Source organism: Chiloscyllium punctatum, chromosome 39 (assembly GCF_047496795.1).
Source record: "Chiloscyllium punctatum isolate Juve2018m chromosome 39, sChiPun1.3, whole genome shotgun sequence".
NCBI lineage: Eukaryota > Metazoa > Chordata > Chondrichthyes > Orectolobiformes > Hemiscylliidae > Chiloscyllium > Chiloscyllium punctatum.
Genome location: NC_092777.1, coordinates 5,567,488 through 5,639,576, shown reverse-complemented (window position 1 = coordinate 5,639,576; position 72,089 = coordinate 5,567,488). Strand labels below are relative to the sequence as shown.

At 46.9% G+C, this 72,089-nt stretch overlaps 1 protein-coding gene across 2 annotated transcripts; it reads left to right on the top strand.

Annotated features, from left to right (window-relative positions):
* Positions 1-38,526: 38,526 nt before the first annotated feature.
* Positions 38,527-58,990, top strand: LOC140464206 (probable G-protein coupled receptor 139). 2 transcript variants are annotated; one of them, XR_011954875.1, is made up of 2 exons: positions 38,527-39,075; positions 43,294-43,536. XR_011954875.1 is itself a non-coding variant. In XM_072559055.1 (2 exons), exons 1-2 carry the CDS (start codon positions 38,991-38,993, stop codon positions 58,880-58,882), a joined length of 996 nt encoding a protein of 331 aa, XP_072415156.1. In that variant the 5' UTR covers positions 38,527-38,990; the 3' UTR covers positions 58,883-58,990. The 2 variants fall into 2 exon arrangements, 1 of the variants encoding a protein (XP_072415156.1); XM_072559055.1 differs by lacking the exon at positions 43,294-43,536 and adding an exon at positions 57,972-58,990.
* The last annotated feature ends 13,099 nt before the right edge of the window (positions 58,991-72,089 follow it).

The window sequence follows — 72,089 nt, the reverse complement described above, 5'->3', positions numbered from 1 at the left end:
GACTCACCTCAAAATTTTGGAAAGCCCGTCTCCCATCAAAAAGACTCATGTTGAATGTGTGCGTGATTAAATACCTCCATTTGCCTATGTGAGTGCAGCTTCACCCCTCATCCACTGACACTCAGAAGCAGCAATGTCTGCCATCTACACGGTGCTCTGCAGAAATTTGCCAAGGCTCCTTACAACGTACCTCTGAACCCCCAACCATCAAGAAGGACAAGGGAAGCAGATACATGGGAAAACCATGTTCGTGTTCCAATCCAAGCCATTTACCGAATTGATTGGGAAGCATATTGCCGTTCTTTCAGTGTCACTGTTTCAATTTCCTCACTAATGGTATCGTAAGTCTACCTACAGCACATGGGCTGCAGCGTGTCAATGTGACAGCTCACCCCCACCTTCTCAAAGGCAACAAGGGACAGGCAATAAATACTGGCCTTATCATGTTCCATGAATAAATTAGCATGAAAAATATTGTCCAGACCTGCCCAATTCTGGACACTGTACTTTGGGTTTTGTGAGCTCTGGCTGGTTGGGTCCAGGCAGTAACCTATTTGTTGTACACAGCTGAAGGAATATGCTGTTTGAAACAATCAGACAGTCTCTCAGAGGCATGGCCTACATACCGAGCATCACACAGACACTGACAGTCACATCACACATTACTGAGCTCTGAGACAGACAGAGGCAATTGAAAATATACTCATATCTGACTAACATGTTTAATCACACAGTGATATTGTTGCCACGAAAATGATTATGAGTGAATATTAGCAGGCGGAAAGTGAGGACCGCAGATGCTGGAGATCAGAGTCAAAAAGTGTGGTTTTGAAAAAAGCACAGCCGTTCAGGCAGCACCTGAGGAGCAAGAGAGTCGACTATTAATTCAAAATATTAATGCAAGAGAAAATAATTGTATATTTTCAAAGTCCTTGTACTTAATAATAATTTGGTCTTGGGTGTGGGAATGAGATTTATCCTTTCAATGCTCCTTACTGTGAGTTGTGCACTGTTTTCATCATAATGTTGCTATAAAAGTGAACGGAATAAATGGGTGGACTTTAGATTAGATTACATTATAGTGTGGAAACGTAATCTAATCTAAAATCCACCCATTTATTCCGTTCACTTTTATAACAACATTATGATGAAAACAGTGCACAACTCACAGTAAGGAGCATTGAAATGATAAATCTCATTCCCACATTCAAGACCAAATTATTATTAAGTACAAGGACTTTTGTGCTTATTGGACAATCTAAAAGTTGGTATTATGAAAGGCTATCGAAACTTCAGTAAAGACACTTTGCTGTTCACAGTTAGAACAATGCTGCAAACATTTACACAGAGATTTCCAACTCCATTCACACACAAGATCATTGGGCTGGGATGATGCTGGCCATCAATGGAGCTGCACAATTCTGTTTGGATACTGACAATGTTTGGTCTAACATACACTGGAAATGGATTATGAGGGATTCAATGTAAGATGCCATATGCTGCAGGAGTCCATCACCTTTATAACACCTTCATTTAGGATCGGGTCCAAGGTGCAGAATTACAGAGTTTAGGTGCCATACCAGGAGAGATATATTTGCAGGACATGGTTGTTTACAGGTCATTGTTACAAAAGTTGAACTGCGTCTGGATCAGTGCCCTGTGCTAGTCCATTGACCAGTTTTCCCCACTCACATCTCTCCGTTGTTCAGGAATGTGTCTAACTAGTCTATTGTGAGGGATTATGTCAGTACCTGCCCAGCTCCAGTTTGGAAACTCACTGGACAGAATCTGGTGATGGCCAGTGTTTTGGAGGTCATGGTGAGGGCAAGTAACACTGTCTGAATTCAGGCTTTTCCTCAAAGTATTTTCAACAGCTTTGCTGCCTGCAAGATGGTGTGTTCATTCAGCTGAACATCAATTAGCTGTTTACTACAGTCACTGAACTGTGTAATAGTTAGCTGTGTGCTCTGGTAATTCAATTATTGTTCACTTCAATGGTTTTCAACTAAAAAAATGATGTTTGGTTTATTTATTATATAGAAGAAACAAAGTGATATTAACTCTTCATTATACAAAATGTAAAAGTGACCCTTTGTATATATCCCACAGACTAATCAAGCAACAGTCTGATATTATCTGTAAAGCAGGAGTCTGTGAACAGGACTAATACCAGGGTATGTCACACTGACAGGACAAGCCAGGCAGAGGGGGACAGCTCCGTGGTATATAGTCAGTATCATGCTCAGCATTGATGCTGCATCCTGTGGCTGCTGGACTGCTCTGCGGCAGGTTATGGGGGAATTAATAAAAGGGAAACATATAATTGAACACATCATCACCGATCTGCCTGCTGCAGATATACCTCCCCATTTCATATATCGGTAAGAATGGTCACTGCACAGTCCTTATGGGGAACAGGGGCTACCTTCACATTTTACAGACTCCCCTCACCATGATATGTAGCCCTTTGGGCTTTAAACAGATTGAGAAACTAATGATGATGCATCCATGAGGTGCAGTGGGCCACAGTCAGGAGCAGGTGTATGTACAACTCATACACACAGCAAGGGAAGGACATGCACACATACACACAGAGAGAGGGAGGGATGGAGACACACACACACATAGCGAGGGGGGACACGCACACTCAAAGCAAGGGAAGGAGTCTTACACACAAAGCGAGAGAGAGAGACACATACACAACGCGAGGGAGTGACACCCACGCAACCAGCGAGTGAGGGACATGCAGCGAAGAGGGACACACACATACACATACTGTGAGGGTGTGACACATACACACACACAACGAGGAAGGGACACACACACACACACTGCGAGCAAAGGACACACAGCAAGTGAGGGACTTGCTGAGACACGCAGAGAGGGAGGAGCACGCACACACACAGCGATGGAGGGACACGTGCACACAGCGAGGGATGGACACGCACACACAGTGAGGGAGAGACACAAATAGCGAGGGAGTGAAACATACACACACACAGACAGAGTGAGGGAGTGACACACAACACACACACACACAGCGAGGGAGGGACACGCACACACAGCAAGGTAAAGACATACACACACAGCGAGGGAGGGTCATACACAAACACACACAGCGAGGGAGGGGCACACATACACAGGGAAGGAGGGACAAGCACACACACGGTGAGGGGAAAGGCATGTGCACAGAAATTGAGAGGGGGCACGCGCACACAGCGAGGGGGTCATGCACTCACGCAGCGAGGGGGGTATACACAAAGAACAAGGGACGGACACACACACACAGCGAGGGAGTGACGCGCACACATACACACAGTTAAGGGGATACACGCAGACACACAGCGAGGAAGGGACACACAGACCCACAGTGAGGGAGTGACACGCATATTAAAGTTTGCCTTACCCGCTTCACGGTGTGTGGGTGGATAGTTTTAAAATCATGGTCTTTTGTTCCACTGGGATTGTCCCCTCTCACTTCCTGATTTTATCTCCCTGACATTATGTCACAGGTACGTCCCTTCCTACCTTCCCACTCTCTGTGGGTTAATTTTAAGTCCAGCCTGCCTGACCTCTGTTCAATATCTGGATATGTTCTTTCTCACCGACTGAGATGATGAGGTGTTGGTAAGATCAATGTGACTAACTCCATCAGCCATACATCGGTGGGATGTACTGGAATATTATGGGATCCCTGAGGTAACTGGATCCAGATGTTCTGTTTAAACACCAGCTTATTCTGCCATTCCATATCCATAGGAATGGACCAGACCCCATTCACAATATCAAGGGCTGAGACTATATCCTGTTGCGATTTCAATCCATTAAATACAGTGGTGTGGTTCGCTACTGCAGGATACTCTTTAGTAGCGGATTTACTTAGAGAGTTATAATCAATCGTGAGGTGGGATGAGCCGTCCGGCTTCTGTGAAAAAGCCTGGGATACTATGGTCTGACTATTCCCTGTTTCTGTCAATCTGTTACTGTCACAATTACTGCCTCCTCAGCCCCAGCTTTGATGGGATTCTGTTTGTGTAGGGAGAGAGAGGGCCCTCGATCTTTACAGGATCTACAGATAACCCAAATTCTTGTTTGAGTTACTCTCGCCGCTGAGTGAGTCCAAGCTATAATCCCCAGATTCCCTGACTGTTCCAGTCTCCCTGCAAGGTAACTACTCTGGAGATATCACCTCTCGTTTGCTTCCTGTCCCGGGCCTGGCCAGGTTGTTCCCATGTTACAGTTCATGTCTCTACATCAATAGTTGCTCCTAACTGTTCTAAAATGGCAACTCCCAGAGTGGTCCCTTCCTCAGTTTCACACTCCCATATCTGAATATATTTTGCCATATTGGTGATCTGCATCGGGACAGGTTTTTTTCATCCAGCTTCCTCGATTCCCTCTCCAACTGCTCTCATTTTAGTAATTGAGATTGTGGGGGCAAATCCATATTGGTAACTGATATAGCTGCTCCTGTATTAATATTTATTAATACAGCAAACACAGCATCAATGAATATTTATGGGCTATGCATGTGTCTACGTGAACACAGCCACACACATTGTGAACATCTGTCTTCCTCTCTCTGCTTACGTTCCTTGGCTAGGTGCCCTTTCCTGCTTCACTTGTAACATACCCTCTCTGTATTGCAGCTATTCCCCTGTGTTTCTGCGTTTGCCTCAGTTCTCATGGCCCAGTTCAGAATGTGGTTAGAATTATGTCCCGCTGGGAGTCCCAAGTTCATAATTACAGTTAAATAGGGTCCCGTGTCATCTTTTAAATACATCAAACCGATTTCACTATCACAGGCTGGGGTTTAGTAATCCCCTGTGGACCTTGCACACCTTCAGCTTCCTCTCTGTATGATCCTCTATATTACCCTTGGGTCCCTGAGTCACCAAGGTTATTTCAGCCCATTCAGCCTGTCCCCTCCCCAGTGTGTCCCTGTAATATCTGTAAATGCCTGGAGCCACTGATCGGCTGTGCACTGGGGGGAACCAGCTCGCACCTTCACCCTCTTATTGCAGGGACATGTTCTGCTGTACACTTCAGGGCACCTTGGCCTGAAAGATCTTGACCTGACTTCGTCATCGGTGAGACTGTACCTCAACTAATTCATCCATATTCTCCCAATAAGGCCCATTATTACCATTTCTCTATCAGGCTGGGTGGGTTAATGTGTCTGTCTGTTAATGTTAATCTGTTGTTCAGCGGGTGAACGGTTCAGGTTTAGTTTCTGTCAGTTCCCTTTGTTGCTCCCTACTGTCTGTCCAAGTTGAGCTTTGATGCCCAGCAATGCCATAGACATGGCCTTCTGGGCCTTACAGGGCGGTGGGTCATCCCACCCATTGCCGAGCTTCTGTCCATATGTGGGCGCTTCACCATCTAATCCGTTCCAGTCAGTGTCACCATCCTCACTGCCTTCTGAGGAGAGCGGGGCACTAGATACCTCCCCCACTGTAACTACCACCTGGCCCTTTGGCTTTAAGGCTTCACGTCTGAGAGCCACCACCTTCACTTGTTCCTGTTTCTCATAATAATGTAACATATTCCATCATTCCTGGAATAAAACAGAGCAAAATGTAAATTCGGTTTTACTTGAAATAAGAATAATTTGACATTCACTTGACCAATCTATAGAGGTGAGAATTGTACTGTGGTTATTTAAGTGAATTTAACGTGATCATACAGTGAAAATAATCCTGATAATCAACGACAATGAATGAACTGAATAATATGTGATTATTTGTTCCAGTTCTTGCATTGAAAATTCAATTTTATTTAATGCTTGTCACCCATTACACCATGGGCATTCTTATTACGGAATAAAGTATTGGAAGGATATCAGAGAAAATAAATAGATTTTAATTTTAGCTTCACTGCAATAATGAACCAAAACAATATTTGGAAATATGGTTGAACTACATAACAACGTTTCCAGTGTCATTATTGACGTGAAAAACTATTTTAGTTTGCAAGTTGTTTTGCTCTAAGAATAATTGGAAATGACTTGTGATTAAGAATTGGCCATTTAAAATATATTTTGAAGAAAATAGTCAGATATATTTTTTGGAGGAAAATTAGGAAAGGAAATAAATATGTATGCATTGGTATTAATAGTTTAAAAATGTTTGGAAGTTGACTAGGATTATTTGATTGAGAGAGGCTGCATGATCATGAAGACAAATTCACCTTTTTCATTGCATTGTTGGTTTAACTAGAATCTGTTGTGGTCTAAGCTATTGTTGTGTGCAATGGACTGTCATTAATAGCTTAATTAACCTGCGAGTCTCAGATCAGGTTTCCTTTGTCTGTAAGTCAGTCTGTAAGTGCGCGACACACCTACTTTTCTGAGGGGAAACAGAGATTCTTTTCAAAGGAAATAAGTGGCAGTTCACACTGAGAATGGTGGCTACCACACACCATAAGCAGGGGAAGTGTTTTTCTGAAGAATTTCATTGTCTATCTATAAACCGATGGTATCTGTGTTTGTCAGTTTTGGATGATTCAGCTCCTTTGTTTTGAGCTATTTCTTTACAAGCAGTTAGTTCATTCTGTCTTTGCCAAGAATGTTGTTTACTTTCCCCTTTTACTGTGATTCTGCAGGTTAGAATATTCTGTGAGTCAATAATGTTCAATAACTGAACATTGAATGATTTTGACACAAACATAACAGTGGCCTTGTTATCAGCTAATTATTCACTTTCCATTTCCTGGTTGTGTTGAATGTTACAGAAACAGGCTCTGAGCAATGTTTCCATTCACTTGTGTTGGAGTCACTGACAGCCATGTGATCAGTCAGTTTCAGGCTGATGGATCAGTTTCTCTGTCCTATTAGATGGTGGTCACTTGCTCAGTTTCCGATGGCTCACCTCAGCGTCAGTCCATCAGCTGCTGAAACCGTCCGTCCAGCATTTGTTCCCTGCCACCATGACTATTCCAATACAGTCCCAGTTTGTCTTCCACATTCTACCTCCATATATTCATGATCACCTCAGATTCTATCGTCTGTGTCCTTACAGCAAGTCGCATAAGACATCTACCTCCATTTTAAGCTCATCTACATTAGGTTCAGAAATATGATTTCAAAATTTGGTTCACTGCTTTTAAACCTACCCATGCCTTCATCCTGTCCTCCCAGTGTAGTTCCACACCTTCCTGAGGTATCTGCACTTATCCAATTCCAGCTGCATGTGAGTTTCTTGTTTTAATCTCCTCCCTGTTGGTAGCTTTAGTTTCAGCTGCTTTGAATCTAAACTTGGTAATTCTCTGCCCCCAATCCCTTCAACTCTCCTTCATTCTATCAGCTCTCCTTTATTTAATCCAGTTTGATCAAGGTTTTGGTTTCCACCCTTAAAACTCTCCCTTTGTAGCTCGGTAACAGCCTCGTGCTATCATTGCTGAACTGTTAATCCAGAGACCCAGCGAATATTCTGGGGACTCTGATTCAAATCCCATTATGGCAGATGTGGACTTTGAATTCAATAATCATCTAGAATTATGGGGCTGTTGATGACCATGAAACTAGTATTGATTGTCAGGAAAAAAACCATCTGTGTCACTGATGTCCTTTAGGGAAGGAATTAGATTAGATTAGATTACTTACAGTGTGGAAACAGGCCCTTCGGCCCAACAAGTCCACACAGCCCCGCCGAAGCGCAACCCACCCATACCCCTACCCCTTACCTAACACTACAGGCAATTTAACATGGCCAATTCACCTGACCTGCACATCTTTGGACTGTGGGAGGAAACCGGAGCACCCGGAGGAAACCCACGCAGACACGGGGAGAACGTGCAAACTCCACACAGTCAGTCGCCTGAGGAGGGAATTGAACCCGGGTCTCTGGCGCTGTGAGGCAACAGTGCTAACCACTGTACCACCGTGCCGCCATCTTTACCTGGTCTGGCCTACATGTGACTCCTGACCCACAGCAATATGGTTGACTCTTAACTGCTCTCTGGGTAATAAATGTTGCCCTAGCCAGTGGCACCTATATCCAGTGAATAAATTTTAAACAAAGCTCTCAGTCCTGGGATCATGTGAGAAAGAAGCAGAAGGTGACCATTCGGCCCATAGAGCCTGCTCCACCATTCAATAAGACCAAGCCTGATCTGTTCATGATTTGTATTCCATCTTGTTCCAATGCCCTTTAACACGAATCTATCAACCTGTGTCTTAAAAATACTCAGTGAACCCACCTTCTGGGGCAGACAGTTCCAAAGTTGCACAGCCTTCTGAGAGGAAACAAATTTCCTTATCTCTGTCCTGAAAGTGTGAACCCAATTTTAAAGTAGTTCCCTCCAGTTCAGGAATGACCCACAAGAGGAAATATCCTTTCCACATCCACCTTATCACACCATTCAAGATCTTATATACTTCAGTCATGTCACCCCTCACTCCAACTGAAACAAAACCAGCCTGTCCAACTGACCCACATTTTATTTCTGTCATGCCAGTATGAGTGGGGTTGAAATGTTGTCTTATGTTTATTATGCGGTGAATGTGTTGATTCACTGTGTGGGTTTCAAGAATCAACATGAGCTATACTAGCTTTCCTGTCTCACCGTATTACGTATAGCTTACATCACTGTAGTGTTTCCATGCATCCCTACGTTGTCTAATGAAAAGGAAGGAGAGATAGATTGGGAGAAGTTGTTATAAAATTTGTTGTCGCCTAACAAATACTTGGTGTTTTTGTAGAGATTGCATTATAATTGAAATAACCAGTTAGTTAAATATTACTGACCAAATATTACCAACAATTTACCAATGACTGAGGCCAGGATTATTAGCCAGTAATTTCCCTTCTTTTTCCTTACTCCTTTCTTGTGGTTGGGGGATGTACTAGCAATGTTCCTGTCCTCTGGGAACCTCCCTGACTCCAGCGATACCGGAAAGTTCACAATTAAAGCCTTCACTATCCCTTCAGCTATCACCTTCTGGGGTGTAGTCCATCTGTCCAGGTGATTTATCTATTTTCAAATATTTCAGTTTTCTAGCATTTTCTCCTTGGTGACTCTTAAATGCTCTCTGGGTAATACATTTTGCCCTAGTGGCACCTACATCTAGTGAATGAATTTTAAACAAAGCTCTCAGTCCTGGGATTATGTGAGAAAGAAGCAGAAGGTGACCATTCGACCCCTCGAGCCTGCTCCACCATTCAATAAGACCAAGCCCCATCTGTTCATGATTTGTATTCCACACTCATCTCTGTTCCACCCCCACCCCCCCACACCCCGACTCTCTTTGAAGTTTTGGGATATTATTTGTGTCTTCCACCATGAAGACTGATGAAAAGTACTTATTCAGTTCCTTATCCATTTCTTTGTTCACCATTACTATTCTTCCAGCCTCAATTTCCAGCGGCACAAGGTCCATTTTCACCTCTTTTGAACTTTATATAACTAACGAAACTCTGGCAATCATGTTTTTAATATTACTGACTAGCTTTCTCTCATGCTTAATCTTTTTTCTCCTTATGTCTTTCTTCATTGTTCTCCATTTGTCTTATTCGGCTTCCCATTTCAATGACTTCCCACTGCCCTTTGCCATGTGATACGTTGCTTGTATGCTTTCCCTGACTTCCTGAATCAGCCATGCTTGCCTCACCCTCCCTGATCCATGCTGCTTTTTCCTCGGGATGAATTTCGACTGTGTCACCCGGATTACTCCCAGAAACCCTAGCCATCACTGTTCCACTGTCTTTCCTGCTCGGCTCCTCTCCCAGTCATTCTCTCCAGCTTCTCCCTCATGTCTCTGTAGCTGCCTTTATTCAGCTGTAATACAGTTACATCTGATTCCATCTTCTCCCTTTCAAACTGCTGAGTAAATTCTATCATATTATGGTCCCTGCCTCCTCAGGGTTCATTCACGTTAACCTCCCTTATCAAGTCTGCCTCATTGCATAACACTAAATCCAGAATTGCCTGTTCCCTAGGGGGCTCCACTGCAACCTTCTTCAAAAAGCCATCTTGTAGAGATTCCACAAATTCATTTGCTTGCAATCCACTATCATCCTGATTTTCCCAGTCCCCCTGCATATTGAAATCCCCCCAATCTCTGTAACCTTACCTTACTTACATGCTTTTCCTATCTCCTCATGTACATATCCCCAAATCCTGACTATTGTTTGGAGCTCTGAGGGCGGCTCGGTGGTACAGTGGTTAGCACTGCTGCCTCACAGCGCCAGAGACCCGGGTTCAATTCCCTCCTCAGGCGACTAACTGTGTGGAGTTTGCACGTTCTCCCCGTGTCTGCGTGGGTTTCCTCCGGGTGCTCCGGTTTCCTCCCACAGTCCAAAGATGTGCAGGTCAGGTGAATTGGCCATGCTAAATTGCCCGTAGTGTTAGGTTAGGGGTATGGGTGGGTTGCGCTTCGGCGGGGCGGTGTGGACTTGTTGGGCCAAAGGGCCTGTTTCCACACTGTAAGTAATCTAATCTAATTATGTTTATTTTTAACATTTGCGATTCCTCATCTCCACCCAAACAGATTCCACATCATCTGAGCCGATGTCATTTATGGCTGTTGACTTAATTCCATTTCCTACTGTTCAGGCAACCCCAGCCTCTCTGCCCACCTGCCTGCCTTTTCATTTGGATGTGCATTCTTGGATATTTAGCTCCCAGAAAGCGTCAGCCTTATCTTTTGCACTGCTGTGTTCAGCTCTTCCATCATTGATGATGGGAATACTTGTGGAACCTCCTTTTCCAGTGAGTTGTTCAATTGTCCACCACCATTCTTGACTGAATGTGGAATGAATGTAGAGTTTAGACCTGATCTGTTGGTTGCTGCATCGCTCAGCTCTATCTGAAGGTGGGACCTGTCTCCAAAAGGACTGTGCAGTGGTCACTGACACTGTCATGAACTGTCTCATTTTCTTCTTCAATGCTATCAAGCGAGCTATTACATTTTATTCCCTCAGTTTTCCGATCTTAATAAATATCCAATCAATTTCAGAGCAAAATGGTTTCAAAATATTGAATCAATTTATTGTTTAGATTCTAGCACGAATTTATCGCCATGTCAATAATTGCATAATAATTTAAATTAGTTTTGCGAACAAGTATATTGTGGTTCATATATTAGTTTAATTCATTGACTCTTAGGACAATTAGTATAACATTTTCTTTTTTCAGAATTCTAACAGCAATTATTAAGTCATCAGCATTACAATAATTACACAAAGCTTTAACTTATTCTGGCAAACAATTACACTGAATTTCATATTTGAATTTAATCTGGTGTTCCCTTGTACTAATACAGTAATATAAAAATCCATTTTATTTCAGATCATCGCACGTACAAAAGAATCACTGATTTCTGATACAACACCCTTTGTAAAAATCTGACTTTTTTCTCATTTAGGGTCATCAAGTCATAGAAACATACAACATGGAAACAGACCCTTCACTCCAACCCATCCATGCTGACCACATTTCCCAACACAATCTAATCCCACCATATCCCTCCAAACTCTTCCTATTCATATACCAATCCAAATGCCTCTTAAATATTGCAATTGTACCAGCCTCCACCACTTTCTCTGGCAGCTCATTCTATGCACTTACAACCCTCTGCGTGAAAAAGTTGCCCTGTAGGTCTCTTTTATATCTTTCCCCTCTCAACCTAAACCTATCCTCTTTAGTTCTGGACTCCCCGACCCCAGGGAAAAGACTTTACCTATTTACCCTATCCATTCCCCTCATAATTTTGTAAATCGCTATATGGTCACCCCTCAGCCTCCAATGCTCCAGGGAAAACAGCCCCAGACTGTTCAGCCTCTCCCTGTAGTTCAAATCCTCCAACCCTGGCAACATCCTTGTAAGTCTTTTCTGAACCCTTTCAAGTTTCACAACTTCTTTCCGGTAGGTAGGAGGCCAGAATTGCATGAAATATTCCAACAGTGGCCTAACCAATGTGCTGTACAGCCACAACATGACCTCCTGACTTCTGTACTCAATACTCTGACCAATAAAGGAAAGCATACCAAATGCCTTCTTCACTATCCCATCTACCTGCGACTCCAAGGTCTCTTTGTTCAGCAACACTCCCTAGGACCTTACCACTAAGTGTATAAGTCCTGCTAAGATTTGTTTTCCCAAAATGCAGCACCTCGCATTTATCTGAATTAAGCTCCATCTGCCACTTTTCAGCCCATTGGTCCATCTGGTCCAGATCCTGTTGTAATGTGAGGTAGCCCTCTTTGCTCTCCAGTACACCTCCAATTTTGGTGTCATCTGCAAACCTACTGACTGTACCTCTTATGCTCACATCCAGATCATTTACATAAATGATAAAATGTAGAGGACCCATCACCGATCCTTGTGGCACTCCACTGGTCACAGGCCTCCAGTCTGAAAAACAACCCTCCACCACCACCCTTTGTCTTCTACCTTTGAGCCAGTTCTGTATCCAAATGGCTAGTTCTCCCCATATTCCATGAGATCTAACCTTGCTAATCAGTCTCCCATGGGAAGAATGCCTTACTGAAGTCCATATAGATCACATCTACTGCTCTGCCAAAATCAAGCCTCTTTGTTACTTCCTCAAAAAACTCAATCAAGTTTGTGAGATATGATTTCCCACGCACAAAGCCATGATGACTATCCCTAATCTGTGCTTAGCTTTCCAAATACATGTACATTCGGTCTCTCAGGATTTGCTCCAACAACTTGCCCACCACCAAGGTCAGGCTCACTTGTCTATTGTTCCCTGGCTTGTCCTTACTGCCCTTCTTGCCGTAACGTTGGCACCACATTAGCCAAAGTCCAGTCTTCCGACACCTCACCTGTGACTATCGATGATACAAATATCTCAGCAAGAGGCCCAGCAATCACTTCTCTAGTTTCCCGCAGAGTTCTTGGGTACACCTGATCAGGTCCTGGGGATTTATCCACCTTTACCCATTTCAAGACATCCAGGGTTTCCTTCTCAGTAATCTGGACATTTTGCAAGATATCACCATCTATTTCCCTACAGTCTATATCTTCCATATTCTTTTCCACAGTAAATACTGATGCAAAATACTCATTTGGTATCTTCCCCATTTTCTGCGGCTCCACACAAAGGCCACCATTTGAATGACCTCGGTAACCTCAACTTTATTAATTTTGAAAAACTTAATTACTTTTCCCTGCAATAATTCCTGTTTATGTCCACACAGAGCTCAGTCAAATAGCAAGGTGAGATTTATCATTATTCTAATGTTCGCTAATAGAGGTTTGAAAATCTATTTGTTGCTAATGTGTAATAACTGTTCAGTTCAGTACATAGAACATTGAACAGTACAACACAGTACAGGACATTTGGTCCATGATGTTGTGCTAACCTTTTATCCTCTTCTAAGATCAAACTAACCTACATTCCCTTCATTTTACTATCATTCATGTACATATCCATGAGTTACTTAGATATACCTACTGTATCTGACTCCACTACTACCACTGGGAGTACATTCTGTGCACTCATCACTCTGTAATAAGAATCTACCTCTGACATCTCCCCTAAGCATGCCTCCGTTCACCTTAAAATTATGCCCCCTTATGATAGTCATTTCCACCTGGGAAAAAGAGTCTCTGATTATTCACTCTATCTAAGCCTCTCATCATCTTGTACACGTCTGTCAAGTTGCCTCTCAACCTTCTTTGCTCCAATGAGAAAAGCCCTAGCTTCTTCAACCTTTCTTCAGAAGACGTGCCCTACAGTTCAGGCAGCATCCTAGTAAACCTCCTCTGCACCCTCTCTAATGCTTCCACAGCCTTCTTGCAATGAGGTGACCAGAACTGAACACAATATTCCAAGTATGATTGAATCAGGGCTTTAAACTGCTTTGTAATGCATATGAATTGGAAATAAAGAATTAGTCATTCAATGTGACTACTCAGCGAAAGACAACTTCCCTTATTTTCACAAAGTTGTGATTTCTAAGAATTCAAGTTTTACTGTAATAGAACAAACATTTAGGGTGTAGGTTTGCTCACTGAGCTGTAGGTTTGATATCCAGACGTTTCATTACCTGGCGAGGTAACATCATCAGTGGCGACCTCCAAGTGAAGCGAAGCTGTTGTCTCCTGCTTTCTATTTATATCTTTCTCCTGGATGGGGTCCCTGGGATTTGTGGTGATGTCATTTCCTGTTCGTTTTCTGAGGGGTTGATAGATGGCATCTAGATCTATGTGTGTGTTTATGGCGTTGTGGTTGGAGTTCCAGGCCTCTTAGGAATTCTCTGGCATGTCTTTGGTTAGCCTATCCCAGTATAGATGTGTTGATCCAATCGAAATGGTGTATTTTTTCATCTGTGTATTAAAAAAAACACCATTTCGACTGGGACAACACATCTATCCTGTGATAGGCTAAGCAAGGACATGCCAGAGAATTCCTAGAGGCCTAGCACTCCAACCACAACGCCATAAACAAGCACATAGATCTAGATGCCATCGATCAACCCCACAGAAAACGAACAGGAAATGATAGCACCACAAATCCCAGGAACCCCATCCAGGAGAAAGATATAAATAGAAAGCAGGAGACAACAGCTTCGCTTCACTTGGAGGTCGCCACTGATGATGTTACCTAGCCAGGTAATGAAACGTCTGGATATCAAACCTACAGCTCAGCGAGCAAACCTACACCCTAAACCTCAACCTGAGCTACAAACCTTCACAAACCTTGTGAGAACAAATATTTGTTAATTCTGTTTTGCATACACAATAAACACGTGAAATTGAAATGATATTTAGCATGAAAACAGTTAGCTCTGATCGTAATAATCAGAAAACGGATGTGCTGGCATTGAAATGAAAAACAATCAAGACAAGAATGCAAAAAACGGTGGATACTGGAAATCAGAAACAAAATAAGAAATTGCTGGAAAATAGCACAGCAGATCTGGCAACATTTGTGAAGAAAAATCAGAATTAATGCTTTGGGTCCAGTGACTCTTCTTCAGAATGCATTTTTGCTCACAGCCAGTTCAATCCAACTAAGCTTCCACACTTCAAATTATTTTCGGTAAGATTAAGAGATTGTAGAGTGCAATAAGTTTTGCGTCAGTTGATGTACTGAGCCATAATTCCTCATCTAAAGCTGGAGATATTAGATTTCAACAATGATTACCGGTTTGATAATTGCAATAATTAGTTTTAAAATGGCTGATAACAAATTTAAGAATGATGAGAAAACCCTTATTGCAATGTAATTGTGCAATATGTTGGAAAGAACTGAAATATTTATGTGAAAAATAGTTAGCCACCTCTTAATTGATAAGGCTGATTAATATTTCTTCCATTAATATGAGAATTCAAATGAAAGAAAATGAGATAGTTATTATGAGTTTTGAATGAGAAACCATTGATGGATTGCAGGTCTGTTGACCTGAAAAGAAAGTTAATATTTCATTATGATACTGGCCCTAAGAAAGAATGGATTAAACTGAAATGTGAATCGCATGATGCTCATTACTAAGATTAAAATACATTATGGTGTGGTAATTGAAATGACAATGAACTAACAATTAATGTTAGAACTCAACACTTAAAATGATTTAATATTTTCAAAGCATTTTTTTACTAGTTATTCATTAAGATCAGTAAACTGAGAATTAAAGTATTGGGTTAATTTAAAAACAAAAATCACACCTTCAGAGATTATTCATCAGCATTGTTCAGTCATTGAAAAACTGCATTTATTGAAGAATTCTGCATTTCCTTCATTTTCCGTCTTTTTTTCCACAGGGATCTGTACTGAAAATTTTCTGTTTGTGATACAAATGTATATAAGTGACATGCATTAAAATCGAATTGAGTGAGTTAATAGGTTTGCAGGCATTACAAAGTTCAGTGGAGTTGTGGATAATGTAGAAGGTTGTCAAAGAATGCTGCAGGATAAAAGATAAATTGCAGATATGGGCAGAGAAATTAAAGGTGAAGCTTAATCCATATAAGTGTGAGGTATTTCGCTTTGGGAGATCTAATACTAAGGAAAAGTAGATAATGGCAGGACCCTGAACAGTTTTGTTGTTCAAAGTGATCTTGGCGTTCAAGACCATGGCTCCCTGAAAATGACCATGCAAGTAGATAGGGTGGTAAGGAAGGCAAATGGCATGCTTGCCTTTATTGGTCATGGAACCAGTTACAAGAGTCAGGAAGTCATGTTGTAACTTTATAAGACTTTGGTTAAGGCATACTTAAACGATTGTATTCATTTCTGTTCGCCACATTACAGGACGGGTATGGAGGCTTAGGAGAAGGTACAGAGGGCAGTTACCAGGATGCTGTCTGGATTTGGAGAGGCGAGAAAAACTCAGGCTGCTTTTTTGTGGAGTGGCAGAGTCTGGGGGAAGACTTAATCTAAGTCTATACAATCATGAGATGCATAGATAGGGTTGACACTCTGAATGTTTTTCCCAGAGTTGAAATGTCAAAACTATGTGACTTGCGTTTAAGGTTAGGGGAGACAGTTCAAGGGGCAATTTGTTTTTTACACAGGGGGTGGGGGTGTCTGGAATGAACTCCCAGAGATGGTGGGGGAAGCAGATGCATTAAGACTCTTTAATGTGCATTTAGATAATTTGGAAGGATATGGACCAAGGGTAAGCAGAAGCGGTGACTTTCTTTTACAATATGTTCAGCACAACGTTATGGGCCAAATGACCTATTCCTGTGCTGCACAGATCATTGAGAGAAAATTAATGTCTCACTCATATGACATTTAATCTAATCAATATTAATCACTGGTGCCAGAAATAGGAATAAAGTAAGTAGAGAATGAACTTGACTATAATCAAAACATATTGTCAATGACATTTGCAGAGGTAATTTTTTGATATTTGTTCTGAATTATCAGATTAATAACTTTGGTGGAGATGTATTGAAAATGTTTACAGTTACTGATGTGCTGAGCCAAAATTACCCTCCTTAAACTGAAGATTGAACTAGAAACATGTTAGAAAACTTGAAAATATTCAGTAAGGTGAGATTCGCATCACAGTTTCATCCATTATTTCTTATTGCCGATACTGCAATTTAAAAAAAATTCTTTCAGGTCTGCACCAAAAAGCATTGATTTTCCATCCAATGCTCCTTGGAAATATCTGAATGCTACTCATTTCTACTATCAAAGTAATCACAACCTGATCAATTATGAGATATCTAATGGCATTTCACCAATAATTACTGTTTGTTTCGACACATTGCTCATTCAAATAGCAATGTGAGATTTCTCATCAATATTCAGTTCACTGACAGTATATTAATAAATAGTTATTGCTAATATCTAACCATTGCCTAATTCAAATTGGGTATGAAATTGGAATTATGGCTCAGTAAAAATAAATTGCAGTGTTCACTCTCCCAATTATTGTGAATATCAATGTGTATTTTAATTTGGTTTGATTATATTTTTCTTCAACGCGAAGATTTATTGTATTTCTGTTCACAGTAAGATTTGAATATTTTAAAGCTATTAAAAAATTTCAAATTTGTGACATTTTGTGTAAACAAGAGAAAAGGATTTTACAGGTGTTTGCTCTTTCCTTTATCATTCAGAGTGAATTTGGAATTGTTGGAAGTTGTACGTTTGTGGAAGGAGGGGAAGTTCTCTGCAGCTGAATAGTCACAGTGAATAACATTTTCTTCAGATTCTGTCCTACTGCTAAACGTTCTAATTATCTTTCCATTATAAGAAAAACCACTTTAAACATATACAGCAGTTGTATTTTTTATGAATTTACAATAAGCGCATGATGTGTCTATTTATCTTTCTCTCAATTATCATAATATTAATTTTTAAGTAAGAGCACACGTGATTAGTTCCATCATTATTGTGAATTGCCATTTCATTCTCAGTCCATTACACAGAAACAGTCTAATTAATTGCCAGCCCAATTATCGGAATGAACACTGGTTAGTTTGCATTTGAGTAATCGCAATCGATTATAATCCCACCCTTCCTTGGTGGGAAGATAATGACAGGCACTTGTGGAGCTCTAGTAGTGTCTCTTTCCTACGAGACTCAGAGGTGTGAGTGCATCTTGAACAGAGATGCATCAGAGCAGCTTAGAATGGTGATTAGAATATAACTAAGCGGAGTTTGCATTGCTTTTAAATCAGTTTTGGATCTGCTTCTGTCTGTTGTTCATTCTAGTAATCTCACAATCTGCAATCGTTTATCTGCAGGTTATTAATAAAAGTTTGTATCACATTGCATTGTCTCTAAATTTTAAGTTTGAGGACTTTGTAGTTTTCAAAATTTAATATATCTAAGAAATGAAATTCATTTGTTTTTAAAACCAAAATACCTTGCTACATCCAATTATTATGCATATGGTGGACAACAGGATTTTTAATTACAATCAGATCATGAATGCCCAAATATTGTTTATTCTGTGAACTTAATTCTGCAGAAGAGATTCAATAAACATTTAGCACATCAGTATTGTATATTTGAACACCTCACATATACTTATCCTTATTCTCTAGTCCAAGCAAGATGAAAAAAACTTCGATTTTTTTCTTCAGTAAAATGAAGCAAATGCCACTTGCTATTACCCTTCAGTTCTTCAGGTTACCTTTATTATACAATAAAATATTGTAATTCATCTCATTATGCTTTTATTAAGTTAAATTTCTACTTAATGTTCAATTGATGAACTGCCTGAGAGTTCGGTTTATTTTTCCAATGGCCGAGTCATATTGAATGTAAAGATGAAATGCTTTGAAAATCGATTTTACATATATCTCACTTATCACATGTGGTTTTTCAGTTTGTTTCATGAAGTTAAAAATCACACAACACCTGGTTATAGTCTAGCAGGTTTATTTGGAAGCACTGGTTTACACCGCTGTCTGTGCATCAGATCACCCGATACAGAGGCAGCACCTTGAAAACTAGTGCTTCCAAACAAACCTGTTGGACTATAAACTGGTGTCGTGTGATTTTTAACTTTGTCCACCCCGGTCCAACTCCGGCATCTCTAAATCATTGTTGCACAAAGGAATTCTCGTAATTGTTAAAAGAAAATATGACATTAGTTAAGACCTTTAACACACGATTGTTAATCCCTTCCGTTATTAGTAAAATATCTCAATGTAATTGAAAAAAAATGCTCACAGACATGGCGCATACAGCCACACAAAGTCTTCCTGATCATCTAATTACTGCACAGGAGAAAAACCTGAGTAAGTATCTTATTGTTCCTGAGAACAAGAACTACAGTAAATATTTGGTGAACAATTCCACCCAACTTGATTTCTTACATCTGAGTTCAGTAATTGCACACGAAATATTTCACTAAAACCAATAACCATGCTTTATTACAAATTACCGAGGATGCTAACATCAACATACGCCTCCGCTTTCCAATCAGGGTTCCAGTTGGAGTATCGCAAAATAAAATAACTTAATTTTGGCTTAGTACAACTGTAGGTGAAAGCATTTTGAGCTCGCACATTAAAAATCTTTATCTGCTTATTCAGAGAAAATACTGAAAGGTGACACTGTAAATTTTATTTATTTTGACTTTCACTCCCGAAAATACTCATGAATTGCTTCTCATTTTCTTCCTAGTTCTGATATAAATGTCGAAATAATTACGATAATAAAAGTTTAGGAATAATAAGACTGTTCTTTGCAAGAACAATATGAAGATGTTCACGGTCGTCGAATTACTGTTGAGTAGAATATTTTTCATAAGGGTCTTATTGAGACGAGCCAATGCTTTATGTGACTTTTTTTTGTGACTCGTGTTTTTGTGTTCAAGTTAGTAAATATCTAAACGTCAAACATTCAAAACCTTTGAGGGACAAAGAAATGATGAGAGCAGAATCGCTGACACTTCGAGAACCTGTTTTTCAAAATATTTGGAAAGACACATTTGGTGACATACAAGGAATAAATTTCACAAGTACAGAAATAGCCTGTGGCTAGGTAAAGTTGTAGGGGTGGGGTGTAGTCGATTGGAAGCCGCGGGGAAACAATGTCTCAGTTGGTTGACTTTAAAAGTATAGAAATTTCGTGAACATGCACAGCTGAATAAAATTTTGTTTCAAATACTCTGGATTTCGCATACTATGCCACCTGAAGCATTGCAAATGGAACTCAGTGGACTTTTTTATTGCAAAGGAACGATATTACATCATGAACAGTAAATGATCCGTTGCTTGGAGATCGACTTCCTGCTTTAATCACGTGGCTAAAAGATGTGATCACCATGATGTTTGGTCCATTTAATGATCATTGAACTCTGCCAAAGCACGAGCAACAAAACTGTTGGTTTTTCTTTTGGATTTTAATCGTCTCTTTTTCTAAGCAGTATTTTCTTTCAGCTGAAATAAATTCGGAACAAATTTGCATATATCATTAATCGTTCCAATGAGATAAATCTAATTCACTTCCGATTATTACAATGAACAGTGTGACTTTCAGTTTAATTAATAAAATGAAACGAACAAAACAGCGTTTTTTGTGATTTAACCCAATTCAGTTAAGCCATATGAGAACGGCTATTGAACCAATACATCGCCTTTATATCCCTCTCAATGACTACTTCTTCACGTGAGAGAGAACGTGACTGAAGAAATTATGAGTCAAGGCAAAGTGTGGGTGTGAGTATGATGGGAAATTCTTGTTCACTGTTTCATTCTGACAGTTCTGTTTCAGAATGAATCAATGACAGATGTTCTTTCCGACGAGCATTGCTATTTTTTGGATTTTGCTGTTATTGTAATTCTGGTGAAAGCAGAAACACAATGTTTTGGTTTCAATTTAGCTCTAGAAATTTCTCATCCAAGACTTTCACCACATGTAACCTTGATGAGGTCAAAGGTCACCCCTTTCCACAATGTGCTGAGAAGACCGGGAGATTACAGTGGTGGGTTATTATACAACCGTGCTCCGCATTCACGAGTTCGAGTCACACTTTGGTTGCTAATGCCACAAACCACTACTGCATTTTTACGTTGCATCTCACACCTCTGGTATACACTGGATCAAGAATTATATTCTTGACCTTCACTGCACGGGAGATTCACGAATAATAAACACATTAAAGTTGAAATAAAGAATGACAGTAGATGTTTTATTCAGTTGTAAATTAAATTGGTGTAATGAGAAGGAACACATTTTTTCTTTATGTCCCTCATTCCATCTTGTCTTTCTATGAATTTGCATCGACGGAAAGAGAAATAACTAACAAGTGATCGGGAGCACAAGTTTATCCAGTGGGATTGTTCATGATTATTTTAATCTAACAGTCCACACAATGATCTGATCAGTATTTCAAACAGTCACTCGGAATTGGAACCTCAGAAAACTGCTCCAATGAAAAGAACCTTTTATTCTTTCACATGCAGCGTGATGACTGACGTGCTAACTGTACAAGGTCGACCAATTTTCTTCAGCAATCACAGCTTCTGTAAACAGCCTCCTGTGCTGTGCAGACTGTCATTTGTTGCCCCCAGGTCACAGCACATTTCTTCTTCATGAGCTTATGAGCTTCGTTCCTGATCCGTTTGATAAACCTTTTCTATCACTTCATCTCATCCACTCACAATTCTGAACTTATGAATAAAATTTGGCGTTAGACCAAAAGTTAAACAAAGTGGATGTATGCCATTCAGCCCATCGAATCTGCCCCACCATGCAACGAATTTATGGTTGGTCTGATAATCTTCAACTCCATTCTGCTTACTTACCTCGACAAACTTCATCATCTTTCTGATTAAATACCTGACATAGTTTGAAAATATCCAATAACTTTGCCTCTACTTCGGTTGCCAAAAAAAGCCACCAATTCTCTGAGCATGAAAATTACTCTTCATTTCTGAATTAAATGGGCGATATCTCATTCTGAAATTATGTCCTCTGGTACTCTCCTCAGAGCATAGGGCAATCCACCTGCCTGTATCCTGTCAAGATCCCACAATTTTGTTTCGAGGAGAATAATCCCAGCCTGACCAATCATTCCACGAAGCTCCATTTTATCCAAAATTGACAATATTCTCATAAATCTCTGCTGTCCCTTACAGCACGGGAATTGGAACTTGAAATCAGATAGCGATTGGAATCGGATTAGTCCACACATGGACCAATAACAGTAATGATAACTTTGACAAATGAGAATCTAATCATATTCTATTGACATTGAATGGCTTCGTTGTTATAGAATTCCTCCGGGTAATCGCTCTCGGAGCTAATATTTAGGAGAAATGGAACCTGACCACCCATATAAAGAAGTTGACTACAAAAAAATGTCCGTCAGTCGATTTTGTTTGATTATTAACACAACTCATGTCTCCGAGAAGCCTGCATCACCTGTAAGGCACAAATTAGATGTGAAACAAAGTTCTCTCTATTTGCCTGGATGTGTGCAGCTTCAATACCACTGAAGGAACTGGACATCCTCCACGACAATGCAGTCACTTAATTGTACCTCTTTCAATACCTGAAGGTTTATTACCCTCACCGCTAAGGCACAATTACAGTAGAGTGCACCACCTACAAGATGCGGTGGAGTAAGTCATCCAGGCTGTGTTGACAGAACATTCAAAGCTCAAAAACTGTACAGACTATAAGGACAAGGTTGAAGGTGCACTGAAGCGCTACCATTTGCAAGTTACCCTCCAAGGCACATACTGGCATGATTTGGAGATGTATCAGTGGTAAATTCATTGAGTGATGAAGCGGTCTTGATGGTCAAAGTGGTATACTTCAGCCCTCCATCCTTTATCTTACAATTTTAAAAAAAATGTTGATTATTGCATGGACCAGACTTGTGCTCATTCTTTTAGTTGTTTCCTAAACTGGCGGTTGCTAAAGATCGAATATCATCCACAGTCTGAGGTCAACAACAGAAAATATCTAAAGATACTCTCGACCAACTGAGCTCCCTGCCCAAAAATCTTCAGTGATCTGTGAATATCCACTCCATGATCTATTTGTTCGTGTTTGTTCTGTTCACCACTCAGAATTCTCACTGTTATTGTTTCAACTCCCCAAATTCGTTACCATTTATTGGTCTGGATTCAATTCCACTCGCCGTTTTTATTTTCCACCTGATTGATACATCTCTGCAGGCCCTGACGCCCGTCCTGATTATCTGACATTGTAGCGTTATCTCAGTACTGACCCTCTGACAGAGCAGCACTCCCTTAGTACTGACCCTCTGACGGTGTGGCATTCCAACAGTGCTGACCCTCTGACAGTGCTGGTGTAGCCGAGCCTGTCCCCTAACGGTGACATGGTGTGATGTGATGTAGCCCAGAGTCTCCCTTGAAAGTGACATGGTGTGGGCTGGTGTAACCCGGAGGGTCTGTCAGTACTGACCCTTTGATGGTGCAGTGCTCCCGCAGTACTGACCCTCTGACAGTGTAGCACTTCTTCAACACTGATTCTCTGACAGTGTTGTTCTCCCACAGTAATGACCCTCCAACAGTGCTGTGCTCATTTTGTACTGACCCTCTATCAGTGTAGCATGCCCTCAGGACTGGTCCTCTGACAATGCGGACTCCCTCATGACTGACCCACCAATAGCGTGGTACCCCCACATTACTGATCCTCTGACAGTGAGACCTTCCCCTGGGACTGACACTCAGACAGTGTAGCGCTCCCTCAGTACAGACCGTCGGGCAGCACACTCTCAATACTGACCCTCTGACGTTGCAGCACTCACTCGGTGCTGACCCGCTGACAGTGTAGCAATCTATCAGCACTGTCCCTCTGTCAATGCAGCTTTCCCTCAGTACTGCCCCTCAGTTGGTGCAGCTTTCCCTCAGTACTGACCCTCTGACAGGGCACACATGACTGACCACTGCCCCTCTGACCAGACCACACCATGTCACTGTCACGGGGACACTCCTGGCTACACCAGCTCAAAACATGTCACTGTTGGAGGGGCTCCGGGCTACACCAGCCCACACCACGTCAATGTTAGGGGAACACTCCAGGTTACTCCAGTACAAGCAATGTCAGTGTTCGGGGGACACTCCGAGATACACCTACCACACCATGTCCGTGTCAGGGGGACACTCCGGGTTACACCAGCCCACACCATGTCACTGTCACAGCGACACTCCGGGCTACACCAGCCCACACCATGACACTGTCAGGGGGACACTCTGGGCTCCACCAGCCCACATCATGTCACGGTCACAGCCACACTCCGGGCTACACCAGCCCACACCATGACACTCTCAGGCCAACTCTCCGGGTTAGAACAGCCCACACCATGTCACTGTCAGGGGGACACTTCAAGCAACACCAGCCCACACTCTGTCACTGTCAGGGGGACAATCCATGTCACACCAGCCCATACCATATCACTGTCACAGTGGCACTCTGGGTTACACCAGCCGAATACATCACTGTTAGGGGGACACTCTGGACCTCAGCAGCCCACACCACGTCACTGTTAGGGGGACACTCCGGGTTACAACAGTCCACACCATGTCACTGTCACCGCGACACTCTGGGTTACACCAGCCAACGCCATGTCACTCTCAGGGTGACTCTCTGGACTACACCAGCCCACACCATGCCACCATCACGGCGACACTCCGGGCTGCACCAGTCCGCACCATGTCACCGTCAGGGAGACACTCCGAGCAACACCAGATCACACGATCTCACTGTTAGGGGGAACTTCGGGCGACACCAGCCCACACCACGTCACTGTCATCGTACAATAGGCTGCACCATTCCACACCATGTCACTTTCAGAGGAACACTCCGGGCTACACCAGTCCACAACATGTCACTGTGAAGGGGACACTTGGGGCTATAACAGCGCACACCATATCACTGCCAGAGGGACACATTGGGTCGACACCAATCCACACCATGTCAGTGGGATATCCAGGGCTACTCCAGATCAAACAATGTGACTGTCAGTTGGTAACACGGGATTATAACAGCTCACACCATGTCACTGTTAGGGCGACACTCTGGGCCACACCAGCCTACACCATGTGACTGTCAGTGGGTCATCTGGGGCTACTACAGCCCACACCATGTGATTGTCAGTGGGAAACACGGCGCTACAGCAGTCCACACTATGTGAATGTCAGTGGGACATCGGGGGCTAAAGCAGCCCACATCATTTCACTGCCAGGGGTACACTCCAGGTTACACCAACTCACGCTACGTCACTGTTAGTGGGACACTCCGGGCTACACCAGCCCACACCATGTCACTGTCAGCATGACACTCCAGGTTACACCATGCCACACCATATCACTGTCAGTGGGACACTCCTGGCTTCACCAGCTGACACCATGTCACTGTCAGGGGGACACTTAGGGTTACACCAGCCCACACCATATCACTTTCAGAGGAGACTCTGGGCTACACCAGCCCACACCATGTCACTGACTATGGGACATTCTAAGCTACGCCAGACCACACCGTGTCACTCTCAGTGGGACGCTCCAGGCTACACCAGCCCACACCATGTCACTGTCACAGCGGCACTGCGGACTACATCAGCATGTCACGCTCAGGAGGACACTCCAGGCTACACCAGCCCACACCATGTCACTCTGAGGGGGACACTCCGTGTAACACCAGCTTTCACCATGTCACTGTCAGGGGACACTCTGGGCCACACCAGCCCACACCATGTGACTGTCAGTGGGTCATCTGGGGCTACTCCAGCCCACACTATGTGACTGTCAGTGGGAAACCCGGCGCTACAGCAGCCCACACCATGTCACTGTCAGTGGGACACTCCGGGTTACACCAGCCCACACCATGTCACTGTCAGGGGGACACTCTGGGTTACGCTAGCCCAAACCATGTCACTCTCAGGCCGACACTCCGGGCTACATCAGCCCACACAATGTCACTGTAGTGAACTCTCCTGGCTAAACTCCGGGCAACACCAGCCCACAGCATGTCACTGTCAGGAGGACACTCCGCGTTACACCAGCACACATCATGTCACGCTCAGGGCAACACTCTAGGCTACACCAGTCACTGTCAGGGGGATGCACCGGAATACACCTACCACTCCATGTCACTGCCAGAGGACTCGCCAGGATACAACAGCCCACACCATGTCATTGTCAGTGGGACACTCCAGGTTACACCAGCCCACACCATGTCACTGTCAGGGAGACATTCTGAGCAACATCAGATCACACGATGTCACTGTCTGCGGAACACTCCGGGCTACACCAGCCCACACAATGTCACGCTCTGGGTGACACCTTGTGCTACACCAGCACACACCATTTCTCTGTCAGGGGGACACTCGGGACTACATCAGCCCACACCATGGGTCCCTCAGAGGGACACTCCGGGCTTCACCAGCCCACACTCTGCCACTACCAGGGGACACTCAGGTCTACACCAGCTCGTACCATGTCACTGTCAGGTGAACGCTCCGGGCAACACCAGCCCACACGATGTCACTGTCAGGAGGACACTCCGCCTTACACCAGCACACACCATGTCACTCTCAGGGCGACACAGTAGGCTACACCAGCCCATATCATGTCACTGACATGAGGACACTCCGGCTTACACCAGCCAACACCATGTCACTCTCAGGACGACACTCTGTGCTACAGCAGCCCACACCATGTCATGGTGACGGGTACACAACGGGCTACACTAGCTCACACCATGTCACTCTGAGTGGGATACTCCGGGCAACACGAGCCCCACAATCTCACTCTCAGAGGGAAACTCCGTGTTCCATCAGCCCACACTATGTCACTCTCAGGGGGACACTCCGGGCTACACAAGCCCAAACCATGTCAGTGTTAGTGGGACAATCCGGGTTACACTAACGCACACCAGGCCAATGTCAATGGGACAATCCGTTTTACTCTAGCCCACACCATGTCACTGTCAGGGGGACACAACGGGCTACACCAGTCCACACCACGTCACAGTCTGTGTGACGTTCCAAGCTACACCAGATCACACCATGTCACTGTCAGAGGAACACTCCGTGGCTACACCAGCCCATACTATGTCACTGTCAGGGGGACACGTCGGGCTACACCAGACCGCACCATCTCACTGTCAGGGGACATTCCAGGCAACACCAGCACACACCATGTCACACTCAGGGTGACACTCTCAGCTCCACCAACCCATACCATGTCATTGTCAGTGGGGCACTCCGGGCAACACTTACCCACACCATATCACTGTCAGGGAGACATTCCGGATTGCACCAGCCCACACATTGTCACTGTCTGGGGGACAATCCAGGCTACACCAGTCCACACCACGTCACTGACATGGGGACACTCCGGCTTACACCAGCCAACGCCATGTCACTCTCAGGACGACACTCTGTGTTACAGCAGCCCACACCATATCACGGTCAGGAGGACACAACTGGTTACACTAGCCCACATCATGTCACTCTGAGTGGGACATTGCGGGCTACACGAGCCCCACCACGTCACTCTCAGTGCAATAGTCCATGCTACACCAGCCGACACCATGTCACTCACAGTGGGACACTCCGAGCTACACCAGCACACACCATGTCGCTGTCAGGGGACACTCCTGGCTACACCAGCCCACGCCATATCACTGTCACGGCGACACTCCTGGCTACACCAGCGCACAACATGTCACTCTCGGGGCACACTCCGGGCTACACCAGCCCTCACCATGTCACTGTCAGGAGGATACTCCGGGATACACCTACCACTCCATGTCATTGCCAGGGGACACTCCAGGATACATCAGCCCACACCATGTTACTGTCAGGGGGACACTCTGGGTTACATCAGCCCACACCATGTTACTGTCAGGGGGACACTCTGGGTTACACCAGCCCACAACATGTCACTCTCAGGCCGACACTCCGGGCTACATCAGCCCACACAATGTCACTGTACGGGGACTCTCCTGGCTACACCAGATCACACCATGTCACTGTCAGCGGGACACTCCAGGCAACACCAGCCCACAGCATGTCACTGTCAGGAGGACACTCCACGTTACACCAGCACACATCATGTCACGCTCAGGGTGACACTCTAGGCTACACCAGTCCATGCCATGTCACTGACAGGGGGACACACCGGAATACACCTACCACTCCATGTCACTGTCAGGGGGACACACCGGAATACACCTACCACTCCATGTCACTGTCAGGGGGACACTCCGGGCTACACCAGCTCACACCATGTCATTGTCTGTGGGACATTCCTTGCTACACCAGCCCACACAATGTCACACTCTGAGGGACACCTTGTGCTCAACAGCCTACACCATGTCACTGTCAGGGGACCCTCGGGGCTCCATCTGCCCATGCCATGGCTCTCTCAGAGGGACACTCCTGGCTTCACCAGCCCACACTCTGCCACAGCCAGGGGACACTCTGGTCGACACCAGCCAACACCATGTCACTGACTGGGGTACATTCCGGGCTAGACCAGCTTGTACCATGTCACTGTCTGGGGAACGCTATGGACTACACCAGCCCACATCATGTCATTATCAGGGGTATGCGCCGGTGTACACCATCCCACACCATATCATTGTCAGGAGGACACTCCGTGTTACACCAGCCTACACCATGTCTCTCTCAGGTCGACACTCTAGGCTCCACGAGCCCATACCATGTCACTGACAGGGGGATACAACGGGCTACACCGGCCCACACCATGTCACTGTCATGCGACTTTCAGTTTTACACCAGCCCACACCATGTCACAGTCTGTGGGTCGTTCTGAGTTACACCATATCACACTATGTCACTGTCAGAGGAACACTCCGGGGCTGCACCAGCCCACACCATGTCACTGACAGGAGGACACTCTAGGCTACACCAACCCATACCATGTCACTGTCAGTGGTGCACTCTGGGCAACACTTGCCCACACCATATCATTGTCAGGGAGACACTCCGGGTTACACCAGCCCACACATTGTCACTGTCTGGGGGACAATCCAGGCTACACCAGTCCACACCACGTCACTGACATGGGGACACTCTGTGCTACAGCAGCCCACACCATATCACGGTCAGGAGGACATAACTGGTTACACTAGCCCACATCATGTCACTCTCAGTGCAATACTCCGTGCTACACCAGCACACACCATGTCGCTGTCACGGGACACTCAGGGCTACACCAGCCCACACCATGTCACTGTCACGGCGACACTCCTGGCTAAACCAGCCCACAACATGTCACTCTCAGTGCGACTCTCTCGGTTACATCAGCCCACACCATGTCACTGTCAGGGAGACCCTCCGAGCAACACCAGATCACACCATGTCCCTCTCTGTGAGACATTCCGTGCGACACCAGTCCACACAATTTCACTCTCTGGGGGACACCTTGTGCTACACCAGCCTACACCATATCACTGTCTGGGCGACACTCGGGGCTACATTGGCCCACGCCATGGCTCTCTCAGCGGGAAACTCCGGTCTTCACCAGCCCACATTATGCCACTGCCAGGCGACACTCAGGTCTACTCCAGCCCACACCATGTCACTGACTGGGGGTCACTCCGGGCTACACCAGCCCATACCATGTCACTGTCAGTGGAACGCTACGGACTGCACCAGCCCACACCATGTCACTGTCAGGGGGACGCTCCGGATTACACCACCCCACACCATCTAACTCTCAGGGCGACTCTCTCGGCTACACCAGCTCACACCATTTCATTGTCAGGGAGACACTCTTGGCTACGCCAACCCACACCAGGTCACAGTCAGGGAGACAGTGTACCCAGACACTCTGGGTACATCAGTCCACACCATGTCACTCTCAGAAGGACACTCCGGGTTACATCAGCTCACACCTTGTCACTGTCAGGGGGACACTCCCGGCTACACCAGTCCACACCATATCACTGTCAAGGGGACACCTCGGTTTACACCAGCCCACACCATATCATTGTCAGGGAGACACTCTTGGGTACGCCAACCCACACCAGGTCACAGTCAGGGGGACACTCCGGGTTATACTAGCCCACACCATTTCACTCTGAGTGGGACTCTCCTGACTACACCAGCTCACACCATGTCGCTCTCAGGTGGACAGTCCGGGCCACACCAGCCCACACCATGTCACTATCATGTGGACAGTGCGGGATACACTAGCCGACATCATATCTCTGTCAGAGGGACACTCCGGGCTACACCAGCCCACACCATGTCACTGTCAGTGGGACACTCCGTTTTACACCAGCCCGTACCATGTCACTGTCTGGGGGACACTCTAGTCAACACCAGCCCACATCATGTCACTGTCAGTGCTACACTCCGTGTTACACTAGCCCACAACATGTCCCTGTCAGGGGGACACTCCGTGCTACACCAGCCCACACCATGTCACTTTCATGGCGACACTCCGGGTTACACCAGCCCACACCATGTCACTGTAAGGGGGACACACCAGGCTACACCAGCCCACACCATTACACTGTCAGGGGGACACTCATGTCTACACCAGCCCACACCATGTCACTTTTAAGGCCACTCTCTGGGTTACACCAGCCCACACGATGTCACTGTCAGGGGAACACTCCGGGCCTCACTAACCCACACTATATTGCTGTTAGAGGGAGTCTCTGGCCCAAACCATCCCACACCACCGCAAAGTCCTTGGGAACAATCCTGACTATACCAGCCCACACCATATTAGTCTCAGGAGATCTCTCAGTGGTAATGGAATTCACATGATCTCGCCACGCAGTGCGTTCTGACCGTGGATTGATGAAGGTGAAGTTGTTATCTACCTGCTTGGTAATATTCCTTCTGAGATCAGTAACCCCCGTTACACACTTGCCCTTTACTGTGGAACAAACCCCACCCTCTTTGCCGAATCGGTCATCGAGAGCGTACCGGTTTTGCTAGGAACATAGCAATTCAGTGAGTATGTTTGAACTCCTGCTAGGTGCAAACTGCCTCCTCGCCCAAGCCACTGAAACTACAAAGATAATCGTTTCAATTTTGATGGCTAATAATTCCTGCAGATGCTCCACAGTAAACATTACTAAGGAATGTGTAACCCTAAAACTGAGCTTTACTATTGCCCAAAGCCTTAGCACCCATCCAATGCACGCAGAGTACAGATGAATCTGAACGTTTGGGAGGGAAACCCCAACCACCTCCCAGGTAGTTAGGCAGCAATCAGTATTTGGGAAAACTGTCCCAATAGTGACCACACGGAGAGTACCTATTTCATTAAGATAAATGAAGTTAGTCACTTTGTCTTGTCTGAAAATAAAGGTTTAGTGTAGATAATGGAGGGGTCTTTCCAATAAGAACCAGGTCTGTCTTTGTGACTACACTGGAAGTACAGGTAGTCCATAGCTACAAAATACGGTCGCAAATGGGCTCTAGGGTGAAAGCTACTCAATACAAATGGTGGGACTTTCATTAAGAGATGTGGTCATTGTCCATGACTAGCTCCTTCCATCCCTCAATTGAGAAGATGGAGGTGCTATTAGGGTTCTCATATTGAAGGTGGGTGCCATTGCCAATATCACAAAAAGCCTGAATACCCGCTATAACAGAGACACAATCCTCCAGTAAGCATATGCATGAGATACGAGGCGCACAGGGAAGCAGTAGCTGTTCGTACATTTGACCAAGACATATGGAATAAACGTCTTCCCCATCCTGTGCAATTGTAACAAATTGGATAGGCTTCCCCAGACTTATTCGAGGAATTCCACAGGCAGCTAGCAGGTGGGGATAAGTAATAATCAAAGGAAACATTATATCTGGTAACCGCCTAACTGGTATTCCATATTCTGTCGATGGGATTCAGGAGGGGGAATGGGTCAGAGTTCTTTGCTGATGTGAGGGCGTAACAGACCACTTCATGCTGGCTGAATATTTTATGATGATTTTGAAGAAACAAATTTTTCGTTAAGGACAACATCTCCCCATTTCTCTTTTGCAACGTGCTGATTTAAACCTCCTCGAGTAGAGGCGAGGCTTACCAGGACCAGTGAAAGCACAACTGAAATCAAACTGGCACAAAACACCTTGACAGGGTTAAGACCATTGAGACTTGTTCCATAAGTGAACTGTCCGATCTTCTTGGTGCAGTTGACCATTGCGGCAGTCGTTCTTGGTAACGTTCCATTCAGTGAAGGTATCAGTTTCTCGGGGCACATAAGGATATCTTTTCAGCATAAATGGTACACAGTTTCTTGTTGCTCAGGATGACATGGGTAAGCCGCCCCTTCTTCAGCCCTAATGCCAGTGACAGTGGGTGCACATAACAGGGTAAGTTCGATCTTCATCATAATGGTCGTTCTGGATCAAGGATTAGGATATGTAAAGGAGCAGAAGAATTATGATTCGAAACATGCAGCTTTATCATAGTAGTCTGGTTTGTCCCCAACTGATTCTGGTTCCTCTTCCAGTTCCATCTCCATCTCCATCATCATCATCACCCCACCCTCCCGCCAACCCCCCAGCACCCCCACCCCAACTGCCCCCCCTGGCCAGGAACCTGGAAGGGCCTTTTCCATTGAGGTTGGAGGCTGTGACTTGTCCAATTCGTGATGAGAATGAAAGAACCTGGTTCAACACTTGGAACATTGTTGAGGGAGGGGAGATTCTCATGAGCAACACAGACTTTGGAGTGAAGACCTCATAAAACTTTGGTAAAAGAAAGCACACAGGAGGGCATATCCTCAGTCATGTGTTTGAAAAGAATTGGGGAGGTAGCATCATTCCAAGGTGAGCAGACAGCGCGACCTTGGATGATTTCGGCTGGGGACGAGCGTGTTTTCCCCATAGGAGTGTATCATAGGTGGAACAATACTAGAGGCACCACCCTAACCCATAAAGACCTGTCTCAGAAATCAATTTGGCCAGGTTAGTTTTCAGACTCTGGTCACCATGCTCCACGAGCCCTGCAGCGTGTGGGCAATAAGCACAATGCAGTTGGTTGTGAATCCCAAAATGAGAGCATAATTCCTCATTATTATCTTCAATAAAATGAGGGTCATTGTCAGAAGGTAGACAAACGCGAATACCAAAACGCGTAATAATCTCCTTGAGTAAAATATTTACAATAGTTTTAGCAGTAGCGTTGGAAGTGGGGTAAGCTTCAACCCTCTAGGAAAAAAAAATCAACAATGACTAAAACATACTCATAGTGCTGACACCTTTGCAACTCAATAACGTCTTTAAACATCTTTCCCAGTTGGCATTAATTTGTCAGAGGTCCACTCACCCTTGTCAGAACTTTCAGTCTGGCTTATCATGTCAGCTACCATCATAAGATGGGTGTGAGAGGCTGCTATTGCGGCCTCATCAACAGCACGGTTACAAATGTCGACAGGGGATTGGACAGTGGTATGCGAGTACCTGAAGAGGTCAAAGACCTGTATTTTCCCAGAGTTGACCATAAACATTCACAACTCTGAAAGTCTATCAGGAGTCAGTGTAAATGTTAATACGAAGGCCTGTCCCGAAGAAGCAGGCGCGGATCAGGTCCAAAAAGTCAGCTTATTGGATAGAAAATGAAATCTCAAAAGAAGCTGATTCCAGGACGAAGCCACGGTCATCAATTATTGCATTGCATGAGAAGTGTGTACCTGTATAGTCAGTAGAAGAACTACCATCAGTGAACCTATTGATGCCAGTGTCTGCGATAGCGGCATGGGAAAGATCTAAATGAATGTGGATGCCCTCATTCCTGAGGAGAATTCAGTCATGATCTGGAGAGAAAAAAGGTGATGTGGGATGTGCAAGGAAATCGGCAGGATTAATGGTGGCAAAATACCTAAAGGTCAGTCGGGGTTTCTTGAGCTGGTAAACCCCCTAATGGTTTTGGCAAGCAGCAGTCAAATGTTGAGTTTGTAATTGTCTCAACTGTGTGACAACCGCATTAGAACTGTAGACGACAATATCCTGCTGAAGTGTAAGGTTTTCTGTGGACTGTAATCTAAGATAAATAGCAGTGAGGATCTGAGTACAACAGGGATATCTTAAGGCAACAGAGTCAAGTTTAGTAGAGAAATAGGCAACCGGGCAGTGGCGATCTCCATGTGGTTGAGTGAGAACTGAGGAAGCACAGTCATCCAGAAAAGTGCAGTAAAGTTGGAAAGGTCTGTCATAGTGGGGTCTTCCAAAGGCTGGAGCTTGTGACAAGGCATGTTTAAGTTCATCGAAGGCTTTCTATACCTCTGAGGTGAGCTCGAAGGTACCTTCATGGAAAGTAAAGGGGGTCAACATCTGAATGAGGAGGGCAGCGTTAGGCATCCATTGTCCGCAGTTTTTGCCCCCTGCCCAGCCACGGGTGAACCTGTTTCACTGTTGGTGGGACCGGGAAGTTGACGATAGGAGCAATACGGCTCTGCTCATGGGAGAATGAAACAGATGATACTACGAATCCTAGAAACTCTGCCTGGCGTTGTACAATTGAGACTTTTTTCGGGAGACACAACATAGCACAGACATGTCAGATAGATGAGGAAGAGGGTAACATCGGAGTGACCAGATTCTTCATCTAGACTGCCAAAAAGGAGGCAATCTCCATATTGGATCAGTGCAGACCCAGCTGTGAGGGTGAGAGACCGGAATTATTTCTGTAAGGCCTGTTAGAAAAGGGTCAGAGAATGTATGAAGCCCTGAGGTAATCGAATCCACATCAACTGCTGACCATTAAAAGTAAAGACAAATAGGTGCTGACTGTCTTCATGAAGAAACAGAGAGAAAAAACAAACACGTTGCAGGTCGACAACAGCGAAACATTTAGCATCTGATGGTACCAAGGCCGGAATATGAGCTGGATTTGGGACCACGGCACGATTAAGCTGTGCAATAGCATTGATAGGTCTATAATCTTGAACCAGTTGATACTGGTCTGGCGTGCCAAATTTTTGGACAACTCCCTAGAGTCCCCGACTCTTTTTTTTCATTTCGTAATGCATTCTTATTAGGAGCTTTTTGGGCTGCACTTGGATGATAGAGAGTAAGGGTTCGAGTCAACCACGTTTGAATGTGAGGAAAACCAATTGGAGAAAATGCTAACGTCTGGCCGGCCAATTTCACGACACTCCATTGTGGAGGTCTGAAGGCTCTTACTCTATTGTCTGCAATCTTTCCATACCGAATCCGAGTCACGACACCAGATGATGATCTGGACCCCCGGCAACACCTCTCGCTTCGGCGATCGGTCAATAAACACTCGTAATTGATCTGGCTTTTAAGAATATATTCTTTATTTTTCATACGGCCGAATACAGAGCGTGCAGAAACACAGAGGTTATACACTTCTGTGTTCCTTGGTGTAACTGTGCACAAAGCTGAAAACACAGACTTTTAAAAATACTATTCTTAAGGAAGGATACAGGCCATGATCGAATAGTACATTCAGATAATTGCCAATCAATACTCGATATTGCTTTATGTGACAGTTCCTGGGTCCAATGATATTTCCTGGGAACCAACTTTGTGTTCAAACACTCAGGTATCACTAACTGAGCCATTGCACCTGAACCCAAAGGCCGGTTAAAACTGTCTTATCTAGCTGAATTATTTCTATGCTTTAAATGGCATGTTGTCTGCTAATCACGACTGAAGCAGACTGTGGTTAGTCACTTATATTGAATTAGCACTCAGTAACATAAAAGCTATTTTCTGCGGCTTTAGCAGAGTTGTCAGATTGCAGCCTAGAAGCCATTTTGTCTTGTTATTTGCACTGAGAAGCCATCTTGTTGCCACCTAGATTATGAAGAGCATCTGCTAAATGGTTGCCCATGACTACAACTAGTCACCTCAGCCTGTATTCAGATGTCAGATCATCACCTGTCCCTCTGCAACAGGCTCAAGATGCTGAATGGCCTCCTACTAACCCTCTGTAATAGGCCGGAGACATTAAATGACACAGCAACTTGTGGATTATGAACGGCTGTAAACTGTATGAAATGAAGGTCCCTCCCTTCTCAGTTACAGAAAAACAAACACACAATGTACTCCAGGTACCCTCTTAGTCACACCTTATACACTTTTCTCTGGGTTGAGTAGGTCCCTTTGCAAAATTTACCGACATTCCATCTTTCCACCTCTTCATGTAGGAATAAGCTAGTGTGGGCTGAATGGCATCCCCATATCCTTCTGTAACAGGTACATTGGGAGATAATTTCTTTCCCCGTTCCTGAGTATCTGTCCCAAAGCTTTGTCTCAAAGTTAAGAAATGATTTGATAACCGGGTACTTTCACCCAGCAGTAGCCTCACACAACGTCATTTGGCAATAAATATCGTACCTTTGTTTAAAGTGGCTAGAAATTTCCCCACCAGTCATTTTTTTGTAGCTGCTTTGTTATTTTATCCCCGTCTCCTTTTATAAACAGGGTGGGCATATGCAACCTGGCAGTGTTCCAGCAATACACCCACATGCAAGGAAAAACGATTAAATAGATTGGTCCAACCATCAGTAACGCTCGTGCTTTCCATCCAAACTGAGTAAATGTTCACATTTATTGTGGTATGAAAAGGGATGTAACGAAGGGGTTAACTGAGCCTGTCTTTTCAGTGACTGTGATTAATTCCGATCTCCATGGATTCTAGTTATCCCAGTGGAGAATTCCCATCTTTTAATGATAAATGAGCTCCGTTCAATGTGTTATTCCATTGTATGGGAGCATCACCGACAGCACTAACACAGATCAGCACTTCCAGAGAGAAGGGGAGGAGACATCAGTATCTGAGAACGTTAGACTGGAATGTTCCAACAATGGATCAAGATCTGCGGACATTAGACTGGAATTTTCAAAAAATGGAACGGAGTTTATCCAATGATTTTTCTGTCCTTTCTACATATTATGATCGGTTGTCATTATCATTGCGGATCTATTTTGCTCTTTGCATTATTCAATACTTTTATTATCCTCTCCTATCTATCGTTGGTCTCCCTGGTAAGTCTCACTCTCCAGCTATTTTTTTCTACAAACCATTTATGACTGCATTACTGTTCTTTCATATAGTCTTCACTTCTTGCCACCATTATTGATCCTGTTGAGACTCTGAATCCAGATATTCACTCTGCAGACTACTACAAACTGCATCAGGGAACTAGTTCAATTACTGTATCCCTCCTTGCTCTGGCAGTGTTACTCATGGGTCTCCATGTTAACCTACTGATTTTCAGCGGTGACCCATTGCCTCACTGCCTTTGCTATTTAAATATTGGGAGCATGGGCGTCATGGTGACAAACTCCGTTTCCTTCATCTGACTACATACCCTCTCTGTCCAAGAGCTTTTTCAAATACAAATGTGGGACTTAGGCATCGCTGGCTGTCCAGTATTGACAGCCCATCCCAATTTGACTTTGAGAAGGTGGTGGTGAGCTTGCCTTCTTCAATCGCTGCAGTCCACTTGCTGTGGGTTGACCCACAATGCCGGTAGGGAGGGAATTTCAGGATCTTGACCCAACCACTGTGAAGGAACAGTCTAGTGCCAGAACACTGGAGGAGAGCAAATGTTGTCCTCTTTTTCAAGAAGGTGAGTAGACCAGTGAGCCTTACTTTGGTTGTGGGTAGAGTATTGGGCAAGGTTACAAGAGATAGGATTTATAAAAGTCTCGAGAGGAATAAGTTGATTATGGATTGTTAACACAGTTTTGTTAACTGTACGTTGTGCCTCACAAACCTTATTGAATTCTTTGAGAGGGTGACCAAATCGGTGGATGATGGTAAAGCGGCTGTTGTGGTGGATATCTATTTCAGTAAGGCATTTGATAAGGTTCCCCCACTGTAGGCTATTACACAAAATGCAGAGGCATGGGATTTGAGGATGTTTGAGCGGTTTGGATCAGAAATTGGCTAGTTAAAAGCAGACAGAGGGTGGATGTTGAAGGGAAATGTTCATCCCAGAGTTCAGTTACTAATGGTGAACCGCAAGGATCTAATTTGGGGCCACTGCTACTTGTCATATTTACAAAAACCTAGATGAGGGCATAGAAGAATGGCTTAGTAACTTTCCAGATGACACTAAGTCTTTGAAGTTGTGGATAGTGCCGAAAGATGTAGGAGGTTACATAGGGATATAGATAAGCTGCACAGCTGGGCTTAGAAGTTGCAAACGGAGTTTAATGTGTAAAAGTGTGAGCTGATACACTTCAGAAGGAGCAACAGGAATAAAAAGTATTGGGCTAATGGGAAGATTCATGGTCATGAGCAGGTCAACAGCGATCTTGGTGTCTATTCATAGATCCATGTAAGCTGACAGCCAGGTTGATAGGGTTGTTAAGATTGTATAGGTGGTGGTGATTCAGTACGCTTGCCTTGCTGAGCACTGCACCTGAACCCAGAAAAAATGAAAAATGAGGCACTGACTCTCCCTTTATTACCCATTGTTGTCCATGTCATTTATTTTTGACGCCCAGAATTGTGTATAAGTTTAAAATTGTTAGAGAACTGTGTAAAAGGAAGGGAGGTGTGCAACAAGCAGGGCAGTCCCCCACAGCAAGGGACACATCTGCGCCTGAATCATTGACCTCAGCGAGCGCTCCCGGGGACTCAGCTGTGGAGCACAGCCTGGCCTTGGAGTTGGTGAAACTCTGAGAGAAGATCGATTCAACGATGGAGGAGACCCGGGATAGGCTTGAACCAATTTCAGTCATGCTGCAGAAGCGTGGCCAGGAGATCCAGCATCTCAGGCAGTATATCATGGAGGTGGAGCAATAGACTGCAACCTCTGAAACCGTGGTGGAATCCTGGGCGTGTCAAGTCCAGGCCCTGGAACAGCAGGTACGGACTTTGGAAGAGCAGGTCGATGACTTCGAAAATCAAGGCTGTCTGAACAACATCTGCCTGGTCGGCCTGCTGGAACAGAAAGATGAATGCCAGCTGGTCAGCTTCTTGGAGCAATGGCTCCCGTGGTTATTGTAGCTGGAAGTTGGGTCGGGCCGGGTTCGGGTAAGTGGGCCCACCGGTCACAATGCACAGGCCCGAAATGAACCAGCGCCCCCACCTGGTCCTTGTGTAACACCAGCAGTTACAGAGATAAGCAAACCGGGCTGGAAGTTTCTCGAGCAATGAGGAAGGAGCCACAGGCTCTGATATGCAAAGGATCGCGAATTATGCTTTTCCAGGACTTTTCTGCGATCGTGATTTGCAAAGGTAAGGCCTTTGATGAGTTACAAAGACGGCTGAGGGACTTGAATATCCAGGACTCTGTTAGATGTGCTGCAATATTACATTTCAGCCATGGAGGGTCCATGTTTAATTTTGACTCACCATAAAAGGCAAAGGACTTCCTGGACACCTTATAGTAGATGGGCTGGCTCAAATAATGTGGACAATAATGTTTACGTTATCTTTTCTCTGTGGTTTACCTGTTTGTTGGTTTCTTTTATATATTTGAGGGCATCCTGCTTCTTTTTCTTTTTTCTCTCTCTTCTTCCTCTCTCCTCCCGTTATCCTTTGTTTTTAATTTGATCATTTCCTTTTCATTTCTCTCCCTTTTTATGGGATGGGGACGTGGTTGGGGAAGCCGGGTAGTGTTTTATTTTTGTTTTTCTTAACCTGGATTGCCGAGGGTTATAACATTAATAGGACGGGTTGAGTGCCCACTTTAAATGTTCTTGTTATAAAATGCGTGTAACCTTTCCTAACATTATGCTGTCTGGGGCTAAAGAACAGTTTCACCTGAAAGGAGCCATGAAGGGGTTAATGTATGGTATGAGCATCACCTGTGGGGAAGGGACAAAGTCTCCATTCATTTGTGTTAGATGTTGGTCTGTTGTAGACGTGGATGTTAGAAGATTTTGATTTGGTAGTTTTTGAAGTTGTATTTTTAAATTTATATAAACTGTATTTATATAAACTAAATTTATATAAATTTATATAAATTTCCTTCGGTATGCTATGAGTGGGGTTCTTCCTCCCGGGGGTCACGTACTATTTCAGATTTCTATGAATAACAGTTCATTTAAATGGTGCACCTGAAATGTTAAGGGGAGTCATTCACCAATTAAGAGTAAAAAGATGTTTTCAAGCCTGAGAAAAAAGGAGGGTTGATATTGCCTTGCTGCAAGAAACACATCTAACCAGTAAGGAGCACTTCAAGTTACAGCAGGGAGTGTTCGGACGTGCGTTTTTTTCTCATCCTTTAATTTGAAAAGCAGAGGGGTTACTAACTCATCAAGAAGAATCTTCCATTTCAACTGTGAGACCAAATTAAGGATGAATATAGGCAGTTTAAGCTTCTTAAAGCTTTAATATATGGAGATATGAATAGGATTTTGAATGTTTGCTGCACCTGGCACATTCCCTCAATTTTTTTAACAAGTGCGCTTTCTGGGTTAATGGCCATTGAGACCTTTAATGATGTATTAACCCCGAAGTGGACAGGATGCCTCGGGGTAACGGGTATGTCCCTGCAATCCTGAACAGGGAGCTGGAGTTGGTGGGTGTGTGGAGTTGTCTCCATCCTGAGGGGAGGGGCTTCACCTTTTTCTCTCAGCCACGTAAGTGCTGGACGAGGATTGGCATTTTTATACCCTGTTGACCTTTTTGAATTCTTTACTGTCCTGCAAAATTGGGAAGGTAGCTATTTCTGATCATGCAGCAGTGTAGGTGGAGTTTAAGTTCGATGGTGATGGGACAGGCTCGCGGCACTGGCACATGGCTCCTTTCTGCCTGAAATATAGCAAGCTTATTGAGTATTTTTCAGGGGAATTTAAAATGTTTTGGGACATTAGTTTGGTTATGGCCAGTATTCCATCGGTGGTCTCGGTGACTGCCAATGGCCTATGCAAGGAGTTTCATTATTTCTTACTCAGCGACCAAGAAGCGACAGAAGGCAGAACAGTAGCGTATGCTCAAGGCTTGCCTGAATGCAGCAGAGACAGTATACCTTGACAGACCGTCTATAACCAAGTTGCAGCAGATTACAGGCCTCAGGGCTAGTTTGAATGCTGCACTTATCCAGACAGCAAAGAGGGAAATCTCCTTTGTGAAACAGAGATTATTTGAGCATGGTGATAAACGGGGTAGATATCTAACATACCTGGCCAGAAAGGAGAATACCCCATAATCTATCACATCCATTAGAGAGAGTGTTGGAACTCAGGAGAGTTGAAGAAGGTGATGCTGGGTTGAAGTGTTGCAGCTGGGATGAGGTTGGGAGAGGGGTGAATTGGAAACTGATGAAGTTAACATTGATGCCGTGTAGGTGGAGGGTCCCTGCAGTCCTACTGCCTATCTGCTTCACCTCTGACCTATCACCATCACCCCTCCACCTGCATCTAACTATCGCCCTCCAAGCTACTTTCCGGCCAGCTCCACCCCCACTCACCTATGTATCTCTCAGAATCCTTTCCCCCAATCCCTTAGTTTCCCCATGAAGGGGTTATGCCTGAAAGGTGGATTCTCTGCTCCTCGGCTGCTGCCTGACCTGCTGTGCTTTTCCAGCGCCACACCTAGATCTCCAGAGTCTGTAATCCTCTCATTCTCTCAGCCTCTAAAAGTAAGTGATGAAAGTATTTGCATTCTTTCTGACATGTTACCTGACAGAGTGATAATTTGTGGAATGGGAACAGAAATTTAGTGCTCCCTGTGTAAGATCGGGCTGGAGATCCAAATCAAGATTAGAGACGTAACTCTGGAGTGAATGACCGACCGTCAGTTTCAGAAATACAGTTTTATTCTTGAGAACAATTTAGCAGGATCCAAGATGGGAGTGACACCTTTTCTGGTAGAGAAGTCAAAGAAAGACCAGGAAATTGAGGAGTTTAAAGACAAATACCCAGGAAAGTTTCTAGACTGTGTAATAACAAGATCTCACTTTCATAAGTTACAGCAAGAAGCAAAAAGTAAAGAGAAAAACAAAGGAGCGGAAGTTTAATTAGCTGGCCCGTTGTTTCATGTAACGGTGCAGGGAAAAACCTGAACAGGCAGAGGTGTTTAGTCCTGAAAGGCTAATGGCATTACAACAGAAATTTACATAAATTGATGCATACTCAGAAAAAGGAACCAGAATATGTTGTCGAGCGTTAGCAACTTAAAGAAAGAATCCTAAATGAAATTGGAGACCATGCAGTTTAGTGCAGAGGAGAAATGGGCCAAAGTTTACCAGATTGTTTTGGCCTCGCAGACAGGAAGTGTTATGGATATCATATGAACTACCTGTAGGAGGTCATCTAGGTATACCTGCAGGGGGTCACCTGGAAGACACAGGCTAAGGTACAAAAGTATTTCTACTAGCCTGGAATGCACAAGCTTGTGGTTATTTTTTGCCATGTGCGTCATATACGCCGAATTGTACGTCAGCCACAGGGAGGACAAAAACCAGAAACTTTGTTGTCAAAACTTGCGTTCAATGGACCTTTTACGTGGGTTATGATTAGTTGCGTAGGCCCTCTTTCTAAACTAAAAGTGAAAACAAACATTTGCTGACCATAACGGATGTATCTGTCAGATTACCAGAAGCAATTCCATTATGGAGTATTAAGGCAAAAAGGGTGATGGAGGGGTTGGGGGTAGCTTTCTTTACTCAGTACGGGCTACCTACAGAGGTTCTGTCTGACCAAGGGAGTCAATTCACCACTTGGCTGTTTAAATAAATCATGGATAGCTTAGGTATACAGCACGTCAAATCAAGTGCGTCCCAAACTAAATCATAGGGAGCCTTGGAAAGTTGGCATCAGACGCTGAAGACCATGTTAACAGCGTACTGTCAGGATTGGCCAAATGATTGGGATATAGGTGTCCCATTAGATTGCTTGCCATTAGAGATGCCCCGAACGAATCTACTTAGTTCACTCCCTTTGAGTTAATATTCGGACATGAAGTGAGAGGTCTTTTGGAATTAAAGAGAAATTAACAGGACCGAAGTCGAAGATCTCACAATCTCACACTTGGATTATGTATCTGATGTGAGGAAGAGATTAAATAGAATATGTGAGTTAGCTAAACAGCACCTGAAGAGAGAGCAGCATAGAATGAAGCAAGTGGCAGGTAAAAACTATGAAAATTTATGGGTTTTTTTCGTGGGGATGACACCAGTGGGAGGAAATCTCTTCAAATCCAAGTTTAGTGTCCCCTTCCAAATGGAGAAAAATGTAGAGTCAGGTAAATTATCTGGTAAAAATTCTGGATATAAAAAAAGTAGCAGGTATTTCATGTGAATACGTTGTAGTCTTACTAATATATAGATAAGGAACAGGGGAAACAGCTGATAGTTACTGCCCCACAGAGTGAGGAATCAAAGACAGATGTCATGAGGTTTGATATGACGCAAAATACTTTAAATAACAAGGAAGTCCTTGAGGAGTGGGAGACAATAGCGAGTCATCTGTTCGAGCAGCATTTAACACAGTTGATTGTTCATTGCAGCAGTATGAGGACATTTGCAGAACCATGGAAGTAAGGATTGCTGTTCTGATAAGCAACACTCCTGCAGGCTAAATCCTCACAAAGCCACCGAAGCCCAGAAGGAAGTGGATGCGATGCTCAACATAAATATTATTTAAGTGAGTCAGAGCGAGTGGAGTACGCTGAGTCTGTTAGTTCCCAAACCAGATGGGACACAGTGATTTTGTGTGGACTGTCAGAAGGTCAACGCTGAAACAAAATCAGGCTCCTATCCAATAACAAGATTCACAGACTGCATAGGTAAAGTTTGACAAGCCACACACATCACAAAGTTGGATTTACTGCATGGTTATTGGCAGGCAACTTTTTCAGAGAAAGTGAAAGAAGTTACTGTGTTTGTAACCTGAAATGGGCTACATCAATTCAAAGTGATGCTCTTTGGAATGAATAATGCACCAACCACCTTCCAAAGACTCATGACCAGAGTTGGGGCCAGATTAATAAATTGCGCAGTTTATCTGTTAGGTGCAGTGGTCTTTAGCAAGTCATGGAAAGATCACATGTTAAAGTTGGCAGAGCTCATTGACCGATTACAAAAAGGAAAACTGATAATAAATGAAAAGAAAGCAGAATTTGCGAAGGCAGAGGTGACGTTCTTGAAACATTTCATTGGACATGGAAGTTTGACTTCATGGATCGCAAAGACTTTGAGATATGTCCACAACCATCCTCGATGAAAGAGGAGCTTTGATTTTTGGCACTGAGTAGATTCCATTGGAAGTTTGTTCCAAAATTCAGCAGCGTTGTTGAACCGCTGATGGATTTACTAAAAAAGAAAACAAAACTTTGGTGTATAGAACAATTCCAGCCGGCACTTGAGAATTCAAAATCAGCATTAACTACTGCACCAAGTTTTAGCTACACCAAATATTTCAAAAGTCTTTAAAATTGCAATTGTTGCTAGCGATATAGCATTTTGAGATGTATTGATGCAGGAACATGAGGATGGAATGGAATGGCCAGTTGGTTACCTGGAAAAAAAGTAACCGAACACCCACCAGAAATAAGTGCTCCACTATTGAAAAAGGATTCTTGAGTTTGGTATGGGCCTGGCAATATTTTATTGTTTATGTGACAAACGGGTTGTCGGAGATGGATGTATAAAACTACAATCCTTTTGCATTTTTTTGATATATTTAAAGACTAAAATATGAGAATATTTAATTGGAGTCTGATGTTACCGACTTTTAACTGCAAAAATATTCATATTGTGGACCGTAAAATTGTGTTAGCAGATGTGTTATCACAAATTTAAAGGAAAAAGTGCAGATAAGATTTGACATATTGCAATGTTACATATGTGTGCAGAATTAATATGAAAGGTATAAGTTAGATTAATTACTTTTGCATTTCGTAGTTTTGGGATTCAAAATTACAGGAAAAGAAATGAAGCCATTTTTCATTCTGATCATTCATTTCTTTTTCCTGAAAGGGGGGTGGAGGTGTTATGCAGCTAAAAGCATGTCTTGTCACTTTAAGACAGAACGGATTTTTCTGAATATAATGTACAGCCTGAGCTGCCAGCTAATGGTCAGGCTTTTCCAAATGTAACAATTGGCTGGTAAATGGATACCTGAGTTTCAGTTGCTGTTTTGGTAATAATTAGTTTAAATAATGCACAGGATACCAGAAGACAATGGATTTTGAATATCATTGTTTTGACACGTGGAAACCAATCAAATTATGAGAATTTAATGTGTCACTGGGAGTATATGCACCTGGCATTTTGAACACGAGACGGAGAGTAACTACCAATGAACAGCAGAGCAACTACTGTAGAGACGGAGAGGTAACTGGCCATCTAAAACACTCTCTATCAAAGATACATTTTCATGTAAAACCTAGTTGCAGTTAGAACAAAAAGGAAGATGACCCATGGATATCAGCAGCTGGAAGAGTGAAGACAGCGGAGGATACAGAGACTGTGTGATCTTGAGATTAATTGAATGTAATGTTTCATGCATGGGTTATAGGAACAGCGTTTTTTTTTCGAGTTGGTGTCAGATAGTCAGCAGTTAAGAAACGGGGTTTTATATTTGTGAATAGTTTCTGTTCGTGATCACTATTAAAGTTAAGAAACTAAATTGTCATTTTTCTTTAAATAGTGGAATGTCGGAGTTTTTGTCAATCATATTTTAACAAATTACGTGGCGCAGTGAGCTTTTCTGGTGTTTGCTGTAATTAACAGAGGGGTTCGACCTACACATCGTAAATGTCCATCCACATTAAACCCATTTCTTTGCACTTGGTCCATATCCTTCGAGACCTTTCCTATCCATATATTTGTCCAAATGCCTTTTAAATGTTGTTAATGTACCCCCCAAACGAATCCGCTGGCAGCTCTTTACATCTGCGTACCAGCCTTTATGTAAAAACGATGCTCCTCCGGTTCCCTTCCCTGCTTCCATCTAACATTAAACTGACACCTTCTCATCTTTGATTCTCCAAACTTTGGGAAAATACTGAGAGCATTCACCATATCCATGCCCCACATGATCTTATATACCTCTATTCGTTCCCCATTCAGTCTCCTCTGCTCTAAAGAAGAAGACTGAGAATGTCTAAACTCTCCCTTTAAACCAAACCATTGGGTTGTGGCAACTTCCTTGTAAATTTCCACTGCATTCTTTCTAGTTTAATAACATCCTACTTTACACAATACTGCAAGTGTTGCCTCGTTAAAGTCTTGTATATCTGGAACATGACTTCCCAACTTTTATACTCAACGCCCTGACTGATGAAGGCCAGTGTGCCAAAAGCCTTCTGTCTACCTGTGACTCCACTTTCAGAGAACCGTGAAACTGAACTTCAAAGTCTCTCTGTCCACTACCCCCCTTAAGGCTCTACCATTCACCATGAAACACCTAACTTGATTTGACTTTCCAAAATGCAAGACCTCACACCTATTTAAGTTAAATTCCATTTGCCAGTTCTGGGCCCACTTCCCCAGTTCATCAGGGTATTGCTGTATTTTTTATAACCTTCCTCACTGTTCACGATATTTTAGTGTCATCTGCAAATTTAATCATTATGCTTGTTACAATCTCATTCCAATCATTGATAAGAGATAACAAATAGTAATGGGCCCAGCACTAACCCCTGAGATTCTCCACTCGTTCACTAATATCCTTCACGTAAGAAAAATTCCATCCTTACCTGATCTGGCCTCCATGTGACTCCAGACCCACAACAAAGTGCTTGACCCTTATCTACCCTGTTGGCAATTAATGTGGGCAATAAATGCTGCCTATCCAGCAATGCCCTCATCCAGAAAATGCATTAAAAAAGTTACAGGGCTCCATTCCTCCAAACATCCTTCCACTATTAACCTCTCCTTCCTAACACCAAGCCAATTGTGTATCCAATTTTGTGCTCCCCCTGCATGCTATGCGATCGAATCTTCAGAGAGTCTATCATGTTGAACCTAATCAAAGGAGAAAGTGAGGACTGGAGATGCTGGAGATCAGAGCTGAAAATGTGTTGCTGGAAAAGCGCAGCCGGTCAGGCAGCATCCAAGGAACAGGAGAATCGACGTTTCGGGCATCATTCCTGAAGAAGGGCTGATGCCCGAAACATCGAACCTAATCAAAGGCCTTACTGAAATCTATACCGACTACGTCTACTGCTCTCTATGTCTACTGGTTCAAGAATCTAAGTAAAGCCTTGTTCCTATAATTATGAATCCTTGCCGATGGAGTATTTGAGGCAATCTCTACAGATTTGATCTCCTTTGTAAGGAATAATCTCCTTACCACAGACACAGATGTTTGTACCATGAAATGAGAGGGAAGAAGCTGAGTGTTTAATCTGTAGAGCTATGAGAGAATAAAGGTTGTTGCACTGAAAACTTGAGGATTAATTGCGATCACTTATTTCCAGAAGAGACATTGATAGGGTGAGGAATTCCATACTTTACCCCGGTTTGATTTGTATGATTTAATGTCATGTGTTCATCAGTACAGGGAAACACTTTATTTATGAGCAGTGGAGGTAGATCATAGTAAGGATGGACAGACAGATCAAATAGACTTGTACAGAGCAAAGCATACAGTTTACATTAGATTAGATTACTTACAGTGTGGAAACAGGCCCTTCGGCCCAACAAGTCCACACCGCCCCGCCGAAGCGTAACCCACCCATACCCCTACATCTACATTTACCCCTTACCTAACACTATGGGCAATTTAGCATAGCCAATTCACCTGGCCTGCACATCTTTGGACTGTGGGAGGAAACCGGAGCACCCGGAGGAAACCCACGCAGACACGGGGAGAACGTGCAAACTCCACACAGTCACTCGCCTGAGGCGGGAATTGAACCCGGGTCTCAGGCGCTGTGAGGCAGCAGTGCTAACCACTGTGCCACCGTGCCGCCCACACACATTGCACAGGATGTGCACTAGATAAGATCAACACGAACAAGATGAGCATTATTTGAACTTAGTGAGTCCATTCATCAGTCTAACATGGCTTTCCTAATTGTTTCAAAGCCCTAATTAACTCTCCCCATTAATAAGCAGTCAGTGTGTGACCCTGCACTGAACATCGTGTTGTTCACAATCCCCAACTGCAGCCATAATTCCATCTGATTCAGGTAGGCATTCTCACCAGCTTCCGCCCTACATAGAGAATATTATGCTGTCTTCTCGGAGTTGAAAGATGACTTCTTGAGATTTCACACAAAGCATTTCGCTTCCCTCCTCACTGCAAAAAAAAACACATTAAAGTCCCACATGTGTATGATGGGCAACGGAGCCACCTAGAACAACGTGGAGCAGTCTATCTGTGCAGCCTCGGCTCCACTTGTTCATCATGTTAAAGCATCAATTAGGCGGGAGTGTGGTGCTGAAAAAGCACAGCAGGTCAGTCAGCATCCGAGGGGCAGGAGAATGCACATTTCAGGCATATGTTTTTCATCAGGAATCAGCATTGATTACCTCATTCTATCCCTCTGTAAGAGCGTTGAGGGTCTGAATGGTCTCCTTCTCCTGTTCCTGTGTCAGTGACTCATGGGGCAGAATGGCCTACTCCTGATCCTGCATAAGTGACTCAATGGGCTGAATGGTCTCCTCCAGTTTCTGTGTAAGTGACTCAAGGGGCTGAATGATCTCCACCTGCTCTCCCGGTGTAAGTGACTCAAGGGGCTGAACGGCAACCTACTTTTCCTGTGATAGTGACTCAATTGACTGAGTGGTCTCCTGATGTTCCTGTGTAAGTGACTCAAGGGGCTGAATGGCCTCCTCCTATTCCTGTGTAAGTGACTCAAGGGGCCGAATGACCTCCTCCTGTTCTTGTATTATGGACTCAAGGAGCTGAATTGCCTCCTGCTGTCCCTATGTAATGACTCAAGGGGCTGAATGGCCTCAGTTTCTTCCTGCATCAGTGACTCAAGTTGCTGAATGGCCTTCTCCTATTCCTGAGTGGGTGACTCAAGGGGCTGAAAGGCCTCCTCCTCTTCCTGTGTAAGTGACTCAAGGGGCACAATGGCCTCCTCCAGTTCCTGTGTAAGTGATTCAAGGGGCTTTATGGCCTCCATGTGCAAGTGACTCAAGGGGCTGAATGGCCTTCTCCTGTTCCTGTGTAAGTGACTCAAGGTTTCTCAGTAACAGCAGAAACTACTGGGTTCACCACAGAGTTATAAGTTTCAGTGACTATCTCCTGGTTGCTACTCTCTGACCATTTTTACTGGATGCTGATTTATTGCTTTTCCCTCCTGGAGAACTGTATGTGAGAATTTACTTTTTTTTTGCCAAGTGGTTGTGTTTATGGGATCTGACTATATTGGTACAGTAAGTTAGTAATAGAACCGTATCTACTATTCTGTTAAGTTTTTGAATCGTGTTCTTATTCTAATTTCCTATTTCTTTGATAATATTTTAATGGTAGTGCTCAAATAAACTGTTTTGTTTACCATCGAATAGTTTCACCAATCACATTACATCTGAACCAGTTGTTATATCTGCCTTTAGAAGAACATAATGGTTGGATTTAAACTACCACGTCAAAATATTTTAAAGGGTCTCTGGCCTGGTCCATAACACTGGACTCCTTGCTTCCTGTGTAATAGGCAGGAGGGTCTGAATGGGCTATTCCCTCTTCTTGTTCAGTAGTTTCAATGGGCTGAATGGCTTCCTCATATTCCTGAGAATTTATCTTGCTCCATGATTTGTCAATATTTCATTCACTGTGTCTGGTGTGTGTCAGGACTTTTGTTGCTCTGTTGACAAAATCTCATTATTCGACTCTGTCCGTGGGGATATATCAGTATTCCACTTGCTCACACTCGCGCATGTGGCAGGATTTCAGCTGTTTCTTGAGGACAGTGATGCTATGACAATCTCACTGTTTGTAAATGACACCAAACCTGGAAGAATTGTTAAGTCTACGGAGGAAAGTGTGGAATTCTAACAGGACAATCACAAGTTGGTGCAGTTTTCGGGCAGATGGGGATCAATGCAGAGCAGTGTGATATGATGCAGTTTGGTAGGAAGGACATTGAAAGACAATATAAAACAGGCTGCACCATTATAAAGGGGGTGCAGGAGAAGAGGACCCTGGGTGGATATGAGCATATTGTTGAAGATATCAGGCCAAGTGGGGAGGACAGTAACTATCACAGATTAGTTTCAGTATCTGAGCTGTTTACAGGGGGTGGTGCAGGAGGGAGCCTCCGTGCTCCCTTCTTGGGAGGTGGTGGTGATGATGTGTTGTGAGCCCACCCTCCTGCCCACCGTGACCGTGGGGATTCCATTTGTACCAGCTCGACACAAAAGGTAGTTGGGTCCTAAGTTGTGCCGGGGGAAGACGGAGTTGCCAGTGCGTTTAAAGTGAGAATTGTCCTTCACTGAACATTGCTCCTTACTCGGTTGGTGGGACGTGGATGTTTCAGAATCTCCACACGAGGCGTCCCCTTCCTTCTTTGGCTCCTACCAGGGTCCTCCCCACATGGCGGAGGGAGGGGGGAGGGAATGGATATCGGGCACTCCACCACCCGGCTTGGCTCTTGCTGTCCAATTCCAGGCTGTTTCTCCTGGAATGGGAGAAAGGGAGGGAGGGATGGAGGGTGGGAGTGGGTGTCCCTGCTGTTAGTGCTGGTGTAGGTGGGGATAATGGCAAATGGTGACGTTTTCAGAGGGAGTCTGTCGACAGCGTTGTATCCATGCACTGTACTTAATGTGGGGGGTTAAGTGGACGGGGTGACAGAGAGAGACACACACAGAGATAGAGAGATAGGGAAGGTGTTGTATGCAGGAATGAGAGTGGTGGAGCGTGAGCCTTTTTTGGGGGTCGATGCTGTAACAGATATACAGTGACTGTGAGGGAGAAGAGATAATACAGTGACCCTTATCCTGACAGAGGGGGGAAGGTTATTGTTGCTTGTCCTGTATTGCTGGACATTTCTTCAGACCGCAGATACAGCACTGAGCTGGGTGGGGAGCTCAGACCATGCTCGGTAGGTCTGGTGGTGTGCACCCCTCTGGGAAAAGAATGGTCCCCCTCTGTACTAGCCCATCCAGCAGGCCCTCCGTGCCCAGGTCGACAAACCATGATGTAATTGCCCCTTATATGCCATGCTCGGGATAAACTGTGCAGGGCAGCTCCGAACTGAGAAAGCTCAACTGTGGGCCCATTGGCCTTTCAAAGATGGCACCAGTGCCAGGGGTCATGGAATATCTAGGGGCACCCGGGCGATGGTGCGTACCTCCAGCCATGACGGGTGGGAAAATCGTGGGTAGTTAATGAAGTGAGTTCAAAAGAATAGCACCAGGAAACTAGATCAGCTTCGTGCGGATGATCCCTCTGTCACACTCAACGCAAATGGTACTGAGACAAATTATTGTTATATTCAGCCCAGTGAGTCATAGATTCTGTTGAAACCACTCCCATTTACAAAGCTGTAGAACAAATACTCATCCAAAACTCTCCACTATCTGACCTCACACCAATCTCCCTTTTTACCATCTTTCCTGGGAAGACTGGCTCATGTTATAGGATGCTATCGAAGTGTCCACATTTCAGCATTCTGAAACCTGGGAACGCATCCTTCCATGACACTGTCTCTCAGTTTCCCCCTCGTTGTCTATACACCAAACCCCTCCCATGTAGTGATGCTTAAACTGATTCCCCTGCCATCTCTCTCTGGCAGTGATGTTCACACCCACAGCAGCCCCTTGTCATGGCACAATGGAGATATGGAGCTGTAAACGGATGGGAGCTGCACATCCTGTCACTTCCAGCATGGGCTGCAAGTTTCCCTACGCTGGGCAGCGATCTAATACAGTGTTACTGAGCAATGCGCTGGGGTGGGGTACACAGAACTACATGCTGGGAGGGTAACTGCTCCTGGTTTACAGATTAATTCACCAGTGATCACTGCACAGTCCCTGTGCTGGTCAGACTATCTGGCTGAGGTTTATTAATAATGCAATGATGTTGTCAGTGCAGCTCCCCGTGCTGGACAGATATGTAGCCTGTGCACTGTACATCCTATTGGTGGGGTGAATAGGGGGGAAAAGATGATGGACAGGTCAAGGAGTTCCACGGAACGTTCTGTCCTCAATATTCTATAACTGACATTCCCTGGAACATTCTGTCCCCAACATTCTATAACTGACAGTCCCTGGAACGTTCTGTCCCCAACATTCTATAACTGACATTCCCCGGAACGTTCTGTCCCTGACATTCAATAACTGACATTCCCCGGAACGTTCTGTCCCTGACATTGTTTGTGAACAGCCGGACGTCAGTGAATTGAACAAACGATAAGATCCCGAGGGAAGAGATCCCGTTCCAGGGAGAAGGAGACACTGTTCCGAAGGCCCCTCAGGCAGGTAAAGGGATGAATACATTTTCCCTGCGTTTACATTTCTTCATGACACAGGATCGACCACAATTTAAACTAAAATACAGGAAATTCCAAACTCCGTTTGTCTTCAGGAAACTGGGAGAGGATCCTTCAGGACAGCAACGTTTCCACCCTCCGTATTAGAAACTGGGAAGGAGTGACCTGTGTCTGCTCTCGAGTGATCGAGTGTGTGGGAATGTTCTAGAAACCATCCGTCCTTATGGATGTGTCTCTGTGTGTTTGGGGAGGGAGGGTTTCTTGTGGTTTATGTCACATTTTTGTCAGTAATTCATAGAACATAGAAAAATACAGCTCAGTACAGGCCCTTTGGCCCTCAATGTTGCGCCGATCTAAGCCCACCTAACCTACACAAGCCCATTATCCTCCATATGCCTATCCAATGCCCATTTAAATGCCCATAAAGAGGGAGAGTCAACCACTGCTACTGGCAGGGCATTCCATGAACTCACGACTCGCTGAGTAAAGAATCTACCCCTAACATCTGTCCTGTACCTACCACCCCTTAATTTAAAGCAATGCCTCCTCGTAATAGCTGACTCCACACGTGGAAAAAGGTTCTCATGGTCAACCCTATCTAAACCCCTAATCATCTTGTACACCTCTATCAAGTCACCCCTAAAACTTCTTTTCTCCAATGAAAACAGCTCCAAGTGCCTCAGGCTTTCCTCATACAATCTTCCTACCATACCAGGCAACATTCCTCTGTACCCGTTCCAGTGCCTCCACATCCTTCCAATAGTATGGCGACCAAAACTGCACACAATACTCCAGATGCGGCCGCACCTGAGTCTTATACAACTGCAACATGACCTCAGGACTCCGGAACTCAATTCCCCTATGAATTAAAGCCAGTACGCCATATGCCTTCTTAACCGCACTATTTACCTGGGTGGCAACTTTCAGAGATCTCTGTACATGGACACCAAGATCCTTCTGGTCATCCACACTATCAAGTATCCGACCATTAGCCCAGAACCCCATCTTCTTGTTACTCTTATCAAAGTGAATCACCTCACACTTACCTACATTGAACTCCATTTGCCACCTTTCTGCCCAGCTCTGCAGCTTATCTATATCCCACTGTAACTTGCCACATGCGTCCTCACTGTCAACAACTCCACCGACTTTCGTATCATCCGCAAACTTGCTCACCCAACCTTCTCGCCCCTCCTCCAGGTCATTTATAAAAATGACAAACAGCAATGGTCCCAAAACAGATCCTTGCGGAACACCGCTAGTAACTGCACTCCAAGATGAACCTTTACCATCAACTACTACCCTCTGTCTTCTTCCAGCCAGCCAATTCCTAATCCAAACCTCCAACTCACCCTCAATGCCATACCTCCATATTTTTTGCAGTAGCCTACCATGGGGAACCTTATCAAATGCCTTACTAAAATCCATATACACCACATCTACTGCTTTCCCGTCGTCCACCTCCTTAGTCACCTTCTCAAAGAATTCAATAAGGTTTATGAGGCACGACCTGCTCTTCACAAAACCATGCTGACTATCCTTGATCACATTATTCCTATCCAGATGTTCATAAATCCTATCCCTTACAATTCTCTCTAATACTTTGCCCACAACAGAGGTGAGACTCACTGGCCTATAGTTACTAGGGTTATCCCGACTCCCCTTCTTGGACAAGGGAACCACATTTGCTGTCCTCCAGTCTTCTGACACTATTCCTGTAGACAACGAGGACATAAAAATCAAGGCCAATGGCTCTGCAATCTCCTCCCTTGCTTCCCAGAGAATCCTAGGATAAATGCCATCAGGCCCAGGGGACTTGTCTATTTTCTCCCTTTCCAGAATTTCCAACACCTCTTCCCTACATACCTCAAAGCCATCCATTCTAATTAATTGTGACTCAGTATTCACATCGGCCACAATGTCCTGTTCCTGAGTGAATACTGACGAAAAGTATTCATTCAGTGTCTCCCCAATCTCTTCAGCCTCCACACGCAACTTCCCACTACTATCCTTGACTGGACCTAATCCTACCTTAGTCATTCTTTTATTCCTGAAATACCTATAGAAAGCCTTTTGGTTTTCCCTAATCCTACCAACTAAGGACTTTTCATGTCCCCTCCTTGCTGCTCTTAGCTCTCTCTTCAGATCCTTCCTGGCTACCGTCTAACTCTCAACTGCCCCAATTGAAGCTACACGCCTCATCTTTACATAGGCCGCCCTCTTCCCTTTAATAAGGGATTCCAATTCCTTATTAAACCACACGACCCTTTCCTCCCTGCCTGACATGTACATACTTATCAAGGACACTCAATAGTTGCTCCTTGAACAAGCTCCACATATCAATTGCGCCTTTCCCTTGAAGCCTACTTTTCCAAGCCACGCATCCTAATTCATGCTCACTGCATCATAATTTCCCTGCCCCCAGCTATAACTCTTGCCCTGCAGTGCACACTTATCTCTCTCCATCACTAGAGTAAAAGTCACCGAATTGTGGTCACTGTCCCCAAAGTGCTCACCTACCTCCAATTCTAACACCTGGCCTGGTTCGTTACCCAGAACCAATTCCAGTGTGGCCTCACCTCTTGTTGGCTTATCTACATATTGTGTCAGGAAACCCTCCTGCACACATTGCACAAACACTGACCCATCTAATGAACTCGAGCTATAGCTTTCAATATCTGGAAAGTTAAATTCCACCATAACAACCACCCTATTACTTTCACTCTTCTCCTGAATCATCCTCGCAATCCTTTCTTCTATGTTTCTAGGACTATTAGGAAGCCTGTAAAAGACTCCGAACAGGGTGACCTCACCTTTCCTATTCCTAACCTCAACCCAAACTACCTCAGATGGCGAGTCTTCATCCATCGTCCTTTCCACCGCTGTAATACTATCTTTGACAAGCAACGCCACCCCTCCCCCTCTTTTACTCCCACTTCTGACCCTACTAAAACATTTAAACCCTGGAACCTACAACAGCTAATCCTGTCCCTGTTCTACCCATGTCTCTGTAATAGGTTCCCATGCCCTGCAGAGTTAGTTTAAGCTCCCCAAAGCGCGCCAAAAAAACCTACCCAGGTAAGCTTGCTCCACACCAGCTTCCGGGTCCGCTCTGTGCTTTTTAAAAAAAATCTTTCAAATTTAAACCGTTAAACAAACGTCACCGAGCCTTCAACCAGCCACTGCCAAACAGCCCTTATCTGCTCCGCTGAGAGAGTCAACTACTATGAGCAGTTTAAGGAGGTTTTGCCTGATGATTCTGGATTAGTGGTGCTGGAAGAGCACAGCAGTTCAGGCAGCATCCAACGAGCAGTGAAATCGACGTTTCGGGCAAGAGCCCTTCATCAGGAATAAAGGCAGTGAGCCTGAAGTGTGGAGAGATAAGCGAGAGGAGGGTGGGGGTGGGGAGAGAGTAGCATAGAGTACAATGGGTGAGTGGGGGAAGAGATGAAGGTGATAGGTCAAGGAGGAGAGGGTGGAGTGGATAGGTGGAAAAGAAGATAGGCAGGTAGGACAAGTCCGGACAAGTCAAGGGGACAGGGCTGAACTGAAAGTTTGAAACTAGGATGAGGTGGGGGAAGGGGAAATGAGGAAGCTGTTGAAGTCCACATTGATGCCCTGGGGTTGAAGTGTTCCGAGGCGGAAGATGAGGCGTTCTTCCTCCAGGCGTCTGGTGGTGAGGGAGCGGCGGTGAAGGAGGCCCAGGACCTCCATGTCCTCGGCAGAGCACCCTATCTCTTGCAAAAATATCATTCCGTATTCCCAATTTCTCCGCTTCCGCCGTATCTGCTCCCAGGGGGACCAGTTCCACCATAGAACACACCAGATGGCCTCCTTCTTTAGAGACCGCAATTTCCCTTCCCACGTGGTTAAAGATGCCCTCCAACGCATCTCGTCCACATCCCGCACCTCCGCCCTCAGACCCACCCCTCCAACCGTAACAAGGACAGAACGCCCCTGGTGTTCACCTTCCACCCTACAAACCTTCGCATAAACCAAATCATCAGCCGACATTTCCGCCACCTCCAAAAAGACCCCACCACCAGGGATATATTTCCCTCCCCACCCCTTTCCGCCTTCTGCAAAGACCGTTCTCTCCGTGACTAGCTGGTCAGGTCCACAACCCCCTATGACCCACCCTCTCATTCTGGCACTTGCCCCTGCCACTGCAGGAACTGTAAAACCTGTGCCCACACCTCCTCCCTCACATCTATCCAAGGCCCTAAAGGAGCCTTCCACATCCATCAAAGTTTTACCTGCACATCCACTAATATCATTTATTGTATCCGTTGCTCCCAATGTGGTCTCCTCTACATTGGGGAGACTGGGCGCCTCCGAGCAGAGCGGTTTAGGGAACATCTCAGAGACACCCGCACCAATCAGGCAAACCGCCCCGTGTCCCAACATTTCAACTCCCCCTCCCACTCTGCCGAGAACATGGAGGTCCTGGGCCTCCTTCATCGCCGCTCCCTCACCACCATACGCCTGGAGGAAGAACGCCTCATCTTCCGCCTCGGAACACTTCAACCCCAGGGCATCAATGTGGACTTCAACAGCTTCCTCATTTCCCCTTTCCCCACCTCATCCTAGTTTCAAACTTCCAGCTCAGTTACTGTCTCCTTGACTTGTCCGGACTTGTCGATCCTGCCTAGCTCCTTTTCCACCTATCCACTCCACCCTCCCCTCCCTGACCTATCACCTCCATCTCCTCCCCCACTCACACATTGTACTCTATGCTATTCTCCCTCCACCCCTACCCTCCTCTAGCTTATCTCTCCACGCTTCAGGCTCTCTGCCTTTATTCCTGATGAAGGGCTCTTGCCTGAAACATCGATTTCGCTGCTCGTTGGATGCTGCCTGAACTGCTGTGCTCTTCCAGCACCACTAATCCAGAATTTGGTTTCCAGCATCTGCAGTTATTGTTTTTACCTCTTTGCCTGATGATTGTTTCCCTCGATCCCGGAGTCAGACTGAACTGAACTATTGAGATTTCTTGGCCAAAATGTTCATGCAAGAAAGAATAAGAATGTAGACACCCTTTGGCAAGCCGCTGAGATTTGTCGCAGATTGAATAGGGTTCGATTTACAAGCTGTAAAAGTGCCAAGGACCGAACAGCTATGTCAATCACTTTGGAACAGTGCCTGATCTTGCAGCATGAGCATGGAATGGCACCTCAAGTTTTCACACAGGCCCTGGATTGCTTGAGGAGCGAGGGATGTCGCCGAGAAAACACGATGAAGAATGTTGGATGTCGCAAGTACGCATTTAATATTCTACAATTGAAGGCTTTTCCAAAACATTACAGACCACCAGAAGGAACGTTTGGAAAAGTCAACACTTAAAAATAGGAAAAAGACCTTAAACAAATGTGACTGCTATGATTGTCTTCTAATTTCTAGTAATAGTTGTGGGGTTTTTAACAGTGAAACATACATAGTAAAGATAGCTGTCCACCAAAAAGCAAGAGTAGCTGTTGAACAGTTAAATGTTTCTTGAGATGTAAATGTTCCACCAACCCCCAATTTGGTCTTTTTCCTCTGTATATGTAGAGCATGCTGTTTTGGTTAGTTTGTCAATATGCAATATAGTACATGATAGAGTAGATTGAGGGACTGCCATTTGAAAAGAATTTTTGTTTTTTTTTAATTCAGTCCTTTCCATTTGTTATTCCAGCTCCAATTATTTTAATAAATCCCTGAATATAGGGACACATTTGAAAATCTCACTGGGTCCCCAATTAAATGGGTCCCTTTGCCTCCAGGCTGATAAATAATGGATTTGTTTTCCTTCCTCACAGTTAACGTAGTGACCATCTACGTCCTGCTTTATAAAGATTGTGGATTGTCTCCATGTGTCAGACGTTACCTGGGGGCCATGGCAGCGGCGGATCTCCTGGTCATTATATTCGACCTGATACTGAGACACATTCCCATTGTTTATCGGGACCAGTTTTATTTCCTGAGGGTCTCTGTCTCTGTGTGTAATATCCACGCCATCCTGCTTTATGCAGCCACTGACTGCTCTGTCTGGTTCACCGTCACTTTCACCTTTGATCGGTTTGTGGCCATTTGTTGCCAGAAGCTGAAAAGTAAATATTGCAGTGAGAAAGCAGCTGCTGTGGTTCTGGGAGCAGTGACTGTGCTGAGCTGTTTAAAGAACATTTTCTGGTATTTTATGCTCACGGCTCGGTATCGGCTGGAGAACACACCCTGGTTTTGTGGTGCAACAGACACTGTTGTATTATCCAGTGTCTGGGTCACAATCGAGTTCCTCCACCACATTCTAACCCCGTGTGTCCCATTTCTCCTGATTCTGCTGCTCAATGTTCTCACCGTCAGACACATTTTAGTGACCAGCAGAGCCCGCAGGAGACTCCGCGCTCACACCAATGGGGACGCTCAGACTGACACTGAAATGAGAAACCGAAAAAAATCCATCATTTTACTGTTTGTAATCTCGGCCAATTTCATCCTGTTATGGTCAACGTTAATGCTGTATTCTATATGGAGACGGATGGATTATTTTGGGTATCGGTCTGTGTATCTCCATCTCTTTGTGCGGGAATTGGGCTTCATGCTGCAGCTCCTCAGTTGCTGCACAAACACAGCGATTTATGCCGTGACCCAATCTAAGTTCAGGCAGCAACTGAAGAATGTGCTGAAATATCCCTTCACCCAAATCCATCCATCAATCAAATTCTCTCATTAATCACACCATCCGGGATTTTCTCATTTCAGTTCAGTGTTCCAGCGATGGAACAGCCTGTCGCTATGGTAACAGACTGAGGGTAGCACTGGTTTGTCTATCCTTATCCAACAGGGGGGTTACAGGGAAACATTTAAATGTTTCTCACAACTCAGGGGCCAGTGAGAAAAGGCACCATCCCACTGACTGTATCCATCACTTCCATTTGTAAACAATAAAAATGTTCATTAAAGCGTGTCGAGCAGCAGAGTGAACGATGTTGTTGTGTGTCTTTGTTTTGGAGAAGCTGAGCTGTAGGGAGACAGATTCAGCCCCAAGTCCTGGTCCTCAGGGAAGGGGAGGAGACCCGGCCCTTAGCTCAGGAGCTGAGTTTAACTCCCTCTGTCTCTCCACTCCAACCTGGCCTCCCCATTTCCTCTCTCCTACTCTTTCTACTCAATTCTCTCCCTCTCTTTCCTCCACCACCTCTCCCATTCACTCTCCCTCGTCCCCCTCTCTCTCGCACACACCCCCAAACCTGCCTCCATTCTTCCGTCTACACCTCCCCCTCACTCTCTCTCTCATGCCGTGTCTGTCTCCCTCCCGCAATTCCATATCTACCTCATTTCCCCCTCCTCCCATATCCATCCCCACCACTGCTCATGCAGCCTCACCACCAACCCCTTAGTCTCTGGGTCAGAGGGGAAGGGAAGGACCAGTGAGATAGTGTGTGTCAGATAGACAGGGGGGGAGGGAGAGAGATTCAGCCAAAGAGAAACGGAGGGAGATGGGGAGAGAGAGAGAGAGAGACGAACTAGGAGCGGGATCGAGAGTGTGAGAAGGTGGAAAGAGAGTGAGGGGCAGGGAGAGAGAGGGGCAAGAAAGGGATAGGTTGAGGGAGAGAGAGAGAGACACGGCAGGAGATAATGAGAGTGACGGTCAAGACAGAGAGTGGGCGAGAGAAAGTGTGAGACTGAGAGAGGGGCGAGGGAGGCGGCAAGGAGAGAGAAGAGAGAGGCGGGACGAGAGAGAGAGCGAGGGTGAGAAAGAGAGGAGTGTGTGGGGGTGGTCGAGAGAGAGGGGGCAGGAGAGAGAGAGGGAGAGAGTGAGCGCGAGGGGGCAAGAGAGGATGAGTCAAAGCGAGATGGAGGGAGGGAGAAAAGGGGTGAGAGAGAGAGGGAGAGAGTGGGCAAGAGAAAGATAGAGAGAGGGGGCGAGATAGAGAGAGAGAGAGACAGACGGGCGAGAGAGGGCGACAGGGAGGGGGTGGCAGAGGAGAAGAGGTTGCGAGAGCGAGAGCAAAAGAGAGAGGATGAGAGAGCGCGAATGAGGGAGAGAGTTTGCGAGAGAGATAGGGAAGAGTGAGAGAGAGAGGCGAAGAGTGATGACAGAGGTGAGAGAGACGGAGTGAAAGAGAGAGATAGAGAGAGACAGAGAGAGAGTTGGGTAGAGAGAGAGAGTGGGAGGGAGGGCCGAGAGAGACAGAGAGAGAGGGAGAGCGAGAGAGTGAGAGAGAGAAAGAGAGAGACGAGAGAGGGCAACAGGCAGGGGTTGAGAGAGGAAGAGAGGGTGTGAGAGTGAGAGCGAGAGGGAATGAGAGAGCAAAGAAGGGAGGGAGGTGTCGAGACAGAGGGAGGGCAAGAGTGATAGAGGGGAGTGAGAGAGGGCAGCAGGGAGGGGATGAAAGAGCCATAACGAGAGCAAGAGTCACAGAGAGATGAAGAAAGGAGGCGAGCAAGAGGGAGAGAGTGTGTACAAGAAAGACAGCGAGAGAAAGAGGGGGCGACAGAGAGAGAGGTCAAGAGGGAGAGAGAGAGGGGGTAGATACGAGAGAGAGTGTGAGAGCAAGTGCGAGAGACAGTGCGAGAGAGAGAGCACGAGTGAGCGAGATAGAGAGAGAAATGGTCGAGAAAGAGAGAGAGAGAAGGGGGCGAGATAGAGAGAGAGGGCTACAGAGAAAGAGGGGGGGAGAGTGAGAGAGAGGCTGCGAGAGAGGTAGAGGGAGGGAGAGAGGGGGAGACAGAGATGGAGAGATGGGGCAAGCGAGAGGTAGAGAGATGACAGAGAGGTAGAGAGAGAGGAGGCGAGAGACAGAGGGAAGGCCATAAGAGACAGAGAGAGAGAGAGAGAGAGAGAGACAGACAGAGAGAGGGGTAAAAGAGGAAGAGAGGGTGCGAGAGCGCTGAGGCAAGAGTGAATGAGTGAGACAGGTGCGGAGAGAGACAGACAGACAGTGGGGCCAAAGAAGGGAAGGTGCGAGAGAGAGAAGGGCGCGAGATAGAGAGAGGGAGTTGATAGAGAAAGGGATAAAGAGAGAGAGGGAGAGAGTGAGCGAGAGAGAGCGAGAGAGGGCAAGAGAAGGGCCAGAGAGGGAGAATGAGAGAGAGCGAGAGAGCCAGATAGAAAGAGAACGAGAGTGAGGGCCAAAGGTGCAAGAGAGAGGGAAAGAGGGGGCAGATATGAGAGAGAGTGTGAGAGAGCAAGAGAAAGGCGACAGAGAGAGAGCGAGGGGAGGACAGGGAGGGGGATACAGAGAGAGAGACAGAGATCACGAGCAAGTGAGAGGGGGAAGAGCGAGAGATTAAATTTAGATTACATTACAGTGTCAAAACAGACCCTTCGGGCCAACAAGTCCACACCGACCAGCCAAAGCGCAATCCACCCATACCCCTACATTTGCCCCTTACCTAACACTAAGGGGAATTTAGCATGGCCAATTCACCTAATCTGCACATTTTTGGACTATGGGAGGAAACCCACGCAGACACTGGGAGAACATGTAAACTCCACACAGTCAGTCTCCTGAGGCGGGAATTGAACCCGGGTGTCTGGCGCTGTGAGGCAGCAGTGCTAACCACTGTGCCACCGTGCCGCCCACAGATAGGGGCAAGCGAGAGACAGAGGGATGAGAGAGGGTTACGAGAGGGAGAAGAGGTGAGGGAGGGAGGACTGAGAGAGAGAGGGAGAGAGAGAGACAGACAGACAGAGAGAGCACGAGCGAGAGAGAGAGAGAGAGACAGTGAGATGAGTGAGACGGGGTCAAGAGAGAGGGCGAGAGAGCGAGGAAGAGTGAGAGAGATAGGAAGAGTGAGAGAGAGGATGCGAGAGAGGGAGGGGACAGAGAGAGGGATAGAGAGAGAGTGGGAGAGAGAGGGACAGTAAGAGAGAGAGGAGGTGAACGAGAGACAGAGGGATGAGAGAGAGAGGGGCACGAGAGAGAGAAAGATGAGGCGAGAGAGGGAGGGAGAGCTGAGAGAAACAGACAGACAGTGTGAGAGAGAGGGACGAGAGAGAGAGGGGACGATGGGGGTGAGAGAGGAGAAGATGGGGGAGAGAGAGTGGATGATGTGGGAGAGAGGGGACGAGAGAGGGACTGAGAGCGGAAGATTGGGGGAGAGGGGGACGAGAGAGGGAGGGAGAGAAGAGGATGGGGGAGAGAGGGAAGAGAGAGAGGGGATGATGGGGGAGAGAGGGGAGAGAGAAGGGACGATGGGAGAGAGACAGGGAAATGAGGGAGAGAGAGGGGACGATGGGGGAGAGACAGGGGAATGAGGGAGAGAGAGGGGACAATGGGGGAGAGAGGGGAGAGAGAGGGAGAGAGAGGGAGAGAGAAGGGACGAAGGAGGGAGAGAGAGGGGATGATGGGGAGAGTGAGGGGAGAGAGAGTGAATGATGCAGGGAGAGAATGAGGGGACGAGAGAGGGCGAGAGAGGAGACAATGGGGAGAGAAGGGGAGAGACAGGTGCCGAGTGGGGAGAGAGGGGACGAGAGAGGGAGAGAGGAGATGATTGAAGGAGACAGAGGAGTCAAGAGAGGGAGAGAGGGGGACCAATGAGGGAGAGGGGGGAGAGTGGGGGGGGAGCGAGGGGATGAGAGGGGGAGTGAGAGGGGACGATGGGGGAGAGAGGGGATGAGAGGGGGAGAGAGAGAGAGGATGATGGGGGAGAGAGGGAGAGAGGGGGACCAATGAGGGAGAGAGAGGGGACGAGAGAGGGAGAGAGAGGGAGAGAGAGGGGACGATGGGGGAGTGAGAGGGGATGATGGGGAGAGGGGAGAGAGGGATAGAGAGGTGACGAGAGAGGGTGAGAGAGTGGATGATTGGGGAGAGAGGGGAGATAGAGGGAGAGAGAAGGGACGAGAGAGGGAGAGAGGGGGCCGAGAGAGGGAGCGAGGGGTACAATGAGGGAGAGAGAGGCGACGAGAGAGGGGAGAGAAAGGGGGAGAGAGCCGCAGAGAGAGGGGATGATGGGGGAGAGAGAGGGGACGAGAGGGGGAGAGAAAGGGGATGATGGGGATAGAAGGAGATTGAGGGCACGATGGGGCGAGAGAGATGGGACGAGAGAGGGAGAGAGGGGATTAGAGGGCAGAGCAAGATGAAGAGAGAGAGGAGGGCGAGAGATCGGGGTTTAGAGAGAGGAGACTAGAGGGAGAGAGAGGGAATTAAAGGGGAAGAGAAAGTGGATGAGAGAGGGAGAGAGGTGACGATGGGGGAGAGAGGGAGGGATGAGAGGGGGCATGAGATGGGGAGGGAGAGGGGAAAATAGAGGGTGAGAAATGGGGGAACAAAAGAGAGAGGGTAGATGTCGAGAGAGAGAAGATGAGCAAAAGAGGGAGAGAATGACAGAGGAAGAGCGAGAGAGCAAGAGAGAGGGTAAGCGAGAGAGAGGGGAGTAAGCAAGAGAGGGTGCAAGTAAGAGCGAAGGGCTGGAGAGAGTGAGAGTGGTGCGGGTGACAGTGAGAGAGAGTGTGGGCGAGAGTGAGAGGGGGCAGAGGGAGAGAGTGGGCGAGAGAGAGAGTGGGTGAGAGAGATAGTGGTGGTGATAGAGTGAGGGGGTGAGAGAGAGATGGGGAGATAGAGGGGGTGAGAGAGTGGGGGGCAAGAGAAAGAGGGGCAGAGATAGAGGGGTGGGAGAGAAGGGAGAGAGTGAGGGGGAGAGAGAGAGATGGGGAGAGAGAGATAGTGGGGAAGAGAGAGTGAGGCATGACAAAAAAGGGACGTGGAAGAGAGGGGATGAGAGGGGGAAAGAGGAGACAAGAGGACGAGGGAAAGGGGATGCGAGAGGGGGACGAGAGAGGGGACGAGAGAGAGGGAGAGAAAGGGAGAGACAGGAGGAGAGAGAGGGGATGAGGGGGGGTTGAGATGGGGGAGGGAGAGGGAACAAAGAGGGGGAGAAAGGGGGAGCAAGAGAGAGGAGGAGATGGCGAGAGAGAGAGAGAGAAGATGAGCAAAAGAGGGAGAGAATGTCAGAGGAAGAGAGAGAGAGACCAAGAGTGAGAGAGAGCGAGAGAAGGGGGTAAGTGAGAGAGAGGGGAGTAAGCGAGAGAGCGGTGGGTAAGTGAGAGAGGGTGCAAGTGAGAGTGAAGGGCTGGAGATAGTGAGGGTGGTGTAGGTGAGAGTGAGAGAGTGGGCGAGAGGGAGAGAGTGGGCGAGAGAGAGTGCTCGAGAGTGAGAAAGGGGAGAGGGGGAGTGGGCGAGAGAGAGAGTGGGGATCAGAGAGAGACTGGGCGAGAGAGAGAGAGTGGGCGAGAGAGAGAGAGTGGGCGAGAGAGAGACTAGGCAGAGGGAAAGAGTGGGCGAGAGAGATTGGGCGAGAGGGAGAAAGGGGGAGAGGATGAGTGGGTGAGAGAGAGTGGGCGAGAGAGAGTGGGGGGTGAGAGAGAATAGGTGATAGAGAAAGTAGGGTGAGAGAGTGGGCGGAAGAGAGTGGGCGAGAGTGAGAGAGGGGGCAGAGGGAGAGTCTGGGCGAGAGAGAGTGGGCGAGAGAGAGTGGGTGAGAGAGAGGGTGGGGGTGAGAGAGAGTGGGGGTGAGATAGAGTGGGGGCGAGAGAGAGTGGGCGAGAGTGGGAGAGGGGCAGATGGAGAGAGTGGGTGAGACAGAGTGTTGCAGAGAGAGAGTGTGGGTGAGTGAGAGAGTGGGCGAGAGAGAGAGTGGCAGAGGTAGAGAATGGGTGCGAGAGAAAATGGACAACATTTACTGTGGGCGAGAGAGAGTGGGCGAGAGTGGGTGAAAGTGTGGGCGAGAGAGAGAGTGGGCGAGAGAGTGTGGGGATAAGAGAGAGTGGGTATGAAAGAGAGTGGCGATAAGAGATAGTGGGCGAGATAGAGAATGGGGAGAGAGAGTGGTGGTGATAGAGTGAGAGGGTGAGAGAGAGATGGGGAGATAGAGGGGGTGAGAGAGTGGGGGGGCAAGAGAAAGTGGGGAGAGAGAGGGGTGAGAGAGAGGGGAGAGAGTGAGGGGGTGAGAGAGAGATGGGGAGATAGAGGGGGTGAGAGAGTGGGGGGGCAAGAGAAAGTGGGGAGAGAGATGGGTGAGAGAGATGGGAGAGAGAGATAGTGGGAGAAAGAGAGTGGGGCGTGACAGAAAGAGGGGGTGGAAGAGAGGAGACGAGAGGGGGAGAAAGGGGACAAGAGGACGAGGGAAAGGGGACGCGAGACGGGGATGAGGGAGGGGACAAGAAAGAGGGAGAGAGAGGAGGAGAGAGAGGGGATGAGAGGGAGGTCGAGATGGGGGAGGGAGAGGGGAAAAAGAGGGGGAGAAAGGGGGGAGCAAGAGAGGGAGGAGGAGATGGCAAGAGAGAGAGGAGATGAGCGAAAGAGGGAGAGAATGACAGAGGAACAGGAAGAGAGAGATAGAGCAAGAGCGAGAGAGAGTGAGAGAGGGGGGTAAGTGAGAGAGTGGGGAGTAAGCGAGAGAGAGGTGGGTAAGCGAGAGAGGGTGCAAGTGAGAGCGAAGGGTTGGAGAGAGTGAGGGTGGTGCAGGTGAGAGTGAGAGAGAGAGTGGGCGAGAGGGAGAGAGTGGGCGAGAGAGAGAGTGGGCGAGAGTGAGAAAGGGGCAGAGGAGGAGTGGGCGAGAGAGAGTGGGTGAAAGAGAGGAGGGCGAGAGAGAGAGTGGGGTGAGAGAGAGAGTGGGTGAGAGAGAGTGTGGGCGAGAGTGAGAGAGTGGATGAGAGGGAGAGAGTGGGTGAGAGAGAGAGTGGGGGTGAGAGAGTTGGTGAAAGACAGAGTAGGGGTGAGAGAGAGTGGGCGAGAGAGAGAGGGTGGGCGAGAGTGAGAAAGGGGGCAGAGGGAGAGACTGGGCAAGAGAGAGATTGGGCAAGAGAAAGTGGGTGAGTGAGAGGGTGGGGGTAAGAGAGAGTGGGGGTGAGAGAGAGTGGGCAAGAGAGAGTGGCGAGAGTGAGAGAGGGGTAGATGGAGAGAGTGGGTGGGACAGAATGTGGGCGAGAGAGAGATTTGCCGAGTGAGACAGTGGGCAAGAGAGAGAGGGGGCAGATGTAGAGAGTGGACGCGAGAAAAAATGGGTGGCAGGTACTGTGGGCGAGAAAAAGTGGGTGAGAGAAAGTGGGCGAGAGAGAGACTGGGTGAGAGAGAGAGAGTAGGGGTGAGAGAGAGAGTGGGTGAGAGAGAAAGTGGGCAAGAGGGAGTGTGGGTGAGAGAGAGAGAGTAGGGGTGAGAGAGAGTGGGGGTAAGAGAGATTGGCGAGAGAGCGAGTGGGCGAGAGAGAGACTCGGCAAGAGAGAATGTGGGCCAGAGAGAGAAAGTGGGTGAGAGAGAGAGTGGGTGAGAGAGACAGGGTGGGCAAGAGAAAGAGGGGCTGAGAGAGGGGGGTGAGAGAGAGAGAGATGGGGTGGGAGAGAGAAGGGTTGACAGAGAGAGAGGGGTGAGAGAGAGAGGGGGTGAGAGTGTGAGGGGGTGAGAGACAGAGTGGAAGAGAGGGGGGAGAGAGAGGGAGACAGAGTGAGGGGTGAGAGAGTGATGGGGCGAGAGAGAGAGGGGGAGAGAGAGTGGGGCTGCGAGAGAAAGAGGGGGTGAGAGACAGGGGACGAGAGGGTGAGAGAAGGGACGAGAGGGGGACGAGAGGGGGAGGAGAGAGGGGAAGAGAGAGGGGACGAGAGGGAGGACAAGAGGGGGTGACGAGACAGGGGGAGGGAGAGGGGACAAGAGATGGGGAGAAAGGGGGTAGCAAGAGAGAGAGGGGGAGATGGCGAGAGAGAGAGGAGATGAGCAAAAGAGGGAGAGAATTACAGAGGAAGACCAACCGAGAGATAGAGCAAGAGCGAGAGAGAAAGGGGACGAAGTGAGAGAGAGCGGGGTAAGTGAGAGAGGGTGCAAGTGAGAGCGAAGGGGTGGAGAGAGTGAGGGTGGTGCAAGTCGAGAATGAGAGTGGGAGAGTGGGTGAAAATGAGAGAGGGGGCAGAGGGACAGAGTGGGCAAGAGGGAGAGAGTGTACAAGAGAGAGTGGGCGAGAGAGAGGGTGGAGGTGAGAGAAAGAGTGGGCGAGAGAGAGAGAGTGGGTGAGAGAGAGAGTGTGGGCGAGAGAGAAAGTGGGCGAGAGTGAGAGTGGGCGTGAGAGAGAGTGTGGGTGAGAGAAAGTGGGCGAGAGAGAGTGGGGGTGAGAGGGAGTGTGGGTGAGAGAGAGAGGGCAGGAGTGAGAGAGTGGGTGAGAAAGAGTGGGCGAGAGAGAGGGTGGAGGTGAGAGAAAGAGTGGGCAAGAGAGAGAGAGTGGGTGAGAGAGAGAGTGTGGGCGAGAGAGAAAGTGGGCGAGAGTGAGAGTGGGCGTGAGAGAGAGAGTGGGCGAGAGAGAGAGTGGGGGTGAGAGAGAGTGTGAGAGAGAGTGGGCGAGTGTGAGAGAGGGGCAGAGACAGAGAGTGAGCGAGAGAGAGAGTGGGCGAGAGAGAGTGTGGGTGAAAGAGAGAGAAGGGGTGAGAGAGAGTGGGTGAGAGAGAGAGTGGGCGAGAGAGAGTGGGAGAGAGAGAGAGTGGATGACAGAGAGAGTGGGCGAGGGAGGGAGAGTGGACGAGAGAGAGTGGGCGCGAGAGAGAATGGGCGAGAGAGAGTGGGCAAGAGAGAGTGAGGGTGAGAGAGAGAGTGGGCGAGAGAGAGTGTGGGCGATAGAGAGAAAGTGGGCGCAAGAGAGAATGGGTGAGAGAGAGTTGGGCGAGGGAGAAAGTGGATGAGGGAGAAGAGTGGGTGAGAGAGAGTGTGCAAGAGAGAGAGAGAGGGTGAGAGAGAGAGTGGGTGAGAGAGAGTAGTCGAGAGAGAGAGGCGCGAGAGAGAGACCGTGAGAGAGAGAGTGGGCGAGAGAGAGTGTGGGCGAGAGAGAGTGTGGGCGATAGAGAGAGAGTGGGCTAGAGAGAGAGTGGGAGAGAGAGAGTGGGCGAGAGAGAGAGAATGGATGAGAGAGACAGAGTGTGCGAGAGTGTGGGGAGACAGGGTGAGAGAGTGAGAGGCTGAGAGAGTGAGGGGGTGAGAGAGAGGGTGGGGTGAGAAAGAGGGGGCAACAGAGTGAGGGTCGAGAGAAAGAGGGTGCGAGAGAAAGCGGGAGTGAGAGAGAGAGAGGGGTTGAGAGTGGGACTGAGAGCGAGTGGGTGAGAGAGAGAGTGGGCGAGAGAGAGAGTAGGCGAGAGAGAGAGAATTGATGAGAGAGACAGAGTGGGCGAGAGTGTGGGGAGAGAGGGTGAGAGAGTGAGGGGCTGAGAGAGTGAGGGGGTGAGAGAGAGGGTGGGGTGAGAAAGGGGGGAAACAGAGTGGGGGGTCGAGAGAAAGAGGGGGCAAGAGAGAGCAGGGGTGAGAGAGAGGGGGTGAGAGAGAGAGGTGTTGAGAGAGGGAGTGAGAGAGAGAATGGGCGAGAGAGACACTGGTTGAGAGAGAGAGTGGGTGAGAGACAGTGTGGGCGAGAGAGAGTGGGCGAGAGAGAGAGTAGGCGAGAGAGAGCAAATGGACTAGAGAGACAGAGTGAGCGAGAGGGTGGGGAGAGAGGGAGGGTAAGACAGTGAGGGGGTGAGAGAGTCAGGGCGTGAGAGAGAGGGTGGAGTGAGAGAGAGGGGGAAACAGAGAAGGGGTTGAAAGAAAGAGGGGCCGAGAGAGAGCAGGGGTGAGAGAGGGGGGTGTGAGAGAGAGAGGGGTTGAGAGAGAGAGAGGGAGTGAGAGAGAGAAAATGGGCAAGAGAGAGTGGGCGAGAGAGAGAGTGGGGTTGAGACAGAGGGGACGAGAGCGAGAGTGGGAGAGAGAGAGTGGGCGAGAGAGAGAGTGGTTGAGATAGTGGGTGGGAGAGAGTGTGGGTGAGAGAGAGGCTGGGCGAGAAAGAGAGTGGGAAAGAGAGAGAGAGTGGGGGAGAGAGTGGGCAAGAGAGAGAGTGGGGCAAGAGAGAGTGGGGGAGAGAGAGAGAGTGGGGGAGAGAGAGAGTGGGGGAGAGAGAGAGAGTGGGGGAGAGAGAGAGTGGGGGAGAGAGAGAGAGTGGGGCGTGAGAGAGAGTGGGGGAGAGAGAAGAGTGGGCGAGAGAGAGAGAGTGGGCAAGAGAAAGTGGGCGAGAGGGAGAGTGATCGATATAGAGAGTGGGTGAGAGAGAGAGTGGGCGAGAGAGAGTGTGGGCGAGAGAGAGAAGTGGGTGAGATAGAGAGAGTGGGTGAGAGAGGGTGGGCGAGAGAGAGTGTGGGTGAGATAGTGCGGGCGAGAGAGAGTGGGCAAGAGAGGGAGGGGGTGAGGAAGAGAGTGGGTGAGGAAGACAGGGGTGAGAGAGAGAGGGGTGTGAGAGGGAGAAGGGCTGAGAGACGGGGTGAGAGAGAGAGAGAGAGATGCGGGTGGGAGAGAAAGGGTGACAGAGACAGAGGGGTGTGAGAGAAAGAGAGGGGCTGTGAGAGAGTAAGGGCGTGAGAAAGACAGTGGGTGAGAGACAATGGGGGAGGCAGAGGGGGTGCGGGAGAGGGAAGAGAGTGAGGAGCTGTCAGATAGAGGGGCAGAGATAGAGAGGGGAAGAGTGAGTGAAGGAGTGAGAGAGTGAAGGGTTGAGAGAGGGGGAGAGAGAGTGAGCGGGTGAGAGACGGAGGTGGAGAGAGAGGGGGAGAGAGGCGGGGGTTAAAGAGAGAAGGGGCGAGAGAGAGGGGAAGAGCAAGAGGGGGCTTGAGAGAGGCAGTCTGTGAGAGAGAGGGAGGTGAGAGAGAGTGAGGGTGAGAGAGCGCAAGAGGGGTGAGAGAGAGTGTTGAGAGAGAGGGTGAGATAGAGAAGAGGGTTCGGAGAGAGATAGAGGTGAGAGAGAGAGGGGTGAGCGAGAGAGGGGTGAGAGAGCGAGAGAGGGTGAGATAGACGGGGCTGAGAGAGAGAGGGAGTGAGAGAGAGAGTGGGGGTGAGAGAGAGTGGGCGAGAGAGAGGGTAGGCAAGAGAGAGAGGGTGGGCGAGAGAGAGAGGGTAGGCGAGAGAGAGAGTGGGTGAGAGAGAGAGTGGACGAGAGAGAGTGCGGGAGAGAGGATGTGGGCAAGAGAGGGAGGGTATGAGGAAGAGAGGGGCGAGTAAGAGAGGGGTGTGAGGGGTGTGAGAGGGAGGGGGGCTGAGAGAGGGGGTGAGAGACACAGATGAGGGTGGGCGGGTGACAGAGAGAGAGGGGTGAGAGAGAGAGGGCTGTGAGAGAGTAAGGGCATGAGAGACAGAGTGGGTAAAAGACAGCGGGGGAGACAGAGGGGGAGAGAGGGGGAGAGAGTGAGGGAGAGAGGCGGGGGTTAAAGAGAGAGGTCACGAGAGAGGGGGGAGAGTGAGAGTTGTGAGAGAGAGGGAGTGTGTGAGAGAAAGTGGTGAGAGAGAGAGAGAGTGAGGGTGAGAGAGCGTGAGAGGGGTGAGAGAGACAGAGTGGTGAGAGAGAGGGGGTGAAGACGAGAAGGGGGTGAGAGAGAGGGGAGGAGAGAGAGAGAGAAAGGGTGAAATAGAGTAGGGGTGAGAGAGGGGGTGAGACAGAGAGGGAGAGAGAGAGAGGGGGAAGACAGAGATGGGGCGCGAGAGAGAGGGGTGTGGAAAGAGAGAGAGGGAGAGAGAGAGACAGGGTGTGAGAGAGAGAGGGAGTGAGAGAGTGGAACTGAGAGAGAAAGGGAGTGAGAGAGAGAGGGAGTGAGAGAGGGATGAGAGAGAGAGGGCTGAGAGAGAGAGGGTGAGAGAGAGACAGGGTGTGAGAGAGAGAGGGAGTGAGAGAGTGGAACTGAGAGAGAAAGGGAGTGAGAGAGAGAGGGAGTAAGAGAGGGATGAGAGAGAGAGGGCTGAGAGAGAGAGGGTGAGAGAGAGGGATGAGAGAGAGAGGGATGGAGAGAAAGGGGAGAGGGAGGGCTGTAAGAGAGATAGGGGATGAGAGAAAGGGGTGAGAGAGAGAGGTGGCGAGAGAGAGGGAGTGTGTGAGGGGGTGAAAGAGAGAGGGGTGAGAGAGAGAGGGGTGAGAGAAAGGGGTGGGAGAGAGAGGGGTGAGAGAGAGGAGCGAGAGAGAGAGGGCTGTGAGAGAGAATGGGGTGAGAGCAACTGAGTAAGGTGATAGAGAGAGGGGTGAGAGAGAGAGAGGTTAGAGAGAGAGAGGGATGAGAGAGAGAGGTCTGAGAGAGGGGGCTGTGAGAGAGAGGGGTGAGAGAGAGAGAGTGGTGAAAGCAAGAGAGTGAGGGGTGAGAGAGAGGGGGCGTGAGAGAAAGGAGGTGTGAGAGAGAGAGGTGAGAGAGAGAGAGAGGGATGAGAGAGAGAGGGCTGAGAGAGAGAAGGTGAGAGAGAGAGATGGTGAGAGAGAGAGGGGTAGAGAGGGGTTAGAGAGATGGGTGTGAGAGAGAGAAAGCGAGGGGTGAGAGAGAGAGGGGTGAGAGAGAGAGAGGAGTGAGAGTGCGAGAGGGCTGAGAGAGAGAGGAGCGTGCGAGAGAGGGGAAGTGAGAGAGAGAGGGAAGGGGGTGAGATAGAGAAGTGGGTGAGATAGAGAGAGGATGAGAGAGTGAGAAGGAGGGACATAGAGGGTGAGAAAGATAGAGGGTGAGAGAGAGAGGGGGTGAGAGAGAGAGGGGGTGAGAGAGAGAGAGGGGGTGAGAGAGGGGGAGAGAGGGGGGAGGGGGGAGAGGCAGAGGGAGAGGGGGAGGGAGGGGGGACAGGGGGAGAGGGGGAGGGGGGAGAGAGGTGGGGGAGGGGTGGGAGGGGGGAGAGGGGGAGGGGTGGAGAGTGGGGGAGAGGGGGGTGGGATGAGAGAGAGAGGAGGGAGAGGGGGGAGAGTGAGAGAGAGGGGAGAGAGAGGGGGAGAGAGAGGGAGGGAGGGAGAGAGAGGAGGGGAGGGCGGAGAGAGGGGAGAGAGAGAGGGAGAGGGAGAGGGAGGGGTGAGAGAGAGGGGGAGAGAGAGGGGGAGAGGGGGGAGAGGCAGAGGGAGAGGGGGAGGGAGGGGGGACAGGGGGAGAGGGGGAGGGGGAGAGAGGTGGGGGAGGGGTGGGAGGGGGGAGAGGGGGAGGGGTGGAG

What these genes read in the sequence shown, in the direction of transcription:
- LOC140464206 (XM_072559055.1), top strand. Translation starts at nt 38,991, where the DNA reads ATGAGGAAGGAGCCACAGGCTCTGATATGCAAAGGATCGCGAATTATG. An exon ending in TGCGATCGTGATTTGCAAAG is followed by an intron (nt 39,076 to 57,971) that starts GTAAGGCCTTTG and finishes CCTTCCTCACAG; the next exon opens with TTAACGTAGTGACCATCTAC.